The following is a 72,089-nucleotide window of genomic DNA, read 5'->3' as shown; positions in this document are numbered from 1 at the left end:
TTTCCACGACAAACGGCGGTCCAAATTGACCTCCAGATATGTCATGGTTTCAACTTGTTCCAAGTTGTCCCCGCTCAGCTGAACGTTACTGCGTATGAGGTTGTTCCTAGTTAAAACCATAAACTTGGTTTTACCCACATTTATCTGGAGGTCATTTATCGCAGAGAACTCCTCAAAATGGTTCAAGGCCCGCTGTAAGCCTGAGCGGGTCTTGGATAGGAGTAGGGTGTCGTCAGCGAAGATAAGCATGGGGAATTTGGTCCCTCCTAAAGTCGGGGCGTCAGTGTGGGTGGCCGAGAAGAATTTTACCACTTGGTCTATAAAAAGCAGGAAGAGAGTAGGTGCGAGAACGCACCCCTGTCGGACTCCTCGGGTTACGGGGAAGGAATCCGTATGTTGTCCCTGTCCTCCCCAACTTACCCTAGCATAATTCTCTTCGTGCAGTCTGATGATCAGCTCCAGTAGAGACCCAGGCATTCCCAGATCCCTCAATACCTGCCACAATTTGCCCCTGGGTACCAGATCGAAGGCTGACTTCAGATCTATAAATGCGGCAAAAATGGTACCACCGCCTAGCAAGACCACCTTCCAAAAGATCATACAGAAGCGGAGCACCTGATCAATGGTGCTCGTGCCAGCTCTGAAGCCAGCCTGCATGGGAGAGAGTATGTTTTCGGTGACCATCCACCCCTGCACTCTGGCCAAGATCATTCGGGCTATGATCTTTTGGAGGCAGTCGATTAAGCTAATTGGGCGGTAGTTGCCCGGATTAGATCTGTCTCCTTTTTTATATATAGGGAGAATCTCAGCCCCCTTCCATGTTTTGGGAATACGTGCGCCCTTTGCTATGGCGTTAGCAATATTTGTGATATATGGTACCCATAGAGCTGAGTTTGATTTAAACATGTCTGCTGGTATTTGGTCTAGACCAGGAGCTTTCCCCCGTTGGGTTAGACCAAGGGCTAGTTCTGTCTCGATGTTAGAGAAGATCAGAGCTGGTTCATTGAGGGGCAATACAAACGGGATGTTCGAAGTGAGGGGGAGGTCAATGCCTACAGAGCTAAATTGGGTTGAGTAGTGGGATATCCAGGCTTCTGGGGACACATGATTGGTTGGGGTGCGGGAATCACCATCCTTCCCCCATTTTACTATGTCCCAAAATTTGGTCTGGTTATTTGACTTGGTGGCATCTAAAAGATCTGCCCAGTAATCATCCTCCCACTCCCTCTTAGCTTCCCACTGTACTCTTTTGTACCGTTTCCTGGCCTCCTTAACATCAGGGATATTTCTAGATTTAACTTTTTCGACTAGGATGCGATGAGCCTCCCTACAGTCTTTGTTGTACCACTTGGCCCTGCTGGGGAGTAATTGCCTAGCACCCCTCTGACATGGTTTGGAAATAAGTAACTTGAGTTCAGAGAAACATTGGGCGTGTAAGTCCATAATTATGTTGGGTTCCAAGGTACCCCTCTCTATGTCCTTAGGCATCATTTTATCTGATGCAAGCATCACCACTTTTGCTATGTTGGTCTGTATGGTTTCGTCGGCCGATATGTTGGACCACTTCAGTCTCCTTCGATCATTTGATATGGTTACAACTCCAGACCCCTTGTTGTTTTGAGCTTCCAGTCTTACCACACCGTGCACCTTTAATTTTAGGGATAGAGGGTTATGGTCACTTTCTGGACGGGGGACAATTTCCATATCAACCAACAGGTACCAAAAGTCCATTTTAAGAAGAATATAGTCTATGCGGCTTTTCCTCATGCCATTGTCGAAGGTATATTTTGCACCAAGGTCAGATGGGGTACGACCATTTGCAGCCCTTAAGCCCCAGGTAAGACAAAAAGCAGTCCAAATCAGGGCAGCCTCCGTTGCTTTAACCGGTTTACTGATCTTTAGATCCGGAAAATTCCAAGTAGCATCCTCTTCCTGCCCCCAGCTATCCCCTGCTGAATAGAGCGGCTCAATTGTGCAATTTAAGTCGCCGGCTAGGAGGATCAATGAACCCTTGTTCCACCCTGCCAAAAGATTGTCCAGAACACCCACCAACGGAGGACAGCGGCCACCAGGGAGGCCGCAGGAGTAGATGTTGATGATGAGCATATCCAGGCCCCCTTCCTTGCTCAACTTGACTGCCAGGATATCGGGATGGTCCACGTGAAGGTCTGTGATTTTGAATCCCCAGTCCTGTTTAACCCATGTAATCAGACCCCCTGAGGCACGCCCTTTGTTACTCTTAACTGCAGGTTTGAAAAGGTTTATATAGCCAACTCTATGCGTGTGTGTGGTTGCCCAAGACTCTTGCAGTAATACAATGTCAAATTTATCAATAAACTCCAACCAATCCTCAGAGTCTATACGTGCCTTCACTCCAGCGACATTCCATGACATAATATTAGGTGTAGCTACGGTGGAATCAGCATGATTAATGCCTAAGTGGGCATGGGAGGGGAGGGGGGAACGGGTGTTGCTTTTTGGCGTATTTCTAACCCCTTTTTCCACGTTATCAATCTTTTCCACACTTCCCCCCACAGCCAAGACCCTCAATGTTACCTTTTTAGGTGGCATGGGCTGATTACCCGTGAGAAGTGACGCACAATTAAAGGGGGGTTGTAATTCATCCCTGGGGTCAGTGATATGATTAGTCAGTGGGGATGAGGATGGAGGACACAGTCAATCCACTAGCTCCAGATCAGACAGCGCTCCAAAGTGATTGAAAAGTGGAGGATACTGTTGTAGTTGCGGTGTTCTGGGCCCTCTAAACCTCCCCTCACTCACTCTCCAATGGTGTGGTCCTAGAGAATGGTTGGTAAATGAATGGGGATAAAAGTAAGCGAGGTCCAAAGTCTGGACGTCGCCCTGCCGGGCAAATCTTGCTTTTCGTCGAATTAGGTTAACCACCCAGGGGTCTTTAAAAGTTATCAAGATACAGTCCCCTTCCAGATCTGTAGTGCCTTTACCCACCCAGTCTACTCTCCTTACATATAAGATTTCTGTGGGGGAAGATGGGGGGAGGGGGCGATTCTTGTTTAGCCAATATATTACTTTGTTCCGCAGTTCCCCTTGGGTCTCCTTAATACCATCCCGTAGGGGAGCTACACCGGTTAAAACAATAGTATATTGGGATGATTCTGGGGGTAGATTGACTCGAGGAGTGGGGCGCAATTTTTGTTTGCTCACCGGAAGTGGCCTGGGGGATTGGGGTTTGATAGTACTACTGCTAGGTGGTTGAACAGGGGTGGTGTTAGGGTGTGTAGCCAAGCCTTTAGATGATGGTTTGGTCGCTTTAGCAGAGCAGGGTTTGATTGGGTTAGTCACCATAGGTGGATTATTTGGGAGACCTCTACTAGCGTTGGTTTTAGTGGCATTAGATTTTATCCTTGCACCTGCTCCAGGCAGTACGTGCTTGATTGCCTGAGTCGTAGAGGAGTGATTTGCTGGTTGTTTTTGAACCTGGTTCAAGTTACGAGCCTCCGCCCTGGGGCTAGATGATGATACAAGGTTTTTCAATAGGCCCAGATTAGCGTTAACTACTGTTTCTAGGGCGTCTATTTTAGCGGTCATCAACCTAGTTCGTTCCAGGACTGGGAGCAATATGGTCTTTAACAAAGCCTCGATTTTGACCAACAATGTGTCATCACTATTAAGGCATGTGGGACAGGGGTTAGAGGACCCCAGGGAAGCTAAGGATGGACAGTACACTATTGGGATACCTTGGGGAGGGGGGTTGGGGGGAATAACTCACATTGCTGTTGTCAATCAGTTTGGGCTGTTTAAGAGCTTTATCCCCCTGTGGACTAGAAAAGTGTTTTCGCTTCCGGGATATCGGTTCTAGGCTTGTTTTGGTCGGCTCAAACAATGTAGGTGGCATGGAATCAAGCGATTGAGGTGAGTGGACCAAGCTGTGTTCATCAGCCCCTATATCCAGGCTGACATCATTATTGTCCCCTGACTGGTTGACGGTGGGTGTCTGGACTTGGTGGTTTAGGGAGGGTTGGCGATTTACCCCATCTCCATCCATATGGACAATTGCCTCAGTCTCAATTGTGGAGATGCAATTAAAAGCTGCATGGGGAACAGGACTTTTTGCTGATGCACCCGGTGCAGCAGCCCTTTGTCTCGGAAGGCGGGTGGGCGGTGCCGGCAGGGAGAGCAGCCCAGCTGGTCCAGGGGCGCGCAGGGACTCCTGGTCCTTGGAGTCCCCGCAAATGCTCGCAGCCCTGCCGGTGAGTGTTGATTGGCCCCCTTGACGATTTGCCTAGCACATCTGCAAGCCGCGCTGCGGGACCCGCGGAGCGGGTCCGGCGAGGCGTCGCTCACAGCAGAGACAGGCTCCCTCGCAGGCAAAAACAGGCTCCCTTACCGGGATATGGCAGAGTCCTGAGCGTTTCAAAGAAGGAATCTTGAGAGTTTTTATTTGACGCTCACTCACATCATGATATTCTTGGGCAGCTAGCGAGCGCATGTGAGACTTCTTCTCCGCATGCACGGCTTCCGGCCGCTAATGTAGTGCCACTCGCAAGCGCACCACTCGAGTAGCTTTTGTGCTTGAGAAACAGCTAAATCTACAAAAAGATGTTTTCAAGTGGATTCCAACGGACCGTTCAAGTTGTTTTTTATGTGATAAGCCTTTCTTTTTAGAAACGTTTTTTTTCCAACTGGAAGGAAGTGCCACAGAGACTCCAACTTCCTGTTCCTGTCCACCAGGCTCCTCCCAGTGATTTGTCCATCTCCTGGTCATTTTTCATTTGGATATGGAGCTGGAAGGATCCCTCTCTTTGCATATGTAACATTGGATATAAAGACTTTGTATCTGAGATTTCACAAGTAAGTTAAAACAAGCATTTGCGATGCACTAGGTCTCGCATTAGGAAAGTTTGATGTTTTGGTATTGTAAATGATATTTCTTTTTATTTATTTTTTTAATAGTGAAAATATAGGAATTAATAGTTTTGTATTTTACAATGCCAATAGTTTTAATTTTTTAAATGTGACACCTTTTGCAATTGTAATACAATATGTGTTGTTTGTATGTGACATATGTATTGATATTACAAATAAAAATGTCTTCTAATGAAATGTATGAATTAATTTTTAAATACAAGTTATTGTAATGTATAATGGTAATTGGAAAAACCTTTGCAAATAACTTGGTGGACTTGTATTTGGAGGGTGGAGTTTGATTGTGGTCTTGTTTTTTGAGTCTGTTGTTTGATGGTGGATTTGTAGGGTGGAGGGTGTAGTTGGTGTTGGAGGGTAGATTTGGAGGGTGGATTTGTAGGGTGGAGTTGGAGGGTGGAGTGCTGAGTGTTGCTGTGGTGGTGCTGAGTAGTTTTGTGGTGGTTCTGAGTTGTGCTGTGGTGGTGCTGACTGATGCTGTGTGGTGCTTAGTGGTGCTGTAGTGGTGCTGAGTGATACTGTGGTGGTTCTGAGTGATAATGTGGTGGTGGTGAGTGGTGCTGTGGTGGTGCTGGGGGGTGTTGATTGAATTTGTGGTGGTTGTGCGTGGTGCTGTGGTGGTCCTGAGTGATGCTGTGGTGGTGGTGAGTGGTGCTGTGGTAGTTTTGAGTGAAGCTTTGTTGATTTTGAGTAGTGCTGTGGTGGTCCTGAGTGATGCTGTGGTGGTGCTGAGTGGTGCTGTGGTGGTTTAGAGTGACGCTGTGGTGGTTATGAGTGATGCAGAGGTGGTTTTGTGGTGGTTCTGGGTGGTGTTGAGTGGTGCTGGGCTTGTGCTGAGTGGTGCTGTGGTGTTGCAGAGTGATAATGTGGTGGTGCTTAGTGGCACTGTGGTGGTGATGAGAGATGCTGTGGTGGTGTGGAGTGGTGCTGCTGTGGTACAGAGTGGTGCTGTGGTGGTGCTGAGTGGTTCTGTGGTGGTGATGATTGATAATGTGGTGGTGCTGATTGATAATGTGGTGGTGCTGAGTGATGCTTGGGTAGCGCTGAGTGATGATGTGGTGATGCTGAGTGGTGCTGTGGTGGTGCTGAGTGGTGCTGTGGTGGTGCTGTGGTGGTGCTGAGTGATAATGTGGTGGTGCTGATTGATAATGTGGTGGTGCTGATTGATGCTCGGGTTGCGCTGAGTGATGCTGGGGTTGCGCTGAGTGATGCGGAAGTTGCGCTGAGTGATGCAGGGGCTGCGCTGAGTGATGCAGGGGTTGCGCTGAGTGATGCAGGGGTTGCGCTGAGTGATGCTGGGGTTGCGCTGAGTGATGCTGGGGTTGCGCTGAGTGATGCCGGGGTTGCGCTGAGTGAAGCTGGGGTTGCGCTGAGTGATGCAGGGGTTGCGCTGAGTGATGCAGGGGTTGCGCTGAGTGATGCAGGGGTTGCGTTGAGTGATGCTGGGGTTGAGCTGAGTGATGCTGGGGTTGTGCTGAGTGATGCTGGAGTTGCGCTGAGTGATGCTGGGGTTGCAAGGGGAAAAAAAACGAGCCTAACAGGGGCAGAAAGGCACAAAAAGCGAGTCTAACAGAGGGCAGAAGGGCAGAAAAAATGGGTCTAACAGGGGCAGAAGGGCACAAAAAACGAGTCTAATAGGGGCAGAAGGGCAGAAAAACAAGGGAAAAACGAGTCTAACAGGGGGCAGAAGGGCACAAAAAAGTGAGTCTAACAGAGGCAAGAAGGGCAGAAAAACGGGAAAAAACAAGTCTAATAGGGGCAGAAAGGCACAAAAAACTAGCCTAACAGGGGCAGAAGGGCACAAAAAAGCGAGTCTAACAGAGGGCAAAAGGGCAGAAAAACTGGAAAAAACAAGTCTAAAAGGGCAGAAAGGCATAAAAAACAAGCCTAACAGGGGCGGAAGGGCACAAAAAAACGGGTCTAACAGGGGCAGAAATGCACAAAAAAGCGAGTCTAACAGAGGGCAGAAAAACGGGAAAAAAACGAGTCTAATAGGGGCAGAAAGGCACAAATAATGAGTCTAACAGGGTCAGAAGGGCACAAAAAACGGGTCTAACAGAGGGCAGAAGTGCACACAAAACGAGTCTAATAGGGGCAGAAGGGCAGAAAAACAAGGAAAAAACCAGTCTAATAGGGGCAGAAAGGCACAAAAAAGCGAGTCTAACAGAGGGCAGAAGGGCAGAAAAACAGGAAAAAACAAGTCTAATAGGGGCAGAAAGGCACAAAAAACGAGCCTAACAGGGGCAGAAGGGCACAAAAAAGCGAGTCTAACAGAGGGCAAAAGGGCAGAAAAACTGGAAAAAACGAGTCTAATAGGGGCAGAAAGGCACAAAAAACGAGCCTATCAGGGGCAGAAGGGCACAAAAACCGGGTCTAACAGGGGCAGAAATGCACAAAAAAGCGAGTCTAACCGAGGGCAGAAGGGCAGAAAAACGGGAAAAAACAAGTCTAATAGGGGCAGAAAGGCACAAAAAACTAGCCTAACAGGGGCAGAAAAAACGCGGCCGGGAAATGAAAGTAAATAAACGGGGCCGCGAAATGAAAGCCTTTGAAGCAGCCTGGGGCGGACTGGATCCCTTTGAAGTGAAGCTACTGGCGGCACCACGCTGGGAAGCAACAGATGGCTGGCTTTGATGTGGTGATGCCAGGCAGGCAGATAGAAGTGCGTGCACGGGACACCTGCACTTCTGGAAATCCGCATTTTTGAGAGCTTAGTTTAGCTCTTAGTTTGGCCCCAGTAGTCTCGTCCTATTCATTCCTTGCGGAATGGAATAGGACGAGACCTAAAAAATTCTTGTATAAGGGGGCTGTTTGGTAGAGGGCATGCCCCAGTCTTTATTTGTACTTTTATTTGAATTTTCAAATGTATTGTGGTGGGAGGCCTGCATTTTCAGTAGGGGCCTAGTTATATTTTTGCATTTAATTTTTCTTCTTTTGTTAAGGAACAATTATTATTATTATTAAGGGGCATTTATAGAGCGCCTGGTTACGCAGAATGCGTGTCCCCGCGCTAACAATGTTACACAGTTCAGTAAAGGTTCTCCATGTTTGTTAAATTTGCAATATTTATTTATTTTACTCTGTGGCTTAGTCTGTCAAGAGGCCATCCAGTCAGTATACCCAGGCCAATACTAGTCATGGGTGCATCAAACAGCTGTTTCTGTGGTATATGTTATTTTTTTGTATTTCACTTTTGCTGTGTACAAAAAGAGTATATGTGAGGTTATTTTTGAAGCTTTGAGAGGATGCGTGTTATTGTAAATATTTTAGAACTCAATTCCTTCTTGTTTTGTTATTGCAGTATTAATGGTAGTGTTTTCTTTAGTGTCACCATGCCTCCTTATTCCAACCAGTGAGTGTGCTTGCCATAGGCCACCATTTGTCTTTCTTCTACATGCAATGTAGCCAGGGGCCATTTTGTTGAGTCTCTGTCCATAGGCCTGAATGTGTTCTCTTTGTTCCTCATCCCTCCTTGTTCGCTGTTGTTGTTTGGCCATGTGGCAGGCAGCCAATTTGTGCATCCAGCCAGTGTGTGTTTTGCCATAGGCTTGCATGTGTTTCTTGTTCCCCATGCTTCCTTGCTTGCTGTTATTGCTTGACTATGTGCCACTAGTTGGCAGCCATTTTTTGCATCCAGCCAATATGCCTTTGCCATAGGTTTGCATGCGTTCTTCATTCCCCATGCCTCCTTGCTTGCTGCTGTTGTTTGACCATATGGCTGGCAGCCATTTTGTGCGTCCAGCCAGTGTGCTTTTGCCATAGCCTTGCATGTGTGCTTCGTTTTCCATGCCTCCTTGCTTGCTGCTGTTGTTTGGCCATCTGACTGGCAGCCATTTTGTGCATCCAGCCAGTGTGTCTTTGCCATAGGCTTTCATGTGTTCTTTGTTCTCCATGCTTCCTTGCTTGCTGCAGTTCAATTCAATTTAATTCAATATTTATATTCAGTCTAATTAGAAGTAGACCAGAAAAGTACATAGAAATATTGCACATGACCATGATCTCACATAAACTTTAAAAATACTCTTGCGTTGAGTTAAGAACTGTTAAAAAAGATATATATATATATATATATATATATATATATATATATATATATATATATATATATATATATATATATATATATATATATATATATATATACACAAAGATAGCTTTGAAATGCCACAATACAGCATATAACCATGCTTAAAAAGAGCAAACAGTGCAAATCCTGATTAGATTTTAAAGCGCCATTACACTAATACAGAAATTGGCCAAGGTTTGAAAAAAGTGATGGAAATGGAGAAAGAACACAAACATCTGATCGGGTCTGCTATGCGCTCCTGCTATCCCCCAAAATTAAACTAAAACATCTCAGCCAAACGTCACATACTAACCCTCATTGCACATATGATTTAAACAATTAACCTATCATAGTTTTTCTGGCCCTAATGGCTGCTACTAGAAAAGCTCAGACACAGTAAGCAGTTTCAGTTGTAAGTGGAGGAGACCTGGTCTACAGTGTCAGAATGCTAGCCTCCGTACAAAGGTGTCAAAAAGTGCTTTTGTGGTGAGCTGTGCAATTTTCAGAAGAACATTAAGGGCAATAGTGATTGTGCAGAGCGATTGTCACAAGGCCAGGTGGATACTATGTTTCCCTCTGGGTCTAAATTAAAAAAAAAACAAGGACCAATGAATTGACCCTGCTCTGAAGCAAAAGAGAAGTGACCGCTCCCATCTTGACAAATCCAAAGATAAGTACATGGGAGGTTCGCCTGTGTTTAAAAGAGAATGCAATAATTCAAAACCTAGGATTTAGATAACTAATTTTTTTATCTTGTGTCTGCACAATGGTCCTTGAATAAAATGTTCACCACCGCCTTATCATTTTTGGGAATACAACTAGGTTCATTGAACCAGGAAGATAAACCGAGGGATCCTAAAGTGTCCCGTATATAGCTTAACTATGGTATAGAATAGACCTTGTCCAAAGTTAGGCAGTTGAATATAATGGCGCCAGCTTAACCTTATCCGCTATGAATCCCTGGTTTATCTCGAAGTGGGTAATAAGACTAAAGGTTGGTGGTAAGCTCAGCAGCCATCGCAAAAAGCGGGTTTCCTCAACCTGTAAGCAACAACATTTATTAAAACCCCAAACTCGGGGGAGGAGCCAAGATGGCGGACGGGACGGACGTGTGAGCGCCCGGCTCCGCAAGCCGTCTGCTTTTAAACTACTATCCTGATACTGTTCGCCCCTACACCGAGCAGGAGCGGAGACACTAACGTGCTGCTGCGGATGGCGTTCTTTCGAGATCTCCGCCGGCTGATTTGATGCTAGACCCGGGACGTATGCTGGCCGCCGATGCTGTCCCTGAAGCCCTCGCCGATCGCCGTCGCTAAGCATGGCTGGACGCTACTGGTGAGACGGGCTGGGAAGGCGTCGTAGTTGCGGATAGCACAATTGACCGCGGGGCTGATGTGGCTGACCCCCTCCTTCCCGCTGGTCCCCCGTTGGCTGAGGAGTTCCTTCCCTGTGTGGCCGGCACTTCGTGCGGCGCTTTCCTGAGATACACTGCTTCAGGATTGGAAGGACTCCATCTTGGGGCGCCTTCCTAGCTCCCGGGATGTGTGAGGTCTGATTTGCAACCGCACCTCTGTGATGCTCTGCCTATCCTTAAGCGAGGGACCACACTGAGGGTCTCGCTGTGTGCTGTGAGCCGTCTGAAAATGCAAGGGGACTGGACCTACGCGGATGTCCTGGCAGCCCTTTACGATCTGCGGGCAACATGGCGGAGAAATGTCCGTGAGCTGACTCGGAAGATCGAGATGGCTGTGCCTGCAGCAAGGCGACTGGGTCCTGCTGGCCCCCCAGGGCCTCTACCCACTTCAGTATGGGATACATTGTGTTCGAGTGAGACGGCGTGGGAGCTGTGTGTCCCTGGCAACAATGTTGTGCGTTCTTCTATCGAGGAGACTGTGGATACAATGTCTCCCTCCGCCCCAGCTGTTGTGACTCTCCCTGAGACCTCATCCCCAGGAACCACCTCCCCGGTCTCCCAGCTGCTGACCCCTTCGGACACTTCTGCCCCCAGTGCTCCCTTTCCAAGAGGAAGGAGCGCTTATTATCCTGCCATGGAGGGGAAGTTTGTCCCTGTTGACACTTTACAGATTGTGGACTTGAGACTCTTGTCCCTTCCTCCCCTGCTTCTTTGTTGTCGGAAGCGGCCATCTTGCTCCTTTGTCCTGCCTGAGGGAGGCTCGCAGTGGTGGATATGCTTGGGGTGCTTTCGGCGTTCGGGACAGGGATAAGGTGACCTCCTCGTTGGTTCTGATTGCTTGGCTGGCGGAGACCCGGATTGAACTTAATTCTTGATATGTTTATTGTTATACGGTATATCCTGTTTCTTATTATTCATACTGCAATTGTTTTGTCCTGTTGTCCATTCTTGCTGATGGGGGGGGGGGGTTAGGTGGGGGGGGTGGGGGTGAATCTATTCTGACCTGGGATTCTGAGAGTTTTCGATCCTGGCCCTCCGGACCCACTGTGTTCCTAATCTTAATGCATACGGTGTGGGAGCTACTTGCGGCTGGAGAGTCCGGGAGCTCTGGGGTTAGGTGGGCTCCTCCCCACCTTTTTACTTGGGAGCTGTAGATTAGTTTATTCTTTTCTCACTCCCTATATTACGAGTGTTATAGCTTTTTCTCTTTCCTATTTCTTTTTCTCCTCTTCTTCACTTGGACTATATTTCGGGTTCTTTAGTGGGCGACAGACACACTGCCGGGGGGGGGGGGGGGGGGGGTAGGCTGTAGCCTCCGCATTGGTGTAGGGTGGGGGGGGATTTCATTTTTATATTTCGTTTCTATGGGCCTTATTTTTGTATATTCTCTGCGCTTTCTTAAACTTGTTTCTGTTCTGGGTCCGCGACAAGGTTAGTAGGGAGTAGGTGGCGTTGTTAGCGATGCGCAAATGCTGACTGACACTCTTGTGGTTTACCTCGCACCGCTGGGCTATTTAGGATGTTTACCTACACTGATGGTTTCAGAGTATATTGCTGCCTGTTCATGTTGGGTCGTTATTGCACGGACGCAGTTCTCCTTAGTTCATATCATTCACTGATTGCTTTTGGGGGGGGTAAAATTTCAAAATTAACCTACATTGCTCCTTCCTCGGCGACACGATTTATTCAGTGTAACGTTACTGGATTGTTGTCATACTGCCTGCTGCCGCTGGGGAACTGTATTGCTTGCACTTGTGCCTTAAATGTGTCGTGGCCGGCCTGACGGTTGTAGGCCCGTATTTGTTCACCCTTTTATGCACAATAAAGGTTTATAAAAATTTAAAACAAAAACAAAAAAAAAACTCCTGCACCATAAATGGCTGCACTGATACACTGCGAATTATATACCATCAATGGTGGTTGGAATGCTCCCCGAATGTCTGGTCTAATAAGGTTACAGACTGTAATGGCAGTTTTGCTTAGTTTAAGGCTAGCCTAGCCTGAGCAAGATGGGGATTCCACTACCCTACTCGTCAATTCTTGCCAGTTGATGCTAATTTTGTTTAGCCTTTATTTACCGTGCCACAAGACATAATGTGTGACTTAGTATAGTTGTTGTTTAGTTTCAGGTTTTGCATGAATGAAGCAAAATAATCCACCTGATGTCTCAACACATTTGGAGTGAGGGCTAGCAACACCGCGTCGTCAGCATACAGTAGCATACAGTAGCACAGGAGTTGTCTGCGAATTTAGGTATGTCTGTATGGGAGGAACATAAATGGGCTGTTAAACCGTTAATTTATGAAATAAATAATAAGGTTGCCTCTATTCACCCATGCCTTACTTCACTCTTCAGTGGAAAATCAGCTTGCTGCTGTTGTACGACCATGGGGCTGGAAGCCATTTTGTGCATCCAGCTAGTGTGCCTTTTCCATAGGTTTGCATGTGTTCTTTATTCCCCATGCCTCCTTGCTTGTTGCTGGTATTTGACCATGTGGCACTAACTGGCAGCCATTTTCTGCACCCAGCCAGTGTGCCTTTGGCATAAGCTTGTATAGATGGATGTAATATCAGTTTAATAATATGCTTGAGGATCATAGTAGTATATGTATATTAAGAATATCATTTTAATGAACAGTGCTTATATATTACATGCATTTTTTCCATGTTTTCATTTTGCTTGCACCTCCTTGCCTCACAGTAGGCTTCTTCTCAACCTCCCATGCCAACATCGGCAATTATTGATCTTTTTAAATTTAATTTTTAATTTAAATGTATTGTAATTTAAAATGTTCAGTTTTTTAATTTAATTGTACACATTTTTTGTTGCATTTTGCCTCAGTTGGTCCATCCATCCATCCACCATAGGCGCACAGCTGCACAACAGCATTCTGTGTTTTTTGGGTATAATTCCATTTCTCCTGGACGCCCTGGCCACAGTGCACTGCAGACACATCATTCTTTTTTTAATGATTATTCCATATCCCCCTGGACCACATAACCTGGGATCAGTGCATACTAACCTTCATTTTTTTAAAGATTATTATTCCATTTACCCATGCCGTTCTCTGAGTGCAGCTGGTTTCTCCTTCAGAATATATGGACATAAAGCAAAGAGCTATTTCTGTATGTTGTGTTATCTTGATTTGAAATTAGATTTTATGCTATGGTTGTGTGGTTTTACTTTAAAGTGGCGGATTTATTATTACCTAAGTAACCAACCAAACTAATATTGCCTTTGTCTATAATAATTAGGTGCACAAGAGAAGAAGAAAAATCACCTGCAGTACTGCCAAACAGAAGGCCTATACAGTAACGCAATACTGAAATCTCTTCAACTTGTGCAGATTAGTGCCTCTGCCAACTGAGCGCTTTAAGATGGCCCCACAAAAAGTTGGCCCCAAGAAAGTGGTCAGTGAGAGGAAGCAGCTTTCCACCAGTGGCGTACTGACCATAACCTTTTTTTGGGAGACGTGTGCCTGCTGGACTGTCTTCCAGAGAGGCACTTGGGAGCAGCACTCCCGCAACTACAGCACCATCCAAATCTAAGCCCAAGACAATGTCTGTCAGTGAGGCAGCCACTGCAATCATGGTGACTCTGAATTGGATTTGTACCTTTTGCAAAGTAGTACCCAATTATTTCAGGAAACAGAGCAAAGTGGACAGCAGCCGAAGCAAGCAACAGTACATCTTCCTGATGTTGGAGCAGAAGAGGTGATCAAGCTTTCTGCTGAGCAAGAATCTCCTCTTTTATTATAATTAATTCCCAGATCTCCAGCTAAATAAAGGAAGGGTATTACTCCACAATCTTTTCTAAGCCCCACTTTTGATTATGATGAAAGGGACATGGAGTGGACCCTGGCAGAGCACAAGAGAAGGTAGGAAAGGCAAGGGAAAAAAAGCTCCTGAAAGCCTTAGAACTATGGAAGGGGATGATGAGAATGACGACGAGCTAGTAATAATGGAAGGTGGCACAGAGGAGTCTGACAATACTATTCAACCTGCTACGAGGGATCTGCACAGAAAGCACCACCAGCTCCCATATTTGTAAAGCCCGAGTTGAGACCTGCACCAACCCTACCTCAGTAGAAGTATGCACTGCAGAGAGGCAATCGACGATACACCAACTTACCTCCAGTTCTTCTTCAGGCATTGGCAGTGATGCAGTAAAAAAGTAATTCTCTCCTATTTGGAGCTTTTTTACGTTTAGCCCACAGGGGGCGCACATAATGGTATGCAACATTTGCCACAAAAATGTTCATTGAGGTAAGCCTGGTTCACATTGTGGTACTTGAGGCCAAACGAACCATATATAAAAATATTACGCAATCCAGAGGTGAAGGTGAGGAGAGCCAGGGAACATCTTCTAGAAGTCCAATCGCAGTGGGAAGTGATGATAAGGAAGAAGAGGGTGACATCCTAACACAAAGCGGCCCTGTCCCCCTTAGTCCATCAGCAGAATCATCCATCTCAGGGATTGCACAATGGCACAAGAAGATGCAGAGTAAGGTGGATACACCACGGTATACAGTGACAGTCCTACCGTGATGTACACTGACTCTACTACCACCTACTTCTCAAAAGTCACCTGTGTCAATGGCTCCAGAAAAGAAGAAAATACAGGCTACTTTTATGGGCATGTTTAGGCCGGAGGGTCCTTACGACTGCAGCCATCCAACGGCACGTTTGTACAAAGGGAAGCTGGCAAAAATGTTAGTGTTGGACCTCCTCCCTTTTTCCTTTGTGGATGGAGTGGGATTCTTAGAATTTGTGCCAGCCATCTGCTTGAAATGTAAGGTTCCAAGTCGGACCTTTGTTGCCAGAGTTGCTGTTCCAGCGCTGCATCAAAATGTTCTGCAGTTGGTTGGACAAGCTTTGCAGCAAAGTGTTGTACACACTATCCACCTGACAACAGACATGTGGACCAGTTGTCAGGCAGCTAATTACATGCTCATCACTGCACACTGGATCTCTTTTGTGGGGGTAAAGTAAAAGCCATCTACAGGTCTTGGCCCTGAAGAAAAATTTAAGAGCGTTTGGCGGCATGCAGCAGTAGCCATGTTCGTCATGGAGAATTCACATACAGCTGCAAACATCTTAGCCGAATTTAACAGCAAGATGTCTAAATGACTGTGACCCAGAGGTCTCAGAATTGGATTTGTTGCAGTGGACAATGGCAGTAACATAGTCAAGGCTTAGCAGGCAGTGGCTCTTTCAGGGTCCTGTGTCTGATGCAGTGCATGAACCTGGTGGTGCAAGACTTTCTCAAAAAAGGAAACATAGTCATCAACATACTGACCACCTACAAAAGAATCTGCACTCATTTCAGCCATTCTTTTAAAGCCCGGAAGCGGATTAGGAAACAGGAGTTGCCAAAACATTGCAACTCGACCTGTTACATGTTGCAACATCTGTTTGAGCAGCGCAACCAGATCAATGACTATGTTATTCAAAGAGAAGGGGATGTAATTGGGAAAGCTATAACCATAGATGTGGACATATGGGGCCTAGTAAAATGCCTGACACAGATGCTACTCCCTGAAAGGTTTTCACACAGTAAGCAACAATGGGCCAAGCTATCCTGTTGTTGCATCTGCTGTAAGACCAGCTAAAGAAGGGTTCTCACTCGCATGTGTGAACGAAAACACAGAAGCCGGTGCCTTGATTGAGAGCTTAATCCTGCGCTTGGCTTGTAATACAAGGCTGCAACATTATATCATCTCATCCAAAGAGCGCATCTGTGCCACACTACTTGATCAATAGTACAAAAAAATCTGCCCTCTTTCATTCCCGGATATTTCAAAATACAAGAGGTGGATTGTTGAGCAAACCCGAAACCTGGAAGAAGAATGGCTGGAACTTAGAGTCCCACTCCACAGGTTTGGGGTGCTGCCATCAATGTCCAGAGAGGGCAGTCTCATGTCACAGCAGACAACACCAGCAATCAGAACAACAGCAACAGAAATATCAGATCCAACCTCTGCATTTGAGTAAGTCCAGCACCAAAGACTATTCAGAGGATGTTCCAGGATTATGTGGATGATCCAAAAGAGGTCTATGTGGAACAAAGCCCATTGATGTATTGGTATGGGCAGATCCGTCAATGGCCAGAGCTCAGCAGGCTGGCAATAAAGTATCTGGCTTGTCCTGTAGCCAGTGTGCCTGCTGAGTGCATGTTCAGTGCAGCTGGTACAGTTGTTACACTAAGAAGGACCAGTTTTTCACCTCAAAACATGGAAAGATTTACCTTGATCAAACGGAACCAGCTTTTCATACCATACAATTACACCGTTCCTGAAACAGCACAGTAGGAGGCTTGGTTAGAATCAAGTGTGTTAGCTGACCAATTTTTGGGTGAACCACCTGAGTTTGAGGACAAACTCTATTTTCCAGACTGAGTATGCCAGTGCCACCGTAGAACTTTTTAATTATTTCTTGTTGAACTTCTTTCTATGCAAAAAAAGTAGCAGGCGGAACATTAAGTTTGTGTCAGATTTAAGCTGGCCCAGCATTTCTTAGTCACATATGTGGCCGGATTACAGTTGGAAACCAGTGTGCAGTGAAGAAGTACCCATAATTCCTTCATGACATTGGAGACAATGCCTGTCTCCCTCGTATGCTTATCCTTTCTTGCATCACTTAACAGGGCTGCCCCAGAAGATCATTGATTTACAAGAGTGCCAATACCAAATTCCATTGTATTGCCTGCATCAAAGATACAATTGTGTACCTACTACCTAATCTACCCTTGCTTGGATTGGAAGAGGTAAATACAACAATGAGTGAGTGATCACAAGTGATGATTGATGATTTATGTGATGGCAGATAGTGAGGGAGGATGTTCAATTAATAGTAAATTTGATTTTGACAAATTGCGATGTTTGGGGCCTGATGAGTGATCACATTTCCTGAAGGTGTTTGGTCTTTACGAACTTACTTAGAGACCACCCTTATCTTTCTTTTTTTCATCACCTAGAAGGGCTACCCCAGAATATCATTTGATTTACAAGACTGCCAAATTCCAATCTGTTGCTTGCTTGCATCAAAGATGCGATTGTGTACCTACTACCGGGTTTGGGTTGGAACAGTTAATAATTGCACCAAAGAGTGATATATTATTGAGTGGTTGTGAGCGATGATGATTCACGTGGTGGCAGACAGTGAAGGAGGGTGTTCAACTAATTTGTAAATTTGATTTCGATAATTTGCTACGTTTGGGGCCTGATGGGTGACCTTTATTCCTTTAGGTGATTGGCCCTTTCAAACAAAGCGAGATTCTTGCATGGTCCATTCCTTTTTTCTGGGTCTTCAGAGACCAGACTAATTCTGTTTGTCTACTTGTTCTTCAACAGCACTGCAGATGGAGATCACCTATGTAGGAGTGGGACCTCGCTGTGATGCCTTCTCTGTTATAGCACTCCCACTACCATAAAGAAGGCATCTTGGGGAACCCTACAATAAGGTGTTGGAAGATTGGTAGAGGGAGCAGCCACCAGCCATCACTTCATCTATTCACACAAGAGAACTACGAGGTGAAGTGAACTACTTTACTCAGTGCGTAACTAACTTCACTGCAGATGAGATAACTTAATTGTTTATCTATGTTTCTGTAGGCAATGTAGGAAATGGCAGCACACCCTCCTAACTGGCATACACTTTAAGAAATAGTAAAGATAGGCTGCGCGAAAAGGCATAGTGCAAAGTTGAGCTAAAGCACATAAAAAAAACTTCAGACATTAAGTGGATTAGAAAGATTTCCCCTTTACTGACATATATAGAATAAAAACCACAATCTCCACCACCACAACAGGCCCACCCCTCTCCCACATTCTTTCCCCATCCCCAACGAATAGCCAAAATAAATATGTCATGTCCAAATTGTCCAACAATACCCTTCCCAAATTCTCCACTTACAACTCCCTCCCACCAAAACAATTTTTTTTTTAAAAACAGGACTATTTTACCAACCTAACCTGTTCTCTAACTTCCTCTAAAGAGCTCTTTAAAATAGTGGATTTGCTGTGCTCTCTCCAGGTACCTGATCCTGTGGTTGCCTCACAGGAGCTATGCAACAATATATCAGATTTATTCTATAAAAAAATAGATGATATCTACATAGCTCTACAATCACAGAGGAACTCTTTGAGTTCTGAGGACACTTCTCGAATTAAACTGCTTGAATCCTGGAGCAGAGACACCCCCCTGGCCCTTGAACATTTCCCTGCCCTTTCTTTGGAGGGACTTAATAGCCTGTTGGACACATTGAAATCATCTTCCCCACTTGATCCAGTTCCTTTGAAACAACTAAAGAACTGTAGGGATATCATTCTTCCTCCGATGCTGGAAGTAATGAATGGAGCCTTGGAACAAGGCATTTTTCCTTCACTCTGGAAGAAAGCCATTGTAAAGCCGCTACTGAAAAAGACCACCTTAGACCCCGGAGTACTGAAAAACTTCAGACCCATCTCCCTTCTGCCGGCCCCTGCCAAGATGTTGGAGACCCATTTGAACCTTCATCTTTCTAACTTCCTTGATGCCTCAGGTTTCCTGGACGGGTCCCAACATGGCTTTAGAAAGCTACATAGCACGGAGTCTGCCTTGACTAAAGTCATGGATAACATCCGCAGAAAAGTGGATTTGGGTCAAACCACCGTGCTGGTACTGCTGGACCTCACAGCGGCATTCGACACCCTGTCTCCCCTCACTTTAACATCCAGGTTAAGGGAGGCAGGGGTTGAAGGACCGGCCCTCAGTCTCCTGAGCTCCTTTTTACACCAACGAGAGCAACGTGTCATGCTAGGTGAATACCTCTCCCCTGCCAAGTCTTTGCAATGTGGGGTGCCACAGGGGTCGGCATTGAGCCCGACCCTGTTCAACATCTACGTGGCGCCCCTTGCAAGACTAGTAAGATCTCAGGGGATGGAGGTAGTGTCGTATGCCGACGACACGCAGATTATGGTATCCCTGACCCACTCTGTGAATGAAGCTGCGTCAAACTTTAGGGCCTGCATGCAACTTGTTGCAGAGTGGATGGTCTCCAACTCCCTAAAGTTGAACGGGGACAAAACAGAGGTCCTGGTCTTTGGCAAAGATCAGGGCATGTGGTCAGATGAGTGGTGGCCTCCCTCTTTAGGCATCTGCCCCACACCTACACAATCTGCCAGGAACCTTGGTGTCATCTTTGACACCCAACTCTCGATGGAGCTTCAGGTCAACAGAACGGTGGCTACCTGTTGGGGCGTCATTAAGACCCTGAAAAGGATCATCCATTATCTTTCCCCACAGGCACGGAAACAGGTGGTGATCGCCCTTGTTGGTTCAAGACTCGATTATTGTAATCCACTTTACGCCGGGGCCAACAAGGGCCTTCTGCAGCGCCTGCAGGTTATACAAAATGCGGCAGCACGTTTTGCCCTTGCCCTGCCTTGGTTGTCATCTATGACCTCGGCAAGGAAGAATCTCCATTGGCTCCCTATCCCCTCAAGGATCACGTTCAAACTTCTCTGTCTAACATATAAGGCTTTAACTGCAGGTTCGGCTGATGCCCTTGGATCCCTACTGACCAGATATGTTCCGAACAGATGCCTATGCTCCAGTGAGCTCCACCAACTGGTAACCCCTCGAGCCAAGAAGGCTAGATGGGGGAGCAAAGCTTTTTCCATACTGGCACCCCAGATGTGGAATTCACTCCCCCTGGAGATTAAGTCACTGCCTTCTCTTGACCTTTTCAGGAAGTCACTGAAAACTTGGCTTTTTATCAAAGCATACCAGTAAGCTCTGTTTCTGACTCTGACAGTCTGATATTTGATTTAGGCGCCTTGACGCCCATTGGGCATAGCTGCGCAATACAAATGCCATTTCATTCATTCATTCATTCATTTAAAAGAGCTAGAAGAGGGAATTCTCTAAGAGGGTCTCCAGATGTTGGCTGCTGGCTTTGAGGCATGCCATTCTAAGGACCAAGTGTGCCAGCTTGGGCAGCGCGTGTTGATGGTGGAGCAGCCCAAAAGAGAGGTGGCGCTGGGATGGGCACCTTCAAGCAGCCGGCGATGATGGTGTGGCCTGGAAGCTGGAGGCGTAGGTGGTTGGATGGTGGAATTGGACCAAGTAGCAGGGGAATATGCCGGGCCCTCCTTGTCCATCAGCCACTGGTAGTGCTCCCTAGTGGCCTTCTATCTCTGCTGCCAGTGCCAGGCTGTGATCTTCTGCCGGGTCGGCTGTGGTGAGGGACCAGCAGGAGTTGCTATATCAAAAAAGAAACAAATAAAACTAATTATAAATAATGCTCTGTGCAAACAGTTGTTCTTTAGAATTATATAGTGGCACAGTATAAGTGTAGTTGCTGGGCTCCTAGGTCCATTGGTGATTAGGAAAGTCAGTCACAGGAACATAATTTTAACAACACATGCCTCACATAAGCACTGACTGGCTGAAAGAAGCCGGCATAAGTAAAAAAAAAATTGTGATTTTTTTCTTCTTGTTAAGGATTCCTAAAAAAACTGCGCCACACAGACACTTTGTCTGGATAAAAGAAAATAAATAACTCTGTTATATGAGTAAGCCAAAATCCACTATGGAGTATTTTTTTCTTGTTGTGCTAAATAACTGGAAGTGTGCTAGCTAGCACATTAAGTTAAAATTTGCTTCTCTGCAGTTTACAGCTGGGGCAGCTGCATTGGACAAAAATATGTGATTCCAATGGCCCTCTTCTTCTCCAAATTCCTTTCAATTCTACACTGACTCAAAAGAGGCGGCTGAATAATAATATGTCATACACGTCCTGTATAACATGGGGATAATAGATATCCTGTCTTTCTTAAGTAGAAGGTGGGAAAAACGATGCACAACAGTACAGGGACCTTCTTGTGTGCCTGCATCGGGTGTAGGACCTGGATCCCCCAGCATGTCCCCGCTCCCTCCTGATAACCTGATAACCCACATTGAAATCATCGACAGAGATTTGCGTGGGTGTAAAAACGGCCATGTTTAATATTTGAAATTTCATAAACATGACAAGGCATTTCAAATTCATTATTTACAGTTATCAACATAATTTTATTATTGACTTTCAATATCTTCTTCAACAAGATTCTAATCCTCCAGCACGAGGGGCCTTCCAGCTCACATCCTCCCTGCCGAGCATCCACGCAAGGTGCAACCCACCTGCGCCCATGAGGAGTGAGCCCCAAACCTCTGATCCTTGTCCGTCCTCCCCAGGGGCCCACCCTCAGAACACCAGGCTGCTCAGGGACCCAGGAGGCTCGTAACCTGTCGCCCTAGCCTCCCCAGCCGGGGCCATATTTTACAGCGGAGAGCTTACCGTGCCCCCCCTCAGTGCTGGCCTAGGGAGTACGCAAGGCAGACTGCCGTCCATTCCGTCGGTCAATTTTACTGTTCCAAGGTCTTTCTACCGCAACACACCCTTCCACCTACTGAGCTAAAGGGACGGGTGGGTGGGAGTTAAAACTAACAAAGGGAAGTGGGGAACGCTTCTGCGAGCCCGCAACCGGTCCGGTGCAGCAGAGGACAAAGAGACGGAGGTCCCTGCCCCAGGAACCTAAATAGGTCCCCAGTCTCCGCCCTCTGCCCCACCGGAAATGCGTCACCATGTGCTCCGGAAGGAATAACTAGACGAGGTAGGGGTGGGGGCCGGGGGGCCGGGTCCTAAGTGAGTGCTCCTTGATGCACGCCTTGTCATAGGACCCGGATCCCCCAGCATGCTCCCCGCTCCCTCCTGATAACCTGATAACCCACATTAAAATCATCGACAGAGATTTGTATGGGTGTAAAAACTGCCATGTTTAATATTTGACATTTCACAAACATGACAAGGCATTTCAAATTCATTATTTACAGTTATCAACATAATTTTATTATTGACTTTCAATATCTTCTTCAACAAGATTCTAATCCTCCAGCACGAGGGGCCTTCCAGCTCACATCCTCCCTGCCGAGCATCCATGCAAGGTGCAACCCACCTGCGCCCATGAGGAGTGAGCCCCAAACCTCTGATCCTTGTCCGTCCTCCCCAGGGGCCCACCCTCAGAACACCAGGCTGCTCAGGGACCCAGGAGGCTCGTAACCTGTCGCCCTAGCCTCCCCAGCCGGGGCCATATTTTACAGCGGAGAGCTTACCGTGCCCCCCCTCAGTGCTGGCCTAGGGAGTACGCAAGGCAGACTGCCGTCCATTCCGTCGGTCAATTTTACTGTTCCAAGGTCTTTCTACCGCAACACACCCTTCCACCTACTGAGCTAAAGGGACGGGTGGGTGGGAGTTAAAACTAACAAAGGGAAGTGGGGAACGCTTCTGCGAGCCCGCAACCGGTCCGGTGCAGCAGAGGACAAAGAGACGGAGGTCCCTGCCCCAGGAACCTAAATAGGTCCCCAGTCTCCGCCCTCTGCCCCACCGGAAATGCGTCACCATGTGCTCCGGAAGGAATAACTAGACGAGGTAGGGGTGGGGGCCGGGGGGCCGGGTCCTAAGTGAGTGCTCCTTGATGCACGCCTTGTCATAGGACCCGGATCCCCCAGCATGCTCCCCGCTCCCTCCTGATAACCTGATAACCCACATTAAAATCATCGACAGAGATTTGTATGGGTGTAAAAACTGACTGGGTGACATATTTTACAGCAGAGAGCTTACCGTCACCCCCCTCAGTGCTGGCCTAGGGAGTACGCAAGGCAGACTCCCGTCCATTCCGTCGGTCAATTTTACTGTTCCAAGGTCTTTCTACCGCCACAAAGGTGACCCAGGCCCACAGGTCCGTCACCTTCCCCCACTGCGCTCTGAATGAAAGACCCCAATACTCTGGTTCAAGTATTCGTACCAATGCTTGATAACTGGATTCCATCCCTGTAATACATCACCTCACCGGAAATCATTTGGTGTAGAATGTGACGCGAGCGGCCCTTCGCTGAGCACTCCCCGGCCCATTCTTTGCGATACCTCACCTCACCAGAAATCCTTCGGTACCGAATGTGACGCGAGCGGCACTTCGCTGAGCACAATCCGGCCCTAATTCCCACTTGAGCCGCCTCACAGAGGCATTCCAGGCTCATGGCCACGCTCAGGAGCCCTTCGCCCTGCGTTGTATCATGTCTGACCATGCGCTTTCTCAAGGGCAAGACCCTTCCCAGCCAGGCCACCTCCATTAGCGGCGCCTCTTCGACCGCCAGGGGAGAGTGCCCACCGTACCTCTACCCTCTTGGCAGGGCATCCTAATGCACAGGAGAGAAATGGAAAAGTCAGTCACAGTCATGACCAAATTGCAAATATCATTTAACAGCCACCCAGGCTTGATATGAAGGAGAAACCACGCAGTGACAAATGATGAGCCTGCCCCTGCTTCTAAGGCTGCCGCCCTAATTCTAAAAGAATTAACTGGGCCGTTTGTTCTTTATCGCAAAATATTTTTTGGCCCCAACCTATGGAGCACCTGCCGCAGTACCAGTAGGGCACTGAGGACCCTCCCATGGCAGGGACTGGCTTGCGTAGCGCAAGCATAAGACCTGCGCTGCTCTCATCGTAATGCTGGTTATCAAGTTAGATGTATATGTGAGCAGTATCATCCAGTAGTACCATCATAGCCTCCAATGGTTTCTAAGCCATAAATTGCTTAACACATATAAATTAAATACAATTGCCAAATTATGGTTAGAAAATGCTCAACCAGTGCTACTGTCATGAGCCTCCCCTGAAGTACCTAACCTAAGCACGGGACGAGGGAACGAGTAAGTGAGGAGTAGCTTAAGTTTAGTGATTCTCATCTAAGAGACTCACCAGGAATTCTCTACGGGTCTATTCAGCTCCCTCCCATGGGTTTTAGAATGAAGGAGGTCTCGTGTCTGTCTTGAGGGACTCGATTCCCATGATCCCTCTTATACTATGAGGGCCCTAATAAGATCATAGAAGGACTTCTTTCATAGGGAACTCCCTGTTTTCCCAGATGAATTAGCATGCAGGCAGGGGGAAGCCCCACGCTGCTGCAGGCAGTTTCCTCTAAGAAACAGTTGTTGCCTCTTGGAACTTCATAGAAGTAGCCCCGCCGTAATTTGGTCAGCTCATGCTCAGTCCCAGCCTCCGCCCCCCCAAACATGTCCCTCACCGGCAGGGCAGTGCCCACACGGTTGTAGCTGCGGGTGTGCTGCTCCCGTCCCGGCGCATCCTTCACATTGGACTGGCTCTACAAATATAATGTCAGGTGGCATTAATTTAATCATGTTGCCTCTGCCTAATCCCTATCTGTTAAACATGTATGTGTGTGTACGAATAAACGCAACCTCTCTCTAATCTCCACTGCGGTAGTAATGAGCCTGCAAGGACCACACCCTTTTTCAAGATTCAAATCTCCTCTGGCACCCGCCCGGGTCCCCTGCAGTTCTGTGCATGTACCGCACTGTTTATCAAACACTGTGTTACCTGTGGAATCCACCACCAATAGCACAATAGCCGGGTGAATCATGGGTGGTACTGGCACCCCCTCCTGCATTCCAATATACCCTCTCACTCTGCCACACCCTCAGTGGTGTCCCTTGCATTGGTTACCATAGTCTTTAAAGGTCCTCACACTTCGATGGGACTGAGCTGCGTCCTCTGAAACCCGCTTTGGCCACAAGGGAGAGCCATAATGCTATCAATTTGTCCCAGATGACTGGCTCCCATTTTCTGTTTTAACAAACTCCAGGCGCAGTTCAATTGTGGATATTGGTCATGAAAGTACTAATTAACTTGCATCACATCACCCCCTCCAACTTCCTATTCTGGACTTCTGGTTTAATGTACGCATGTCTATCCCAACAACTTTTTGAGAAGGCCAGTGGTGCCAAAAAAGTACAGATAGGGATTTACAGCTGACTGGACAGATAGTAACGTCCGATGAATGCTTCAGTCGACTATCCAGTTCAACTGCCAAATTAGCTAACCTTGCTCACGATTTTTTGGACCCCAATGATAGTAAAGTGTCAAATGTATTCAGTCTAAATGGGCTAACATTGGAATAGAAGCCTGCCGCGATCCAAAGCTGGATCTTTTTTCTTACCACGTACTCACTATAGAGGCCAAATGGCTATGCTAGTAAGTACAAAATATTCCGTCTAACTGGGCTGTTGCTGGGACCACTACCGTCCATCTTAAATCGCATCCAACAACCAAATCTTTATCACCTCCCCGCCTGGCCGCACATAATCAGGAAGTAAGACAAGCCGCAGTAACACTATAACCAATCACGGCCCACATCATCACACACATGAACGGGGCCAGGTATGAGCCGATTCACACGTACTCAACCCGGACTTGTGTAAACAAGCAGAAATGTTTTTAAATAACACAGAGGTGCAGCGTGTATTGGTATGCGGGTGTGATTTAACATTTAGCATATTAAGAAACGTATTGGAATAAGGGCATAAAGGAATGTTTTAATTTAATTTAATTGAGTTGTGTTTTTGATAAAGAGTGTAAAAAGACTGCCATGACACTAAAATGTGCAAGTCATGAACTTCTCTATGTCTATACATGGGGAGTAACCGTGTAACCTTAGCAACAGCTAGATGAAACCAGTTAGGTAATTGAACCCATGGAAACATGTATGTGTATAAATACCTAAGGAAAATGTAATGCAGATGTGAACAAGGCAGGAGCAAGCCGCCGAAACGCGTCTAAGCAGTAGCTGATCATTTAAATAAATTGTTTGGATTCAGATTCACGGAGTCAGCGCCGTCTTTTATTCGAAGTTTGGTGTGGTAAAGAATATATATATATATATATATATATATATATATATATATATATATATCTTGCGCTGCAGAGGCGCAAGGAAAGTCGCACACAAGATCTCAGTTTCACAGGAAAGTATTTATTGACTTGACGCGTTTTGACAGAACGGTCTTTGTCAAAAAGTCATACAAAGACCAAAAGTGAGGCCATGTCTTTTAAGGCATTCACATATAATAGACATAGAAAAAAGAAAAAACATTCATTTCCTGTTTGTATGTGTCATGTGGTCTGTAGGAAAAAAGATTCCTGCATACATTTTATCAATTTTTGTCTTGACAAAACTACAGAGTCAATAATTGAGCATATCATGGAAGAAATGTCATTTGATGGTTATATAAACACAAAACAAAAATCATCATGATTACTTTAAGAAACGTTGAAACCATATATGTTTACGAAAAGCGCCAGTTCAAAAATTATATGTTCACAAGTTTATAGCCTAGTGGCAGAAACCCTTGGTAGATTGTACCCAGGTATTTCAATTGGAGCAAAAGGGGCGTGGTGAAAGGGCAGCGCACAAAGGTAATAGTGCATGTATCCTATGTTAGTCACAGTGTGGTTGGCATGTGCCAGACGGGATGTGTCCCCCTACAGACAACAGGTTTTTTGAGGTTGCAAGACAATGGATAAGGTCCTCCTCTCGCTGACATGGGAACCCTGTCAATACCAAAATATGAGATTTTAGTACTCATGTCTTTTACATCCGCATGTACTAGGTCACAATGTTTTGCAATGGCGTAGGCCATATCACCATTTTTAATGGCGCGCAGGTGTTCCAGAATGCGCTTCTTAACTGGGAAGATTGTGCTCCCTACATAGCGAAGGCCTCAAATACAGGTTAAAACATAAACAACAAAATCAGTGTTGCAATTGATGAAATTCATAATCTTACCCTTCTTACCATTGGGAAGAGTAAATGTTTTAACATTTGAGCTGTTATTACAGGCTTTGCACCTTCCACATTTGTGAAAACCTGGGAGTTCCCTCAACCAGGTACCATGTGTTTTTGACTCAGTTGCAAGGTGGCTGTGAACCAGCATGTCCTGTAAAGACTGGCATTTCCTATATGTCATGTGTGGTGTAGGGCTAACAAGTTTACCAATAGTAATGTTCTTTCTGACAATGTGCCAATGCTTCCGTATTATCTGGTGAATTTCATGGGAAGCATGGTTGAAAGTGGTAATCAATCTAACTTCTTGTTTCCCACCAACTTTCTCTCTAGGTATCAGTAAGCTGTTCCTGTTCCTTTTTTCCACTTTATCTGATGCTATTTTGATAGTCTTGTTAGAGTAGCCCCTGCTTTTAAAACGGCCCCTCATGTTCTTGGCTTCCTTTTGGTTGGAGTCAGTGGTGCTGCAGTTCCGTTTGGCTCTGATTAGTTCACCGTACGAAATGCTGTTCTTAAGATTGGTTGGATGGTAGCTCTGCTGTTGCTAGAAGTTGGCTTTCTATATAGGCTAGTGTGTAGTGTACCCTGTTTCACCTCCACTTGGATGTCAAGGAACTCCATACTGGTCTTGTCTGTTTTACTGCTGAATTGTAAGTTTAATTCATTCACCGATAGTCCTTGGATGAAATAGTCCAGAGAGTCCTGTGGACCGTCCCATATCAGAAAAATATCGTCTATGTAACGAGTCCAAAGGATCACATTGTTCATGTGTTGTGAGTTGCCCTCATGCCAAGGTGCTCCGCTTCCCACCACCCCATAAACATGCATGTCATTTGAGATGTCATCAGTGATGTCATCAGTGATGTCACTGACCATGTCATGAATGATGTAATATGTGACATCATTAGCAGTGGATTGCGGGCGCGCGAGTTATAGTGAGTCCAACTAACTATAACGTGGGAATTTCAATGGGTTTGTATGACTAAAATGTTCAGCTAACTATAACTGGTGTGAAACCTATGGTTTTTTCAGTGAATTTCAAAGGGTTTTTAAATGCTGATTCCTAACTATAACAATTGTGAAACCTATGTTTTTTTTATTGAATTTCAAAGGTTTTTAAATGCTAATTCCTTTCTATATCAAGTTCGTAACCTACGATTTTTTTATTTTTTATTTGCTGTTTTGGGTAAGTATTAATTATTATTATTTTTTTTTATAATAATATTTTTCCAATGTTTTTTTTTCCTGGGGCGCTCAGGGTGCGCGCACCGGTAAGCTCTTCCGAGAGCGCACCGAGAGCGCTATTTCTGCGTTCGTTTAAAAAAAAATGTATGAAAAGAAAATAATACTGCAAGACATTTTGTTCCATACTTATAATTTACGAAATGAAAATAAATTTTCATTTCTGTAAAGCTATCAAAACGTCACTCTTGCACGCCGCGTAAGCGCCCCGGGAAGCGCTTACGTTCGCGCCGCGTAAGCGACCCCAGAAGCACCTACGTTCGCGCCGCGTAAGCGCCCCCGGAAGCGCTCCGGTGGGCGCAGCGTAAGCGCGTCAAGTCATGTGACCTTAAAATAACACTTTTCATTGGTTGCTAACAGTTTTTTTTACAAAGAATGAAATCCCCACCCATTTCCTTCTCTTCTTCTTTCACTTTTGTGACTGCAAGACCTGCCTTTTTGCTCTCGGTTCTTTGTTGGATATCTTGGATTATCATGGCTGCCAGACCATCCAGCAGTGAAGATGACCCCAATGAATTCCTTGATGAAGATCCTCCTCAGCCGAAGGTGAAAGAACATTTCATCTTCAAGTTTTTTTCAATTCCTGAGGACCAGAAGAAAGTAAATGCTCCAAAAGTGGAGTGCAGGATCTGCCACACAGTCCTGTCTCGGGGTGACCCTACTAAAAAATATTCTTTTGGGAACTCCACAATGATTCGTCATGTGGAGAGGAGGCACCCCCAGTAGCCCAGGAGGCATCACAGTCTCTGCATTTAAGGACGCCTTTGTAAAATGCAGGCTGAATGTTCGGAACCAGCTCTTGCGATTTCCCCCTCACCGATGTTGTTGGTCCTCCGGTGCATGTAGAGGCCCCATCACTGGGAACCTCTTATGCCAGAGCCCTGACACTTTCCCGGGCAAAATTCTGGGGGATCTCCCTTCCAATCCTTTAATTACCTTCAGGAAGGCGAGATCATTAAAAAACGATCTTGTACACAGTTACATGGCTGAAACCCCTAAATCTGTTTTTGGACCCCTGCTGGGATTCTTCCCATGTGGGAAACGTAAAGCTTGTAAAATCAGCAAGCGAGTCCTGACCTGTGAAATTCCCAATATAGGAATCCGGAGAAAGATCAGAAGGTTCCTTACATGCACCACCCCATACAGTGTTTACTGTTTAACTTGCCCGTGCAGGCTACGTTACGTGGGAAGTACGATCAATCCCATGAAGATGAGAAACTTAGAGCACATGCGGGCGATTGCTAAAGGAGATGAAGCATACCCTGTTGCACGTCATTTTGATAAAGTACATCAACTCAACAGGGATTTGCTCAGTTACTTTGGGCTTGATCATGTCCCTAGCAATCCTAGAGGGGGGGGATAGATTGCTCCGGCTCTGCAGATTGGAGTCAAGATATATCATTGACATGCATACGAAGCATCCTTTGGGTTTGAATAGTAGTGAAGAACTTGCAATACACCTGGGAGAATAACTGTACTAGATCCATTTCTTATGTTGATGCTATACATACATTCCTGGATGTGCTGAGTGAGGTGATCCATATGATCCAGGAATGTTAACCTACTGTATCTGCACTTTCGAGTCTTGCCTGATTTCTGAAATGTATATATGTATATATGTAAATGGTTTATCTCTATTTTCTCCACACTAATCTTCCTGGTTGCCCTCTTTCTTGAGTGGTTCTGACATTCTTTTCCTTCTTTCTTCTTGGCTGTATATAACTGTGTATATCATGTATTGTTGGTCTAGATTAGACACAGTCCTTGTGCTTTTATTGCATGCCCATACAGGGCAGGATTTGTTTGTTTTGTTTGCTTTGATTTATCATTGATTTATCATAGCTTAGATTGTATATACAATTGTTATGGAGCACCATGTATATAATGTATATATATCAGATTGAGCCCATCTATGGGCACTATCAACAGCACATCTTGCTGATGTATGAGACTCATTGATTTGAATGTTTAAGATGACGCTCCATTTGTAGTGACTCTTGATGGATTTCTGAGTCCTTCCTTTATTGCGATAACATGCACAGGAGGATAAACTGTGGCTAAGATGGTGCTTCGGTAAACATAGATGAAGGTTTTTTACCGAAACGTGTCTGTTGATGTAGTGTCTGTTTGCTGGTGAATAATAAATAACCCAAATGACCCCCCCGTGAGTGCTTTTTTACCGTAGGATGGAAGTCCAAAGTTACGGAATCTGGAGCGAGTATATATATATATATATATATATATATATATATATATATATATATATATATATATATATATATATATATATATATATATATATATATAACCTACTGGCGGTCGCCAGTAGGTAGTTGTAGTTAGGACCTACTTTCCATTTGGCGCCGGTGGACGAATCTTCGTGAATTTCTCAAAAAAAATGGCCTGCTTGGTTCCGCTCCTTCCCTGAAAGTTTGGGGGAGATTCATCAAGTGGGGGCTGAGAAAAAAGGGGGGTCCCAAAACGTGTTTTTCCCATGCAATTTTCCATAGGGACCTTTAGCCAGGGCTACAGCCCGAACGGCTGAACGGAATTACACGAAATTTGGCAAAGAGGTAGAGTTCTGTTCGCATATTGTGCTTTTTGTTAAATGGTTTAAATCCGTTCAGTAGTTTCTGAGAAAATTGCAAGTAAAATCATAGCGATATCTAGAGACGGAGTTCACCACGCGGACGGAGATCTGTTCAATTACGAGGGCGAGCTGCATGCTGATTGGCTGTGAACTGTCTGTCAACACTCGAAACCAGGAAGTGTTGGCGGCCATCTTGTGCCTCGCTAGAACCGAGTCACAAGAAAACAGTAAAGCGAAGTTGAGAAATAAGGGAAGGGGGTAGGCTAGAAACATTCTGACGCTCTAGGCTTGCTCAGGGGGTCGTACATGGATGTTTAGGCTCTATTTTTTATTTTTATTTTTTTAAAGGAAAATCGAGGCGTACGCGTTTGGAAAGACGTACAATTACGAGCAAGAGCTGCATGCTGATTGGTTGTCAATACTCCAAAGCAGGAAATGTTGGCCATCTTGTTTGTCGCGAGAGCCGAGTCACAAGAAAACAGTAAAACAAAGTTGAGATATAAGGAAAGGGGGCAGGGTAGAAACATTCTGACCCTATAGTCTTGGTCAGGGGGGTGGTACATGGATCTTGAGGCTCAATTTTTATTTAAAAAAAAATTAAAAAATGGCGAGGTACTCGTGCAATACTTGTACGCGGTGGAAAAGGTGAAAAAAACCTAGAATTCCGTTTTGTTTATTAAGTCCCGGGGGGGGCAAATTACGGGGGCAATTTTAAGAGCTATATTTCTTTGACAGTATGTAAAACTTTCAGTTTTTATTTTTGCAGCATCAGTTGTACTGTCTACGCATGCGCAGCCTTGTTTGCAAGTGCACTTTTTTTTCTTTTTCTTCAAGTTCGCCAAGCAAACCTCTCCTGATTTTAGGATTTAAATTTGCTGCTTTGTTTTCCCGGGTCATGTGTGTTATCCGGTGCTATACTTTTGTAATATATTAATAAACATATTGTATGTGTATTTATTTGAAATGTAGTGTCGAGGCGCCAAACGTTGATTACATACTCCGTCCAACCGCCATTTTAGTAGTTTTGCTCCATTATTTTTATTATACCTGTTACTTTCATTTTACCCTGCGCATATTTTCTCTGTGATCGATGAGATTTCGTGCCACAGATACCACAGTGTTTGTCCTTGGCCTCCGATCTTATCAGAGTTGGTCACACAAAATACCTAGAAACTAATTTGAAGGACGTAAGGCACAAGCATTACAACACATGTTGGTCAACAAATAAACATTATTAAGATTATGCATTTGCCATTTATCATGTGTGGTAAATGCATACTAGTTGTAAAAGCATGTGTGGAAAAGCGATATGCGTGCTAATGGTTTTGTGGTGACGATCACGCGTGCTTATGAACCGGGTCTGGGCGTGGAGGAGTCCAGGGTACCAGGCGGAGGGGCACGCAGCTGCACTCATACAATATAGAAGTAATATAGGATTTTTAAAACTTAAAAAAAATATTCCATAATTATCCTAGATTAAGTCTTCTGTTAGTATGTTCATTAAATACATGAATATAGGTTTTTAAACAATTAAAAACATTTGAGTCATTTTTGTACGGGCCGCCGTACATGACGTCACACGGAGGCTTTGATGCGACACGTTACCTCGAAGCGTATTCGTAGCGTATGTTGAGAATGATTAGCAGTATAAACTATGGTGCGATCACTCTCTCACTGTCAAATCAGAGCACAGGGCACGCTATGAGAATGGTTAGAAGTGGTCACTCATTGGAGATCCAATTCAGGTGTGTGGCTTATCCACAGTATAATAACGTTATTTTTTAACCTGGTTAAGTTTGAGGTTTGCATGAAATACTATGCTATAGGCAGATATGGATGTTTTGTCAGCGCTTATGTCCATGAATCTTGGTTATTACCATTTACATATAGGTGCCTGAGGGAGGGAAAATAAGTCTATGTGAATGGCGAGGATTGCACAATAGTACCAGATCACTCCTTAATTTGTAGACACATACAATTGCATGGCTCTTGTATACAAGATGCGCCTGATTTGGACTGAGTTTTGAAAGGTAGTCCGACACCTGCTATCATAAAAACGTTCAGTTTACTGGAAACAGGAGTTATTTACTTTGAAATAATGGAGATTGTTGTGCAATGTTAGCAGGCATCCCTTACATGATTACGGTAACTGAGCATGTGGTTTGATTAAAAAAAAGTTGTGTTAACTCCTCTGCATGGGAAGCTGGATGTTTCCATCTGGAGGTCGATTTCGACCTTGAAAGCAGAGTCAACCAAATGAGTCGTATAAGAGCGCTTTTGTCTCAAAAAGAGGTCGCTCTTATATCTGGTACTGAAACATTTGTCCTTTATGTAGCAAACACCCGCACAGAAGTGCATGATTTATTAAATACAGACGTGCTCTTGAATTTTGGGGAGTTAATTTAGAGTATCTTTAATGTGTCCTTGACTACAGGGTTACCTTACTTTTTTAAAGTTATAAGCAGTGGCCTTGTGACTTCTGTAGAAAGTATATTTGGTGTCTTTTTGGGATTTTTTCATTCGATTTTTTCCAGCATCTTTGGTGGATTGCACTTAATTCTCGCATTAGTTGCAGGTGTGATTTTATTAATTTGTTTACATAAATATGGATGCACATCCTGCAGCAGACGATAATATGTCCCGGCTGTTGCTGCTCTGCAACCGAATGCTTAGTTACTATGGAGCGCTGCCTCTTGCAACGTTGAGTGCAGCTTATGAATTATCATTTCGATTTTCCTTTTTCACATGCGTTCAACCTGTGTTCCATTGCCTGAGCTGCGATTTCGACTGGGCCCTGGATTTGTGTCTCTGCAGTACGGTGTCTCCCAACGCGGATTATGACCAGCTGATGAGCCCCTTAATGGTTCATGACTTGCTCTGTTCTGGCGGCGGGATTATGGCCTTAGCAGAGACAGATGGAATAATGGGACGTTGGAAAGTTTTTGCAGCAGCGCTTGAGTTATTGGCACGCAGTTACATTGAAGATGACCCAATTTTTCCTCCGATGGTGATAGAGGCTCCGGTTGTTGAGGAACACGTATGTTCATTCTCACTATTGAATCGGATGGCTGAAATGTTTTCAGATGAGAACAATGACTTTCTCTTGGAGGCTGTTGCTACATACTGTGCTTACACGCTGTTGGATTAAGACTCTTTGATTTTTCTACGTATTCTTTATTATTTAGTTACTGTTTTCTATCAAAGAGCGAATAACTTTTTTTTGGAAATGTGAACTTGACTCTGCTTGTTAGGCTTGGACTCTGCGTTCCTAATTCGCCCACGTTTATATCACGTGCTTCGATCAAGAAAGGGTGTCGTGGGGCTGAGCGTTGCACTCACAGCCTGTTAAGTTAGCATGGGTTTATTAGAAACGTACACGCTATTTTTGCTTTCCTTCTCTGCTTTGCACCCGACACGTACCTGTGATATTGTTCAGAGAAGGCTGAGTATTTTGCTTTATATGAAAATAATTTGGTATGCTAGATTTGTAAACTGCCTAGCTAGTTTTTTGTGTATAGTGAGAGCATGGAACATCAAGGTTATCTTGAATACTGTGTCTGTCATTCAGAATGATCCTCGCATGTTCGAGCCATGATACATATGGAGCTGTGGGCACCTCTGATACTTGCGCGTTTCATATTCCATTATGGAGACAAAGTTACACACAGTTGGAGAACATTCGTATCTTGACAGTTTGTGGAGCACTGAATGTGATCCACTACTGTTGAGTACCAGAGGTATGGGTGTGCCCAAGTAATCGTATGAGACTTTCTGTAGTTATAAACTAATCTGCTAGGTAGGGAGGGTGAAATGTAGGTATATTTTAAATTTGTTTACCTTTAGCGTTATAGGATGCTTTTTCCGTTTATATTTCATAGAATAGTAACAATGCTGACAACCTTGTTTCTGATAATATGTTTGGTTGTATTTTCTAAGGTACTGTGCATGAGATTGTGGCGTTAGAAATAAACATTTCAAAGTTGCACGTGTCTTTATTTACATCTTGTTTTTGACTGGTGTAAGAGTATATTGAAAGAGTGTTTTTGTTATCCACTTTACTTCATGTAATCTAAGTCGTACGTTCTGGGTTGACTAGTCATTGGTGTTTTTGCTCTAGGGTGAAGAACCAATGAGTCACGATTGCTAGTTTGGTAGGGGGTTTGTGTAGTAAGGTGGGTTTTGGTACACCGTAATTCACTGAGGTCCTAAGTCTTTATGCACAGTTTTGTGTATGAGCAGAATTCCTGGAATAGTAGTTACAACAAAAAGGCTCGATAAAGGGCTTGCACTTTGAATATGAATATAAAATAGAAGAATAGTTGATAATCACAGCTAAGGAATGCAGCAATTAGATGTTTGTATGTGTGGATGATGTGTAGATTGAGTAGAAGATGAAAAACGTGAAAAATAAGAAAGGTTGGAGAGACGCAAACTACCCACTACATTGTCAGTGAAGTGGATCTTTGGATTTCCAGGTCATTACGCAGATAGGGTGTTGGATTCCACAGTGGGAGCAAGAGAAACTAGTACAACAACTTAGGAAGAAAGCTAGTGCATAAAGTACACACAGTTGGGCAGATTTAAAAGGTCGTGAGAAAAATGATGCAAAAGTGGCGCAAGGGGCTTGTAAACCTGCCACAGTGTGTGGTAAAAAAGACACAAGAAAGGACAGAAGTGTGCAAATTACCCACTGCTATTCACGGGTAGTACTTACCAAGAAGGCTGAATAAAGGGCCTGCGCTTTGAATTTGAATTAAAGAAGAATAATTGATAAGCTTAGGCAAGAATGGTAGCAAGTAGGTGTGTGTATTTGTGGTTGTTGTGTTGATTGAGTGGAAGATGACTAAGGTGAAAAATTAGAGAGGTTGCAGGGATGCAAACTTTCCATTTCTTTGTAAAAGAAGTGGGTGTTTAGTTTTCCAGTGCATATATATATTCACTGAAAAAAACATAGGTTTCAGGCACGTTATAGTTAGGAATTAGCATTTAAAAAACCTTAGAAATTCACTGAAAACATAGGTTTCAGCCACGTTATAGTTAGGAATTAGCATTTAAAAAGCCTTCAAAATTCACTGACAAAACCACAGGGTTTCACCCATGTTATAGTTAGCTGGACATTTTCCTCATGCAAAACCATTGAAATTCCCCCGTTATAGTTAGTTCAGCTAACTATAACTCGCGCGCCCGCAATGCACTGCTGATGACGTCACATATTGCATCACTCATGACATGGTCAGTGACATCACTCATCACATCACTGATGACATCTCAAATGACATCACTGATGACCTCACTGATGGCATCATCCTTGTGAAAGAGTGGCAGACCTCCTCTCACCCTAATATAACCTTTTATACATACATTCAAAAATAGAAACTAAACTTTTCAAAAAAATGGAGATACCAATACCAGTTACAACAACCTATTAGGTAATTCCAACATCTACATACACATCCACTCATTCAGTAACAGTTCTATATAGTCACTCATACATGTACTCATCATCATATGTACTCATACACCTATACATCCTGTTACACACCGATACTCATCCTTAGAGTTACTCTCACACATACTCACACATGCAAATAAACATCCATTTACTATACAGCTATACACATGCCACTACACTTACTTCTACAGAAACGTACACATACTTACTCTCCTAAACAATCACTTATAGAAACACATACTTATTTATACAGGAACTCCTCCAATCTCTCACTCTCACATATACTCACTTATATACATCAATACTCCCATATACTAGTTTAAAACATATGTAGTTACTCATAAAGATACTACTGAGACAGTGATTCACTCACTAACATTCTCATACACACACTCATCCACCCATACAGTCCTGCACACATTCTGTCTTCAAAACACATACAAACAGTGAGTCAGTCATTCATGCATCTGTGCGCTAAGTAATACCCCCCACCAAACCATACAGACACTTATTCTGATACTCAAAAAAACAACTAATAACCCATATAGACACTCATGTAGGTACTCACCAACCCATGCAGCCACTTATATACAAAGTGAGACACTGATACAGATATTTACACATTTAAACATTACTTGCTAATACATGTATTCACTAAGGTATACTTAATAAGTCAGATATACAATCAATTTTACAAAAAAAACATCCATTTAGACACTTATTTACCCATTTATTCTTCCATCAACCTTTAGATATATATATATATATAAAACATATTTATTTTTCAGAAAGACACACATTCACTGGATGATGTCATCAGTGATGGCATTTGAGATGTCATCAGTGATGTGATGAGTGATGTCACTGACCATGTCATGAGTGATATAATATGTGACGTCATCAGCAGTGCATTGCGGGCGCGCGAGTTATAGTTAGCTGAACTAACTATAACGGGGGAATTTGAGTGGTTTTGTATGAGAGAAATGTCCAGCTAACTATAACATGGGTGAAACCTATGGTTTTTTCAATGAATTTCTATATATATATAACCTAGTGGCGGTCACCAGTAGGTAGTTATAGTTAGGACCAAGTTTCCATAGGAAGAGCATTTTTTGTTTTGCTTATAACTTTTGCGTCGTTTGATGAATCTTCATGAAATTTTCAAAACTGATTTTTTGTTCGTATCAGCTCCTATGTTGAAAGTTTGGAGGTGATTTATCAAGGGGGGCAAAACTTGTTTTCTCTATGCAATTTCCATAGGAAACTTTAGCCAAGGCTACAGGTCGAACGGGTGAATGGAATTACCCCAAATTTGGCAGGGAGAAGGGTCTTGGTCTAGAAAGCACGCTTTTGTTTATTTGGTGTAAATCCATTCAGTAGTTTTGGAGAAATATCAAAATTTACAGATATCGATATTTGGGAATTCTGCCATCTGATTGGCTGAGGTGTTACGAGCACAAGCTTGCTGCTTATTGACTGCGAGCTGTTGCAACTAGGATGTGTTGGCAGCCATTTTGTGATTCTGTTGAAACGAGTAAGGGGAAAAAAGGTCAAAAAGAGTAGCAAACAGGAGGATAGGAGCACTGTGACCTCTGTGGGGGAGTGCGAAGCGAAGTAGTCACTCCTACCGGTCTGAAAGTGCGGTGTTGCTCAGAGTGACATGGTACTGAGATGAGATGCTGCTACACTCAGGTATGACACTGAGAGCCTAAACTGTGAGCTCATTGCTGTAAAATGATGTGCTCTGGTCTTTGTATCATACGTGTGCAAGTAGTGTTAGTAGACGTTTATACCGTACAGGGAGTGGGATACGAACTACTGACCCCTACCGTGCGTTAATACTATACCGGAATTGGGAAGCAAAGTACTCAGGAATCAAACTGAGCTGATTGCTGTAAAGTGATGGGCTCTGGGTGATGTAGTATAACTGTGTAAGTAGTGTTAGTATGCATTTATACAGGGAGTGGGAAGAAAACTACTCACCCCTACTGGTCTGAAGACTCAGTGATTAAACCATGAGCCTAAACTGTAAGCTCATTGCTGTAAAGTGATGTGCTCTGGGCGCTGTAGCATACCTGTGGAAGTAGTGTTATTTTGCATTTATACAATACAGGGAGTGGGAAGCGAACTACTCACCCCTACCGTTCTCAAGACTCATGGATGAAACCATGAGGTCTTTGCTGGAAAGTCATGTGCTCTGTGTAGTATTCTAAAGTAAGTCATAGTAGAATGTTAGTATGTAATTGTACTAGAATGTAAGTATGCAATGTTAGAATGTAGGGCTGTCATGAGGGGAATCTTGGGGAGTTTGTATATGGTGCTGGAGAAGATGGTTGCCTTGCTGTCTGGTCCTGTTGGTGGCTGTTTAAGCTGTCTTGTTTTCCTGCATTAAATCTACTTATCGGATCCACTGCTATCTGCCTCTTCATACATAAATTTGGGGACGAGCGGGAGAAGGTAAATGGAAAGGGGCGACCACTCGGTCCCCCCGAACGTATGGCGGAGTGCCTCGATCCCCCCGGGAAGCCATTTTTGGGCGGGAGGCGTGTCTCGGCTGGTATGCCCGAAGCGGCGTAGCCGGGGCGCGCCTTTTCCCGCCCTAGAGTGGGCTGGCCTAGACACCGACGTAGCCAGCCCCGCCCTAGGGGCAGGCAGGGGCGGGTTCTCGCCCGCCCTGAAGACGGATAAAAAGAGACGCAAGACCAGAAGACGTCCTCTTGTTCTTGTGCTCCGAAGCTGCACCTCCTCGCTACCCGTGAGCTCGGGACAGAACGAAGAGCCAATTTTGAGCGTTTTGATCTTTTTCTTTGTCTTCTAGATACTTCGTCGGAGAAATGCCAAAGAAAGTCGCAAAGAGAATGACGACCGACCAGATGGTGCGGGCCCTTTGCAAAGAGATGTCCGACATAAAGAAACGGTTGGCGAAACGGGACGGGGAGGAGGGTTCGGGCCCTGCGCCGGCTGGAGGGAGACCTAAGAGGCCGAGAAGGGTTCCAGCCGGTGGAGACGTCCCGGTCCCCTCTGTACCGCTCGAGGCGCCGACCCCAGTACCAATGGAGGGAAATCCAATCCCCGTTGTCGTCACCCCGACATCCAAAGAAGACATGCCCCCCGAGCTGGCAGCACAGCTAGCAGCTTGGTTGGGGGAGAGTAGTGATGGCGCCACGGCTGCCGAGGCACAGGCGCTGATAAAAGGGCTTCGTGAGAAGAGAGATGCAGCTAAAGTGACTGCGCCGTTGGCGGGAATAGACAAGCCGCAAGCGGCCGAAGCTGCGTCCGGTGCAGGTAAGCGGCCATTGCCGATTGCAAGGGACGAGTCAGCACCCTCTCGTAGAGAGAGATTGGGACAACATGTGCCTTTAGCTATAAAAGAAAAGATCTGGGCTGGGGAGTACGTGAATATTTTCTCCTTGCTTGTTGATCATTATGAGGTGGAGCATGTTAAAAGTCAGAAGGACCTAATGCATCCGAGTGTTTGGCGCGCAAAAATGGCCGCCTTTAAGGTAAATGAGAATATTGGCAACTGGGGCAATGCGTGGGGTATTTTTACATCGATTTTGGGGGAACGTAGGCCCGAGTTGCTTTCTGAATTTCCCATTTATCAATCACGAATTATGGGTTACTCGACAGCGTATCAAGGTAACCATTGGTTTTGTTATGACAATCTGTTCAGGAAAGAAAAGGAACATAACAAGGGTTTGACTTGGGATTGTTACGATTCTGTAACATGGGATAAAATGAAAGAATCAGGAATGTTAAAGATGCCATTGGTTGGGAGCAATGTTGTAGATTACTCCCGCCAAAATGTGGGGACGCCCTTTCGACCAAGTACGAGCACCGACGATCAGTCGAGGCCCGCAGGCAATACAGGGAGGAAGGGTTTCTGCTTTAATTTCAACAAAGGGAAATGTACCAGACCTCCGGGATCGTGTAAATTCAAACATGAGTGTAGTACGTGTGGGTCGTCCCATCCTGAGTCATCGTGCAGAGCCAGAACGGGTGAGAATGGGGTTAAGGGAGGCGCCAAACAGGTCTAATCTAGTCCGAGGGGCGCCTTTACCAACCCCGATTGATACCTTGGCAATGATTCCCTGGCTCAGTGAATACCCGGATCGTACTTCTGCTGGGGTGCTGCGGAACGGTTTTTCACATGGTTTCCGCATCCCGGTGGGGGACTTTCAGGGTGTAGGGATTTGCAAAAATCAACTTTCTGTTTTACAACATACATCTGTGGTGCAAGAAAAAATTCAGAAAGAGGTTAGCCGGGGACGGGTTGCTGGCCCGTTTAGTGTACTCCCGGTACCGGATTTTGTTTGTTCTCCGTTAGGGGTGGTCCCCAAGAAGGACCCAGGTGAGTTTCGTTTGATCCATAATTTGTCTGCTCCACACGGCCTTTCGGTGAACGACGCAATTGATCCAGAAGTTTGTTCGGTGCGATACGCATCGTTTGATGAGGCAGTAGCCATCTTGAATCGCCTGGGGCCCGGGACGTTGATGGCGAAATCAGATATCGAGTCAGCGTTCCGGTTGCTCCCGGTACACCCAGACGATCAGCGTCTTTTGGGATTCGGGTTCCAGGGGTCATTTTACATGGATAGGTGTATGCCAATGGGATGCTCTATATCATGTGCTTATTTTGAGCAATTCAGTACTTTCCTGCAATGGGTGTTCACTAAGAAAACGGGTTTCCGAAATGTAATGCACTACCTTGACGACTTTTTGTTCCTTGGTCCCGCCGGAAATCCCGAATGTGCTCAGGCCTTAGCTGAATTCTGTGTGTTGATGGGTCATTTTGGCGTGCCATTGGCACCGGGTAAAACTATGGGTCCCACGACTTGCCTCGAGTTTTTGGGGATCGAGTTGGACTCAAGGGAGGGGTGTTTCCGTTTACCAGCTAGCAAAGTGTTAAAATTCAGGGCAGCCCTCCAAGTATGTTTGAATGCATCTAAGGTTACACTGCATCAGTTGCAACAATTAGTGGGAAAGTTGAACTTTGCCTTGAGGGTGATCCCAATGGCTCGCCCTTTTTCCCGCTCAATTGCCCAAGCGATGGTTGGCCTAAAGGAGGGTCATCATCGCACGAGGTTATCGGCTGAGGTCCGCCAGGACATGCGGATTTGGTTAGCATTTTTGGCGGACTTCAATGGCCGAGTCGTCTGGAACAAGCCAGCCGTGTCCTCAGAAGAGCTTGGGCTATGGACAGATTCAGCAGGAAGCATAGGCTTTGGCGCCATCTTCGGCACAAAGTGGTCTGCTCAAAGGTGGCCCCTATGGTGGCACGAGAAGGGGTTAACGAGTAATATTGCTTTCCTTGAACTATTTCCCATTCTGGTGGCCCTGAGAACCTGGCCAGAAGGGTTCAGAGATCATTCTGTCGTGTTCTGGTCCGACAATATGACCGTGGTAGAATGCATCAATAGTCAGGCAGCCCATTGTAAATTGATTTTGAGGCTGCTCAAAGAAATTGTCCTACTGTGTATGCAACTGAACGTGGTATTCAGAGCAAAACATGTCCCAGGGGTGATGAATCAGGCTGCTGATGCACTGTCTCGTTTTCACATGCAGGCTTTCTCGGGTTTCCTTCCTTCAGCGGACCCGGAGCCGGCACCCTTCCCCGAAGCTCTCTGGTCTCTCGGTGCCCCGAACTTCGTCACCTCGTGGGAGAGAGTCTAGCACCCAGGACAAGGAAGGCATATGAAGGGGCGTTCCAGGCCTATTTAGCCTTTTTGGGGGCAGAGAGAGGGGGACTTTGGGGTCAGGAAGAGTGGGTAGTACTTTTTCTGATGTCCTTACGTAGAGCTGGGAAATCGGTGGCTACGGCCCAAAGGCATCGTGCCGCCATTTCTTTTGTTGCCAGGGCCCATGGCATCCTGGACCCAACAGCGTCTTTTACAGTACAGAAAGCGCTGCGTGGGTGGCAACGCCTAGAGGGTCGCAGAGTAGACGTAAGACGACCGATAGGTTTAGACAGGTTGTCCCAGTTACTGGCCACACTCCCTAACACATGCTCGTCCCCCTTCGAGACCTGTTTGTTCCGGACTGCATTTACGCTGGCATTTCACGGGGCTATGAGAGTTAGTGAGCTAGTTGCAAGGAACAAACAGGATGTGACGGGGGGCTTGTGCAGGGAACATGTTCAGATCAGGGGTGATGCGATGATTGTCTCCTTTCTCAGGTCCAAGACTGACCAAGATGGGAGAGGGGACTGCACGATCATTCGCAGGAACCCCGAGTCATCCATGTGTCCGGTACAGTGCTTAGAAGATTACCTAGCACGAAGGGTGGCATCATGGGGGGGGACATTGTTGAGGCATGCAGACGCCACCCCGCTGACGAGGTTTCAGTTTCAGCGGGTGCTTGCAATTGCCATTGCCGCAGCGGGCTTGGACCCGGGCGAATTTGGGACCCATTCCTTTCGAATAGGGGCTGCCACTGAAGCTACAGCCAGGGGTCTTAATGTAGAACAAGTGAAACGTGTGGGGCGCTGGTCCTCCAATTGTTATAAGAGGTACGTGCGATTGCACATGTTGTGAAGCTGTAATCATGTACTCACGCCTCTTGTCTTTTGTTTGTTTTCAGTTGCGCAAGCCTACGCGGCAGGGCGGACTGTGCAGTCGACCCAACACCAGGCCAGCGGTCGCACGTCACCGGCTGTGAGGAAGGAGGTGTGGGTCGTGGGCCACTCATACGTGAGACGGGCCGCAGACGTATTCAAAGCAGGTGACATGATTCACGTACCTGGGGAATACGGGTACAGAGTGTCCTTCTACGGATGGGGCGGTCTCTGTATTGACCAGTTTCAGGAATTTTTTGAGGGTTTGTTAGAGCGGATGAGGTCACCGCCGTCCATAGTCATAGTGCATTTGGGGGGCAATGATTTGGTCACCACCGGTAGACGACTTCTCCTGGAGGCTATGCTTTCCACGGTAAGTTGGTTAGCGAGGAGAGTTCCGGGGTGCATAATTGCGTGGTCTCATATGATCCCACGAAAAGTGTGGCGGGGGGCTATCTCGATCCCTGCTTTGAATCATTCTGTTAGAAAATTGAATAACAAAGTGAGTAGGTTGTTCCGTTCCAAGACATTGCATTCGATCTCGCATAGTTGTATTAATGATGACAGTATGTATCTGGGGGATGGTGTGCATTTGTCGAGGGTGGGGAATGAGTTACTCATAGGTGACTTCTTAGCTTGGTTAAAATCGTTAAAACATGACCTTTAGGTAGGAGTTTTGTGGGGGGTCCGGATAGCCGGTCAACTATCCGGACCTGTGGCGGTAAGGTCATGATCGGTGAGCACTAATTGGTAGATCCCTATGAGTGGGCGTCACCCAACACGGATGGGAGCGCTCGGGAGAGGTGGCCATTGGCCCCTCAATGGGGAGGCGGTCCCGTCTAAGGGCGGGTCGCCGGAAGTAAAGGAAAGGCGGTCAAGGCCCCTTCCTTTGTAGGAGGGGTTACAGCCCCCTCCTGGGGGAATTTCCCGGGGCCAGTGTCATCTGCGACGGCAGATGCGGTAAGTTGTGTGGGGTGGGGGGAGGTCCACGATACCTTCTAGATACCACACACAAGTCTTCGAACGACCTTTAAATGGCGTCGAGTCTTAAGTGCCCCCGTCAAGTCAAGGGAAATTGTTAGTAGTTGCACTTGAGGTAAGCCTCTGTGCTGTCGCCCCTCCCAAGTGGGAGGGGTAAGTCTGGTTAGGGATCTTGACACCGGTTATGACCTTGCCGTTGGCCCTTAAACGTTAGGATGTACAATTTCAGTGTTTCTAGAGAATGTTTTTGTAGGATGCTAGTTCGGCTAGGAGAACCTCTGTATTAGAGAATATGTTAAGGTTAGCCAAACATCGCAATGTGATAATGAAATTGTACATAACATGAAACGTTTAATGTTTTAATTTTTTGTTTTAATAAATACGGCCGGGAGGGTCACTCCCTCCCACATCCAAAAACTTTAAGAACTGTTTCCGGTTTCCCTCCTTTTGGGGATTGTGTTGAGAGGGGGTGGCGGGTATCTCAGCCATATGGAAAGGGGCGACCACTCGGTCCCCCCGAACGTATGGCGGAGTGCCTCGATCCCCCCGGGAAGCCATTTTTGGGCGGGAGGCGTGTCTCGGCTGGTATGCCCGAAGCGGCGTAGCCGGGGCGCGCCTTTTCCCGCCCTAGAGTGGGCTGGCCTAGACACCGACGTAGCCAGCCCCGCCCTAGGGGCAGGCAGGGGCGGGTTCTCGCCCGCCCTGAAGACGGATAAAAAGAGACGCAAGACCAGAAGACGTCCTCTTGTTCTTGTGCTCCGAAGCTGCACCTCCTCGCTACCCGTGAGCTCGGGACAGAACGAAGAGCTATTTTGACCCACCCACCAGCCCCTGAGGACAGCAAGTCGTTGTGCAATAAAGTGAATTTTTATAAGTATGTTTTACGTTTCGTTTACAGGCTGTGAAAGTATCAGTTTGTTGTTGATCATAATAAAGTATGGTGAATATCGTGTAAGTTGTTACGATTAAAATGATTTGATGTAGTGTTGCATTTTAAGCATGTTCTTTCGGTCGTAGCGGCCAATGTTTTCTTAGGTTTGAGTAAGAATTGTCGTATTTATTTTTGGTAGGCGGTAAGGTCATGATCGGTGAGCACTAATTGGTAGATCCCTATGAGTGGGCGTCACCCAACACGGATGGGAGCGCTCGGGAGAGGTGGCCATTGGCCCCTCAATGGGGAGGCGGTCCCGTCTAAGGGCGGGTCGCCGGAAGTAAAGGAAAGGCGGTCAAGGCCCCTTCCTTTGTAGGAGGGGTTACAGCCCCCTCCTGGGGGAATTTCCCGGGGCCAGTGTCATCTGCGACGGCAGATGCGGTAAGTTGTGTGGGGTGGGGGGAGGTCCACGATACCTTCTAGATACCACACACAAGTCTTCGAACGACCTTTAAATGGCGTCGAGTCTTAAGTGCCCCCGTCAAGTCAAGGGAAATTGTTAGTAGTTGCACTTGAGGTAAGCCTCTGTGCTGTCGCCCCTCCCAAGTGGGAGGGGTAAGTCTGGTTAGGGATCTTGACACCGGTTATGACCTTGCCGTTGGCCCTTAAACGTTAGGATGTACAATTTCAGTGTTTCTAGAGAATGTTTTTGTAGGATGCTAGTTCGGCTAGGAGAACCTCTGTATTAGAGAATATGTTAAGGTTAGCCAAACATCGCAATGTGATAATGAAATTGTACATAACATGAAACGTTTAATGTTTTAATTTTTTGTTTTAATAAATACGGCCGGGAGGGTCACTCCCTCCCACATCCAAAAACTTTAAGAACTGTTTCCGGTTTCCCTCCTTTTGGGGATTGTGTTGAGAGGGGGTGGCGGGTATCTCAGCCATAAAGGCAGCACTCACCAATATTTCGAGCTTCCTTGCGTTCTGCTGAAGACCAGTTTTCTTAGTGAAGCTGTTTCTAATCATCCCAGGGTCGTCGGCTCATCGAACTATGTCATCCGACCTCTGGTAGGATTTATATTTTTTGATTTTGGCCTTCCTCTGCCTCTTCACTACACTCTGGTCGCTGTACTACAAGTGTGCAAGTAGTGTTAGTATGCGTTTATACTAATTCTGTAGTTATGCAGTAACCAATGCATTATTGCCCTATGGAGCGCCACCTCCCAGGAGCACCTCATACAGTGCCCCGGGGTGTGCATCCATGGGACATTTATGTTTGCTATTGCAGGGCGGAGCATGGCTTCCACCCTGTGATAGCAAATCCTTGTTTACCTTGTTGAAGCGAGAGGAGGAAAACCTCGTATCGCTTCAATAAAGGGGATCCGGATGGTAAAAATGGAGAAAAAAAATGAAGCGGGGTCTCACCTGTTCATTTAAATGAGCCCCCTGGTGGTTAATGTTCCAGGGCAAATCCTAATATTATATTTTAGGGTCTCTGTAGCAGTGGGGACCTTAATCTCACATGCAAATTAGGCGGGGGAGGGCACAGAGATGTTTTGCAGCATAAGGGATCACCACGTCCCTGGGTATTTTTTACTAATTGTTCGGGGGCTTCGAGACCAACTCAAATCCGGGGATCGCCACCCTCCAGGGCTTTACTTAAATATGCAGGGTGGGCCTCGCCAGTCCCTGAAGCCTCGGTGGCCCTAGGCAGTGCCTTATTGGTTCTGCAATCACACGGGCAGTACTCATGGTGTTATAATGTAATAATACACATAGAACCCTTGCAGTTGTAGAATTACCCAGGCTTCCTTTATGTAATAGTCTGTTGGTTTATATTTGGAAGGTGCACTGCAAAATTACAAATGTTTTCCCTCATAACCTCCTATCAACCGCCGATTTTCACAATAAACTACAGACAAGTGTTGTCAGAAAAAGAAGACCCATACACTCACTTATTTATTGGTAAAAAAAATAACCTTTATTAAAACAACACAAATAAATGGAAATACAACTTTATTCGAACAAACAACAGTATAAATTGAAATAAGTGGGTGGGACTCCTCTGGAAGCAGCGTACAAAACCTGCAAGACAAAAAAGAAATATAAGTATGTGTGCCATGTCCAAGAGAAAAAGAAAGATAGTCAGAATGAAAGGAAGAAAGTGAGAATGGGACAGAGAGTGAGTGTGTGGAATGTAGAAGGGGGAGGGAGAGTCAAAAGAACAGAGGGAGGAGGAGACAGAGCGTTGGCCTACTGAACTCAGCCCTCACTGTTCACCTCCCGTCACCCGTGTGTCTGGGACGCTGGGACCCGCGAGAAAGAGTGCGGTCCAGCAAGTCCTTAAAATGAAACAGAGATATGAATGAGGCCAGAGATTACAATATTATCTACGGCAACATCGCTTGCCTGCACCTGTGCACCCAGGCTGCTGCACACCAGCCCCTTCCCCCCACTGTTCTCAATTGCAGCTCCTGCTCACTGAGGCTCCACTGCTCACCTGCCACCACCGGTGTGTCCAACGATGTGCCGGTGCGAGCTCCGACTTCGGGGTGCCTCTCTCAGGGTGGCACAGCAGGTCTCCGGTTGGGGACGGTGTCTTGATACCACGATTGAAGGCATCAGATTGCCCAGGGCATGATCACAGGCTGAGCACCCGTTCCGCCGATTTTGGTGCAACCAACTCAGTGTCTTAAAAGGGAGAAATAATATAATGCTGGAAACGTCTTGACGTTATGGCTGAGATACCCGCCACCCCCTCTCAACACAATCCCCAAGGATGGGAAACCGGAAACAGTTCTGAAGTTTTTGGAAGACGGGAGGGAGTGACCCTCCCGGCCGTATTTATTAAAATATGAAACAAAATTAAAACATTAAATAAACAGTTTCATATTATGTACAATTTCATTACCACATTGCGATGTTTGGCTAACCTTAACATATTCTCTAATACAAAGGTTCTCCTAGCCGAACTAACATCCTACAAAACATTTACTTGAAATTTTGAAATTGTACATCCTAACGTTTAAGGGCCAACGGCAAGGTCGTAACCGGTGTCAAGATCCCTAACCCAAAATATCCCCCTCACTTGTGAGGGGCGACCGCACAGAGGCGTACCTCACGTGCAACTTACCAATTTCCCTTGACTTGACGGGGGCCCCAATGAAACTCGACGCCACTTAAAGGTCGTACGAGGACTCGTGTGAGGTATCTAGAAGGTAGCGTAGACCCCCCCCCCCAAACCCCCACACAACTTACCACATCTGCCGTCGCAGACGTCCTGGCCCCGGGAAATTCCCCAGGAGGGGGCTGTAACCCCTCCTACCCAGGAAGGGGCCTTGACCGCCTTTCCTTTCTTTTCGGCGACCCATCCTTAGAAGGGACCGCCTCCCCGTTGAGGGGCCAATGGCCACCTCCCCCGAGCGCTCCCATCCGTAATGGGTGACGCCCACTCATAGGGATCTTACAATTAGTGCTCACCGATCATGACCTTACCGCCCAACCAAAATAAATACGACAATGCTAACTAAATTACTAAATGACTAAACTATGAAAAGACAGTAGCAGCAACCACTTTATTAAAAGCATGCTTACTGATAAACACTAAAGCAGAAATACTTTATTTGCAAAACATAACACAAATTGACCATACTTTATTGCATACTCAAAGTCATCACGATAATCACCATAACCTGTAAACGAAAATCAGAGTTATCCATCAAACTTTTATTCAAACATTATTCAAAACCACTTGCTGTCTTCAGGGGCTGGTGGGTGGGTCAAAATTGGCTCTTCGTTCCGTCTCGGCTCACGTACAGCGAAGAGGTGCAGCTTCAGAGCACAGGAACAAGAGGATGCTCTCTTGGCTTATTGCTCCTTTTATCCGTCTTCAGGGCGGGCGTAAACCCGCCCCTGCCTGCCCCAAGGGCGTGGCCGGCCGCGTCAGTGTCTAGGCTAACCCACTCTAGGGCGGGAAAAGGCGCGCCCCGGCTACGCTGCTTCGGGCATACCAGCCGAGACGCGCCTCCCGCCCAAGATGGCTTCCCGGGGGGATCGTGGTACTCCGCCATACGTTCGGGGGGACCGAATGGTCGCCCCTTTCCATATGGCTGAGATACCCGCCACCCCCTCTCAACACAATCCCCAAGGATGGGAAACCGGAAACAGTTCTGAAGTTTTTGGAAGACGGGAGGGAGTGACCCTCCCGGCCGTATTTATTAAAATATGAAACAAAATTAAAACATTAAATAAACAGTTTCATATTATGTACAATTTCATTACCACATTGCGATGTTTGGCTAACCTTAACATATTCTCTAATACAAAGGTTCTCCTAGCCGAACTAACATCCTACAAAACATTTACTTGAAATTTTGAAATTGTACATCCTAACGTTTAAGGGCCAACGGCAAGGTCGTAACCGGTGTCAAGATCCCTAACCCAAAATATCCCCCTCACTTGTGAGGGGCGACCGCACAGAGGCGTACCTCACGTGCAACTTACCAATTTCCCTTGACTTGACGGGGGCCCCAATGAAACTCGACGCCACTTAAAGGTCGTACGAGGACTCGTGTGAGGTATCTAGAAGGTAGCGTAGACCCCCCCCAAACCCCCACACAACTTACCACATCTGCCGTCGCAGACGTCCTGGCCCCGGGAAATTCCCCAGGAGGGGGCTGTAACCCCTCCTACCCAGGAAGGGGCCTTGACCGCCTTTCCTTTCTTTTCGGCGACCCATCCTTAGAAGGGACCGCCTCCCCGTTGAGGGGCCAATGGCCACCTCCCTCGAGCGCTCCCATCCGTAATGGGTGACGCCCACTCATAGGGATCTTACAATTAGTGCTCACCGATCATGACCTTACCGCCACAGGCCCGGATAGTTGACCGGCTATCCGGACCCCCCACAACACTCCTACCTAAAGGTCATGTTTTAACGTCTTTAGCCAAGCTATGAAGTCCCCTATGAGTAACTCATTCCCCACCTGAGACAAATGAACACCATCCCCCAAATACATACTGTCATCTTTAATACAACCATGCGAAATAGAATGCAGTGTATTGGAACGGAACAACCTACTCACTTTGTTATTAATTTTTCTCACAGAATGATTCACAGCAGAAACAGAAAGGGCCCCCCGCCACACTTTTCGTGGGATCATATGGGACCACGCAATTGTGCACCCTGGAACTCTCCTCGCTAACCAACTTACAGTGGAAAGCATCGCCTCAAGAAGAAGTCGTCTACCAGTGGTGACCAAATCATTGCCCCCAAGATGTACTATGACTACAGACGGCGGTGACCTCGTCCGCCCTAACAAACCCTCGAAAAATGATTGAAACTGGTCAATACAGAGACCGCCTCTTCCGTGGAAGGACACCCTGTACCCGTATTCCCCAGCTACGTGAATCATGTCACCTGCCTTGAATACGTCCGCGGCACGCCTCACGTATGAGTGGCCCACGACCCACACCTCCTTTTTCACAGCCGGTGATGTCTGACCGCTGGCCCGGTGTTGGGTCGACTGCATAGTCCGCCCCGCCTCGTAGGCTTGCGCAACTGAAAACCAAACAAAAACAAGAAGCGTGAGTACATCGTTACAGCTTCACAACATGTGCAACCGCACATACCTTTTATAACAATTGGAGGACCAACGCCCCACCCGTTTAATTTGTTCCACATTCAGACCCCTGGCTGTAGCTTCTGTAGCAGCCCCTATCCGAAAGGAATGGGTCCCAAACTCGCCCGGGTTCAAGCCCGCAGCGGCAATCGACATCGCAAGCACCCGCTGAAACTGAAATTTTGTCAGTGGGGTGGCGTCAGCGTGTCTCAACAAGGTCCCCCCCCATGATGCCACCCTTCGTGCTAGGTAATCTTCTAAACACTTTACCGGACACATGGAGGACCCGGGAATCCTGCGTATAACTATGCAGTCACCCATCCCACTCTGATCGGTCTTGGACCTGACAAATGAGACAGTCATTGTCTCCCCTCTGATCTGAACGTGCTCCTGGCACAAACCTCCTGTCACATCCTGCTTGTTCCTCGCCACTAGTTCGCTTACCCGCATTGCCCCATGAAATGCCAGCGTAAAAGCGGCTCGGAATAACACTGTCTCATACTGAGATGAACATGTAGCAGGGAGTGTGGATAACAACAGGGCCAACCTATCCAAACCTATCGGGCGGCTCTCATCTACTCTGCGACCCTCAAGGCGTTGCCACCCCCGTAGCGCTTTTTGCACAACGAAAGACGCTGTCGGGTCCTGGATCCCATGAGCCCTAGCAACAAAGGAAATGGCAGCCCGATGCCTCTGAGCCGTGGCCACCGATTTCCCTGCCAGATGTAAGGACATCAGAAAATTCACCACCCATTCCTCGTGGCCCCAAAGCCCCTCTCTATCAGTCCCCAAAAAGGCTAAATAGGACCGGAACGCCCCTTCATATGCCTTCCTCGTCCTGGGTGCTAAACTCTCTCCCACGAGGTTACGAAGTTCGGGGCACCGAGAGACCAGAGAGCTTCGGGAAAGGGTGCCGGTTCCGGGTCCGCTGTGGGAAGAAAAACCCAGAAAGCCTGCATACGAAAACGAGACAGTGCATCAGCCGCCTGGTTCATTACCCCCGGGACATGTCTTGCTCTGAATAGCACATTCAATTGCATACACAGTAGAACAATTTCCTTGAGCAGTCTCAAAATCAATTTGCATCGTGCTGCCTGGCTATTGATACACTCGACCACGGTCATATTGTCAGACCAAAATACCACAGAGTGATCTCTGAACCCTTCGGGCCAGGTTCTCAGGGCCACCAAAATGGGGAAAAGTTCCAGGAAAGCGATGTTACTCGTCAGTCCGTTGTCATGCCACCATGCCGGCCACTTTTGTGCAGACCATCTTGTGCCGAAAATGGCACCAAAACCTATGCTCCCTGCCGAATCTGTCCACAGCCCCAGCTCCTCAGAGGACACGGCCGGTTTGTTCCAGACGACTCGACCATTGAAATCCGCCAGAAATGCCAACCAAATGCGCATGTCCTGGCGTACCTCAGCCGAGAGCCTTGTGCGATGATGGCCCTCCTTCAGGCCGACCATGGCTTGAGCAATCGAACGGGAAAAGGGGCGGGCCATTGGTATAACCCTCAGGGCAAAATTCAGCTGACCCACTAGCTGCTGCAATTGATGCAGCTTAACCTTAGATCCACATATACACATTTGTAGAGATGCCCTGAACTTTGACACTTTGTCAGCTGGTAAACGAAAACAACCTTCTCCGGAGTCTAACTGGATCCCCAGAAACTCGAGGCAAGTAGAAGGACCCACAGTCTTACCTGGTGCCAATGGCACGCCAAACTGATTCATCAAGACACAAAAATCGGCCAAGGCCTGACCACATTCCGGATCCCCGGCTGCCCCCAGGAACAAAAAATCATCGAGGTAATGCATGACATGTTGGAAACCCGTCTTCTTCGTGAAGACCCATTGTAGAAAACTACTGAATTTTTCAAAATAAGCACAAGATATAGAGCACCCCATCGGCATACACCTATCCATGTAATAATGACCCTGAAACATGAAACCCAGGAGACGCTGATCGTCTAGATGTACCGGGAGCAACCGGAACGCTGACTCGATATCAGATTTCGCCATCAGCGCCCCAGGCCCCAGGCGATTCAAAATGGCTACGGCCTCATCGAAGGATGCATACCGCACCGAACATACTTCCGGGTCTATCGCTTCGTTTACGGAAAGACCACGTGGAGCTGATAAATTATGTATCAGCCGGAACTCACCCGGGTCCTTCTTGGGGACCACTCCTAAAGGAGAACAAACAAAGTTATGCACCGGGGGTACACTAAACGGGCCGGCGACTCGTCCTCGAGTAACCTCCTTCCGGATCTTATCCTGTACCACGGTCGTATGCTGCAGGACCGAAAGCTGATTTTTACATCTCTCCACACCCTGAAAGTCCCCCACTGGGATGCGGAAACCATACGTAAACCCGTTCCGCAACACCCCAGCAGAAGTACGATCCGGGTATTCACTGAGCCAGGGAATCATTGCCAAGGTATCAATCGGGGTAGGTAAAGGCGCCCCTCGGACTATGTTAGACCTGTTTGGCGCCTCCTATCCCCCCGTTATCACCCGTTTTGGCTCTGCACGTGGACTCAGGATGGGATGATTGCCCACACCCACTACATTCGTGTCTAAATTTGCACGATCCCTGGGGCCTAGTACATTTACCCCTGTTGAAATTCCAACAAACCCCCCTTTTTCCTGTATTGCCGGCAGGCCTCGAGTAATTGTCGGTGCCTGCACCTGATCGAAAGGGCGTCCCCGCATATTGGCGGGAGGATTCGCCAACGCTACTCCCTACTAATGGCAATTTCAACATACCAGTATCCTTCATTTTAGACCATGACACAGAATCATAACAATCCCAAGTTAAGTTTTTATTGTGTTCTTTGGCCTTTCTGAAAAGATTATCATAGCAAAACCAATGATTACCCTCGTGTGATGTCGAGTACCCCATGATTCGTGACTGGTAAGTCGGCAATTCGGATAGCAAATCGGGCCTCCGTTCCCCCAAAATTGACGTAAAAATCCCCCACGCTTTGCCCCAATTGCCAATGTTTTCATTTACCTTAAAGGCGGCCATTTTTGCGCGCCAAACACTCGGATGCATGAGGTCCTTCTGGCCTTTAACATGCTCCACCTCATAATTGTCAGTAAGCAACGAGAAGATGTTTACATATTCCCCTGCCCAAATCTTCTCTTTAATAGCCAAAGGAACATGTTGACCCAACTTTTCCCTACGAGAGGGTGCTGACTCGTCCCTTGCAATCGGCAATGGCCGCTTACCTGAACCGGACGCTGCCTCTGCGGTCGAACCCGTCCCCTGTGGCTTCTCTACTGCTGCAGCCGGCGTGGACACCTTCGCTGCTTCCCGTTTCTCGCGCAGTTGCTTCATCAGCACCTGCGCTTCGACAGCCGTGGCGCCCTCGCTACCTTCACCCAACCACGCTGCTAATTGTGCTGCCAGCTCGGGCGGCATATCTTCCCTGGACACGGGGGTGACCACAACGGGAATCGGATTCCCTTCCTCCGGCACGGGAGTGGGTGTCTCGAGCGGGGTACTGGGACCCGGGATGTCTTCCCCAGCTGCTCCCCTCCTGGGCCTCTTGTTTTTCCCTCCCGGGGCTGTTCCCGCCAAAGGACGTTTCGGTCCCCCTTCCTCGTTTTTATCCATTCGCCTCTTTAGTTCGGTCATCTCTTTCATGAGAACGCGCAGCATCTGGTCGGTAGTCATGCGCTTTCCTGCCTTCTTCGGCATTCTCCAACAGAGTATCTGAAAAACAAACAAGAACGATTACAACGCTCAAAATTGGCTCTTCGTTCCGTCTCGAGCTCACGTACAGCGAAGAGGTGCAGCTTCAGAGCACAGGAACAAGAGGATGCTCTCTTGGCTTATTGCTCCTTTTATCCGTCTTCAGGGCGGGCGTAAACCCGCCCCTGCCTGCCCCAAGGGCGTGGCCGGCCGCGTCAGTGTCTAGGCCAACCCACTCTAGGGCGGGAAAAGGCGCGCCCCGGCTACGCCGCTTCGGGCATACCAGCCGAGACGCGCCTCCCGCCCAAGATGGCTTCCCGGGGGGATCGTGGTACTCCGCCATACGTTCGGGGGGACCGAATGGTCGCCCCTTTCCAAAATGAAGGTTTATTTTAAGCTTAATAGACAACACCAGTTGAGTGCATCCTTCCTTCTTGAAGTACGATCTACCAACTGTTAGTGGTAATCGTGGTTCAAAGAGGAGTTGGAGTGCACGAGAATACAGAAGCTTAAGTAATAATATGTTATGCCACAGTTCACATACAAAGGAACAGAGCGCATGCTAGAAGCATTATGTGCGCGTGTAATGCAGTGGGGGAAGCCTGTGTGCATGTATACTTAGTAATCAGCTCACTACAGTGCCCCAAAAGCCAACGCCACCTGTCTGTATGAGGAGAGAATAGGACTCTCTTCTAATTCCTCGAAAGAGTCGTTTAAGGTCATCAGAGAACTTTTGCAAACCCCCGAAACTCCGGTCACTCACGACAACCCGCGTGAAAAATGCTCAGAACTAGCCACGTTCTTTAAAGCCAAGATAGAAAACATCTTGGCGTCTCTCCCTCGGTTAGCGCAGGAGCAATCCTCCGAATGCAACCCTGGGTTTCAGCCTGGGGTGAGGACAGCAGAGCTGGACTCCTTTGGTCCAGTCACTGTGGACGAGGCTCTTGGGGTCTTGGTGACCCTGAAGAGTGGGTCTCCGAGAGATCCGGTACCGATGAAATACCTGAAGCAGGTAGCTTCTACCATCGGCGGCCCAATGACGGACCTTTTAAACCTATCCTTCACCCAAGGAGTAGTGGCCTAGCTGTCTGGGAGCGCCACCTACCCCAAAACAGGAGATTAAGAGCTTGGGGGTGTGGCTGGAGCAGGACCTATCCTTCAAGACACACGCAAAAAAGACCGCAGGCGTGTGTTTCGGCCTGCTCCGGTCAGCCCGGAAGATCCTACCCCTCCTCCCGATGGCCACTAGGAGGTTACTAATCCAGGGTCTCATCATTTCACGGCTGGATTACAGCAATGCGCTGTTTCTCGGGGCTCCAGAATCAACTCTAAATAAATTGCAACAAGTGCAAAATGCTGCCGCTAGGCTTTTGACGGACCTTCCCAGGCGGCAGTCAGCCCGACCTGCGCTGAAGGCGCTCCACTGGCTCCCTGTGAGAGAGAGGGTGAAGTTTAAAGCACTCTGCATGGCTCACAAAATCTTGCAGGGAAAAGGGCCCCCTATCCTGCGGAGTATGGTCCAACCTTATAAGGCCCCTCGCGCCCTCCGCTCAGACCACCAATATCTCTTGCAAGTCGCGAAAGTAAAAAAAGCCAGGACTGGCGGTAGAAGATTTTCCGTCAACGTGGCAGCATTATGGAATTCCCTTCCGCATGCCCTTCGCTCCGAAACTGGCACCTTGCGATTTCGCAAACTTTTAAAGACTCATCTGTTCCCTGCTTAGTGCTCTGCTGTTTTGGTGTGTACTCTGGACGAGCGCTGGGATGCCCAAGGGTAACCACGCGCTATACAAGACTCAATAATAATAATAATAATAATAATAATAATAATCTGTAGGGCAGCGCTGCCCACTGGCTCAGGCCTACAGTACGGTCCAGCAGGTCCTTAAAATAAGACAGAGATGTGACTGAATGAGGTCAGAGATCACATCATTACGCACAGCAACATCGCTTGTTCACACCTGCGCACCAAGGCTGAGGCACCCCACCCCACCCCTCCTGCCGCACCGCGCTCAATTGCAGCCCCTGTGCACCCAGGCCGCACTGCTCACCTGCTGTCATTGCTGTGTGTCAAAACACTATAGCCAGCAGGGTTCACAATTCAGATAGAGCTTTGATTTCCAGGATGGTGCACACCTCATGGATTCCTTTTTTTAATTGTGCATTGTAATAGGCGAGGTGGATACGGCCATATCACCTGAGGCAGTGTGGAAGAACTGGGACATGTGGCGCTTCATTTTCCTATTTATATGTAAGCAAAGTGGGCTGGGCTTGTGTACGCTAGGCCAGCGTGGGGTTGTGAATAATTATTCCGGGGACCTAGGCGTTGTTCAGTTCCTGCCTGGCCAGGAAGTGTGCTTATGTGTGTGTCCCTGTTGCAGTTTTGACGTCGCACAATCCGCAATTTACATTAATATAGCATGTACCGGGAGGGCGGCAACTATCGCTAATGAGATGCTGTTCGAAAACATTGAATGGCCAACATCACATGTCGTTGTCAAGCTTCTGGATATGCGGAGACACACATGTCAATGGTGTGTGGTATTATTGAAAGTGTTGCTATAGCGAAGCGCACAGATGTGAATGTGCTCGATGGAGGGAGGATCAGCAGCGAGGCTACGTCATATACAGTGATAACGCTCATTACAGTCAAGCAATGCATGTCAAACATGAATCTGAAAGTCTCACATATGACATACTACTATACTGGTAAAGCATGACAACAGAGCATACTGCAACACAAATCTACACATTACTCTTTACTGTTTGTCACATGTGATCTAGTATGTGCACTCTGCCCGTGGCTGATGATACCCCTTCGAGCCACCAATACCCAGGCCTAAAGGCAGCACAATAATGCACATACACACACACACCAGGGGCATCGTGTAACACACATTTGTTTTTTGATGTAACGTTTCAGATGCATGGTCATCACACGTGGAAGGCTACTGTACAGACCATGAATATTGATCAAGATGATCGTTGCATGTTGTGTGTAGTATAAGATATGTGTACACAGCAAAAAACTTTTCAAAAATGCGCTCTAAGCAGAAGAGGCATCTCTTATCAAACGCTGTAGAGAGAATGACTAAAATGGGTGGGGTCCTCCAACTGTTACAATGGGAAATGTTATGAACCAATCAAATGCTTTTTTTAAGGTCACATGGCAATCGCGCACCGAGCGCGCAAGCAGGCCGCACCCGATGCGATTTTGAGAAAATATATTTACCATAATATAAGTTTACTACAGTTAGAAATATATAAATGTTTAAAATATTTTAGATTATTGCTTGTTCTCATATACACTTATTTTTATATAGTTTTGAGACATAAAAAAAATTAGGGAATGGCGTACCCGGCGCGACACCATATGTCTATGACATAACACAGGGCCTGGCAGCGTACTCATCGCATACCAAAGTAGCAGCTGGCGCAACCTTATACGTATATGATGTTACGCGGGACACGGTGCCACGAACCAGTCGGATACGAAATGCGCATCATTTACGAGTTTAGTAATATGATGGATAGGATTTGCGTGCTGATGGAGCTTGGTACACTACCGGTATGGGACTCCAGTTGTCTCAAAAAACACAAAAAAAAGATATACATATTTGTTTTGAAGATATAAAACATTACAAAAATGTTAAAGTAAAAAAAAGGATAATAGAGTTCCAAAATATTGCAAAAAAAATAGAAACAATATAGGTTTTATAAATATTAAAACATGAAATTAACATTTAAAAAAAAAAAGAAATTCACTTAAAAAAACCATAGGTTTTACGGACGTTATAGTTAGGAATTAGCGTTTAAAAAACCTTTGAAATTCACAAAAAAACCATAGGTTTCAGGGACGTTATAGTTAGTTGGACATTTGACTCATATAAAACCAGAGAAATTTGCCCGTAATAGTTGGTTGAGCTAACTATAACTCGCGCGCCCACGATGCACTGCTGATGACGTCACATATTACATCACTCATGACATGGTCAGTGTCATCACTGATGACATCACTGCTGACATCTCAAATGACATCACTGATGTCCTCACCTCCTGGCTCCGGTGATAGACCCTGAGGGGAACCCCTTGGTCATTAAATAATTTAAAAGCAAAAATCGATTTTGCCACAGGGTCTTGAACCTCAAGGCTGGGTTTGTTCCCTCCAGTGCGGTCCTTATGTCCTTGAACCCCCAAACCCCAATTGACGGCCCACAAACTAATGGCAAGGGGTTTTCAATACTTCCTCGACCTCTGGCAGGCTTTGCACTCTCACATGAAATCCAACATGGACGATGAATGTGCAAGTGTTTGTGAACACAAAAGCAGGGTCAGCGAACACATAAAAAACGTTAATAAACCATGGCTTTGCCACATACTAGGTTGTGTTGCTAACCTTCACAGTGCAAACCCAATGGCTGTGCACACTGAGGCTAGCTCACCAGCAGCAGGTTGGGCACAAGGCCAAGCCCTGTTACTAACCCACAAGGCATATGCAATGATGAAGCGGGTCAAACATAAAACCCTTTCCTTATGTCACTAATCCAGGAAAACTAATATCAATTACTCATCGATGGGGCCAATAACACCGAAAACACACATTCCCACAGTTTTCTGGATCAGTGATAAGTAGACGAGCTGCAAGACATGCGGGGTACCTTATTAACCTATACGATAACTACATACATTATATACATTTAAACTTAATAGCTGTCAGTTCTGAAAACATCAAGGTACTCCGCTATTTGGTCAATGGACCAACTAGTAGGAATCAGTTGATGGCGATTAAGTCCACCTCAATCACAATTTAAAACCTTCAACATTTATTTGTCATGACTTTTATTCTAATAACCACAGACTCGAGTATATATTTTCACAAGATTTTATCTAAATTCATTTTTAACGAGAAATCGAAATTAAGTAGATTTTATTAGGCAAATACATTTAGCATTAATTCAAATCATTTAGGCAAAGAAAAATAGAGAATGGAAAATACTCATTACCCCTTGGCCATAGGGCGATGATGAAAATGCTTCACCAGTAAATGAACCGTATATCACAGGATAGGCTCCCAAGCTGACTGTCTGTCCCTCTAACCGCCTCGGACGTATCCCTCCCGAGATAGAATTCCCGCAACGGTCTCATTCCTTTTCCCCATCAAAGTGTAAAGTCCAAAATTTTCAGTCTCTTGCACTGTAAAAGAAGAAAAATCGTCCCAACTGACAGCATGTCATGCTGAGCAAATGTGCGAAAAGTAAGCGAGAGAGCGACCCTAGATCATAAGCACATGCTCTTTTATACCCTTTCACTAACTTTCTATACCCAAAATTGAAACTTTTAGGGGCTACATTCACTTCTGATTGGTCTATTGGAGGGGTGGTGATGGTCACCTCATTGTCCTCCTAGCTCAAACTGGTTCGCAAAGTCCTGATTCATTCTAGAATTTCACATGACTTCATAAATTTTCTCATTCGCTTTTTGTTAATTTGTTTGTTACATTCTTCCACAGTCATAAATTTGTTCATCCTCTGCAGCTCAGTTCGGCCATCCATTCCCAGACTTTTAGAATACTCTCTTTGGCACAATTCCTGTTGCAGGCCAGGCTGGCCTTGACATCTCTCACTCCAGGCATAGCCATACGCTTGTGACTGAAACTTCCATTCTGCACATGCGTGGGGGCCATCTTTAATTTTCTGTGCCCCACCCCATTTATCAGCAGCTATTTTCAGACAAGGCCTAGCAGGCCCGAATCGGAACTAATACGAAAGCAAACATAACAGAAATGAGATATAAAAAAATAAGCCCTTCTGTTTATCGCCCACCATTCAAATTTCCTGTGTTAGGTATTACCTAGCAAAAGCGACATTCAAAGCCATTTTACTTACCATCTGCATTCTTTGCCACAATATAACTCTACTACAGACAAAAATACATGCAATTTACTTCTTCTTTTCTAGGCAATCACAATCCTATGTTAATTTAATTTACGTTTTATTAATGAATTAGATTTTTGCAAATAGCAGTTAGTTTCCCACGTGTATGTTTAAAATAAAAGGTGCATTTGTTGATTAGTTCACGTGCTTCACACAGTGAATATTATTAAAGTTAAGAGGTCATTAACTTCGAAGGGGGTACACAAATGTTTGTATTTCCCCTGCTCCATCAGCAGTGGTGGATAACTGCCAGTGGGGTGTTGGGAGTAGGTCCTGTCCTCAGACCAGACCCTGAGATGTATCTCCTCTGACCACACCAAAAGACAGTTCTGTGTGTGAGGGTGGCTGCCAATGGCAAGTTGAGAATTAAGCCTGGTTCTGTGACCAACCTGCACTCTACTTAGCCAAACTCCATACGAGTTAGAGTATATTGTCATAGAAATTGAATTCAGTATATGATGAAAAAACCCTCAAAACCACTAATAAAAACAAGGCTACAGTGAAGTTACAGTTAGGACTGCTTAAAATACCTTAATTTAGGTTTAAAAAAGAAACTTTGGAAATTGTCTTCAAAAACATAGGTAAGGTGAAGTTATATTTGCAAATTAAAATCACAAACCAGTGAAATTCACAAGTTATGGTTAGCTGCACAATCCTTAACTCACACAAGATTCAGGCAAACCATAGTTCCCACAAAAAATACAATGCTAATCCTCACAATATTAATATCAAAAAGTAAGACAACCTAAAACTACAATTTAATTACCTGCATTTAAAGTTGTCTCTTCATAGTGTTGATGTTACGATAAGATGTATGGCTTTTGTATTTCCACTTCTCACATCATGAGTGAGGTCATGAGCACTGATTTTAGAATTAGAATGTTTAGGTTTTGTTTACATTTCATGATTAAATTGCTGATAAATAATGGTCAGGACTGTTGGATTTGTGTAATTCTGTGGTTGCATCGTTTACTACACAAATATGGATTTACCACATTTTAAATATACTTTCCTTCAAAATATGCATATATTACAGATTTCACAGAAACGCTGTTTCTATCTGAAATAGATGAAAATAAAACTGCCCGAAAACGTGCTGCACAGTTTGCATTCTTTGACACATAGGTGACTGTGCTAATCCTAGCAGTCTCAACATCAGTAAAGCTCTGATAAGTGGATTGAATGCTGGTATTTTGAAAAACTATAACTATATCCATGTTTCACAGGGAACCATGAAATATTTTCCATATTTCACTGTTCCCTTCGAATTATGAGTTTATGTGCTACTGTATTTTGTGCAGTAAAAGCACTCAAACATGCAATAATAATTACATGGATCCAAAGGTATCGACCACCTAAAGGTAAAACCCTACTGCGCTCTCACCTCTCTGAATATTTGAACATTAACAAGTTTTCAGTTTCTTCTAATAGAACTGTTTGGGAAGCTGCTCAAGAAACCATTTGTGGTCAATTAATGAGAGATGCAGCAGAAGCTAATAAGTCTGCGTCACTTCGGCGTATTGAGTTGGAGACTCAAATTATTTCCCTAACGCAACAATATTCATCCCACCCTACAATACCCAACCATCGTAAATTAGAACTTGCTAAAATGGAACTTAATAACTTATATACTTCCAAAGCGGAATATGCCCTACAACGCCTTAAGGGCAGACACTATGAACAAGGGGTGAAAGCAGGTCGATTGCTTGCAGCTCAACTGACGTGAAGCAGCTATGGCCAATCCTGCAATACGTAGTGAAACGGGTAAGACCCTTACAAAACCGCAAGAAATTGTTGACACCTTTGCATCTTTTTATAAATATCTTTATGCTCCCGATACGTCAAAAACCGAAGATCAATTAGCCGCCTATCTTGCTGACATTAACCTTCCTTCCCTTACAGGTGAAGGTAGAGCCCTCCTTGACGGAAACATTACCAAAGAAGAAATAGCTGCAGCCATTACCAAATTACCTTACCACAAATCTCCTGGGGAAGACAGTTTTCCTGCAGAATTTTATAAATGGACTGGATCAGAAACAGTTGACACCTTGTTTTCTGCTTTTCAGGAAGCTGTCCAAGTAAATTCACTTGGTCCTATTTCTAATAAAGCATTAATTACAGTTATTCCAAAATCTGGTAAAGATCCATTACTCTGTGGTAGTTATCAACCTATATCATTAAAAATTCCATAGCAATTCAGCAGATAAAGTTCTACTTATAAATATACTTATCTGAAGAAACTATAACTCATACCATTAAGTACCTTTGGGTAACGAGTTTTAGTTTCTTAACAAATGTTGAATTTCTATGGTTTTGTGTGGGTAAAATGTGAATCTAGCTATAACCTCCATGTAACCTTTGAGCATTTTTTCCAGTGATTTTATATTTATATATATATATATAGATAAGTTTTCACTGAAATAAACAAATATTTAATTGATGTTATAGTGTTATAATTAGGTAAAATGTTTAGTAACAATGTAAGGTTTTAAACTCTACAAACCACAGAAATCCACCAGTTATAGATAACTATACCTCGTGCCCTAAGGTAATTATAATCCCCGCTCCACCATGCACAGTTTTCTTATCAATAATTTCATTGAAAATCTTGCAGTGATATTATTAATGATGTCATAGAAGATGTCATGAGTTATGTAATACGTTTGGTAATTAGAATTGCATGGAAAGGGTATTGTTTTCCATTCAGAAGAGTTCAGTACGTTTACTTGTACCACCTAATAATAAGATAATTGCTTTCCGCCACAGCTTAAAAGTTTTCACACTGTCCACTAGCTTAAGAAGCTTAAACTTGTCCTATTTTTAGTATTAAGGGCCACATGTATGTTTTGTGGAATTTGCAATTACCAAATTGCAATTATTAGTGAATCGCCAATAGGTTATCAGAAATTGGCATGTACATAGTGAGCACTGGTTTGTTCTGTGACTCCCAAATCATTTGAGTCACAGTTTTAGGAATCACATTTTGTGATTTCCTAAATTGTGAATCGTTCGCAAATTGCAAATGCAATACCAAATGAAGAGAAACACTTCCTAGTCTATGTGCCTCACCCTGAGGCTCAAACACCTAACCCAGGAAGTGCTTCTCACTGCCTGCCAGTGAAACAGAGAGAGAGGAGGTGCTGCAAGCTGCTTGTGAATACAGTTAACTCGATTTCCTTGGACAACCCCTCCCCCCCAAAAAAAACAACATGGTAAGTCAAGAAGGAAATAAGGAGGCAGGGGGCAAGAGAATAAAATCAACATTTTCTGAAAAGGAGTTTGAGATCCTAACTGAGGAATGCTGCTTTTACCATGACATACTATTTGGGAAGGCTCCACCATGAACGTCATTGCCCCCGCCGAGGCAAGGAGTCGCAAAGGAGGTGCCAGGAGTAGCAGGGAGCAAGAAACAGGTCAAAGTTACAACCACTGACTACTCCCAAATGACATCTAAGGCATCCACGATTGTCCCTGAGGCACAAAAACAATTATCTGGATTGACATTCAGCCCAAAATAATTGTTGTTGGAGTCACACAGGTCTCTGTTAAGCAAATTCGGAAAAGAGAGTACAACCTCAGGTCGAGGACCTAAGAAAAGGTGGCCACAGACCTGGTGGAGAGCTGTGCTCCAGAATGTGAACCTTCCACAATACCCCGACCCACAGTCATTGAAACACTGGTGGGAGGCACCTTTGAGGCGGAGGCAGTTGCCGGATTTGGCCAAAAAAACACCTTGACTTCAGGACCCTATCCAAGTAAGTGCAGCATGTACATTGTGCTGTTAAATTGATTGTAAATCTACAGATCCATGTTAAGATAGTTCTGACTGCAGCCATACCAGTGCATTATGGGACATGTAGGATATGGAACATAGTGATTTTTTTCAAGTTTTTTGTGACTAAACAACAAAGGTATGTTATGTGGCTCACAATCATACTCAAAAGAAGTAATTTCCATTTTCATCTGAACCACAGATGAATCTGCACAACACACAGAAGGGGCAGAGTCAGAGGGGGGAGAGACAACTCAATGGATGAGGAGGAAGACTCAATTCACACCTACAGGGGAGCATCCACATCACACAGCCACACCATAAGGGCTGTTTTTTCACCCAAGCCTGCATCACAAGAGGAGAATGAGGGCCAACCACAACTGATTCCTGCAATAACTCCTGTAGTGAGACGACACCAGCTGCATCTGCTGGGATATGGTCGACAGAGATGTAGGGCAAGTTGTGTGCTGCAAACTATACCATCAATCCTACAATCAGCAGAGGACACACAGGTGAACGGATGGTTGGGAAAGTCCATGTTATACATTTAAAACCTGCAATACAAAAAAATGAAAATTATGAATCGGATGTTGCAGAGCACGCAAAACAATATATCTTTGTGATTTAAAAAAACTGAAAGACAGATTGTGGACAACCAAACACAAATGGACCACAGCATGACAGCAGCTCTTGAGAAGTTGTGTCTCCAACCTGCACACACTACCTCCAGTCCTAAACAGAAAGACACAGTGCAGCAAGTATGGACACCATAAGCTGGTATATCGGGCGACTACGACATGCAGCAGCAACCCTGCGTTAAAGAACTGTTAATCTACAGATTGAAATGGGCAACAAAGTGGCCATGCATCAAGAGGGTTGCAACAAATCACATCTGCGATTGAGGCTATGTAGACTGACTGCATTGCAGGTATTACAGGCAGAGAAGGTCAGGATAGTGAGGACTGATCAAGCATTAGCAGTGTGTCCACTGCAGATGCCAGGCCAATGAGACGCAGCAGCAGCAGCCTGGCACATGCTGCAACACAACAAGAAAGTAGACAGTCAGCCCAATAAGTATTGAGTTTATTTTGATAATTTGTTTTTGATCATTCAGTTCACTCATATCTGTTGACATAACCAGCAGAGCAGTATTTGTTTTATAACTGTTTGTTTTGTTTCTCCCTAAAATACATAACTGACATTAAAGGATATTTTGGTTACATGCATCAACATAGTTTTGTTTTTCTTGAACATACACAATACATTTTTATAGTTGACTTACCTCCCAAAGTAATCTGTGGCAGTATGGTACCTACGCCTTCTCCCTTCACTGCTCTGCTCTCATGTGTAGGCTGCTGAATTGGTGGCACAGGCTCTTCTAGGGCTCTACTGGTTGCAATATTGTGTAGGATGGAACACATTGCTACTATATCACAAGCAATTTCTGGTGCATATTGTTTTGCAATCCCGCTATGATGCAGGCACAGAAAACAAGCTTTCAGTAGGCCAAATGTCCATTCAATCACACTCCTGGTGCAATAATCTGCAATGTTATATTGGTGTTCATTTTGGGAGGTGCGTGAAATAATTCATGTATATAGAGCACACACACTAACACCTGCAAAACAGGCAGAGACATGAGATTACATCATATTTTGACTAGGAAACAACAAACACATATCTGTTTATAAACTTCTTTTCTGTACCTAATAGATATCTACCATCAAATGTTCCCTATTTCCAGATGTCTGTATATTCCGCTGTGTGTAACACAAAGGAGTGTGGGTGCTTCCTGGATATTGCGACACAATCTCAGTTACGATATTGTGGGCATGATATACCACTTGAATGTTGAGGGAATGTGTATTTTTCCTGTACCTGAATATATATTCCAGATGGGATGGGGGACATATGGGACCTATGATTTGGGGAAAATTGGCAATCCATTAAAATTGTAATTTTGTACTATGCATTTCCAGGGCATTCCTGTGTAGGTATATCTTGCAGTGAATGTAGAGCAGCATTGCATCTAGGAACCCACAGAAAAAATGTGAAAGTGCACTTTGAGACACACCTCCTGCTACAGCAATCACACCCTGGTAACTGCCAGAGGCAAATAAGTGTAACAAGCACAACACCTGACATAAGAGGGGATAACATTGCTGGGCAGAGTCCTGCTTTCAAGATGTGGCTGTTAAAGGGCAATTATCTCCAAAATGGCATTTCTACTAAGCCTGTATTTGTCATATATTTTGTCCTCTGTTTGTTGAAAAATGGTCAGCTGGACTCTGAATATCCTCTCTTGTATCCGTCTCTTTCTCTGCTGAGCAGCCAGTATTCGCATCCTCCTTGCAATCAGGTACAGAGCAGCCAATGGTGAAACCCCTGATGCATTCTGGGCCAGCTTGTATACTTTACACCAAGTAACGACCTGTTCTGAGTTTGTTGTTAAATAGCATGTGCAAACGGCCCATTTTGCGAATATTCGCTGTTTGCGACTGTCTATAACAAACAATACTAATGTACTAAAGTGTGTTTTACACTATTTGCGATTGCTAGTGGGTTTCAAATAGACCTACCTTATGAATGTTAATTAATGAGGTAGTTTGTGACATCGTAAAAATCACAGTGATGGTGGCCTTCTGTGGTTAGCAGACCACCATGCCTGTGACTGCTCTTCAAGAGAGCAATCTTTTTTTAAATTTAAATACAGCCTGTTTTCCTTTAAGGAAAAAGGGTTGCATTTCAAACAAAATTTTGTAATTTTTTTTTCATTTTTCAAGGGTAGGCATTCCATGGGATCACTACCTGGTCTTAAAAATATTTCGCAACCATTCTCAAAGGGAAATGGTGCGCTGGGAGACCCCTTTCAATTTGCAAATGGGTTACAGCCAACTTCAAGTTGGTGGTAAAGTGCAAGTGTTTTGTGACTGCATTTCAGTCACAAAACATTCACACATACCAGTGCAAATCGGTACTTGGAATGGAAACCCTAAACACACTCTTTACAAATACTGAATCACAAATTGCAATTCGGTAACATGGTCCCGAATCTCAAATTGTGTTTTGCAAATTTGTAAAAGCAGTTTTTGCGGTTGAAAACGGCCTGATCATCCGTTTCTGACTCAAAAATACTTCGTATATGTGGCCCTAAATCTTTTATTATGTTTTGTGCTTCCTGAATGACCCTATGCTGCATCTGAAACACACCAGTTTCGCTTACTTTTAATAATATTCTTCAGACTTCTGTCCTCTCAAAGCACTATAAGCAAGAGGCATTACTCACAACCAATGTAATGGTAATAAATGTAATGACCTCAGAAGAATGGCAGCTTAGTGGGCTTGACCAATACTGAAACTTATAACCTGCAGATCGTGCCTTTTTTCAGCAGCGACTAATAATCCAATGAGACAGCTTGCTAGTTTTTATTACATCTCTATTGGTACGACTTATTCACAGTTGCCAAGTGGTCCAATATCACATGCAGCATGTTCAGGCATTCCTGGCATTTTAGGCAACAGCCTTGTACAAGCTAGGATAAGTAACCTTTGTGAACTACATGGCCCAGCATGCACCGTGCTGTCTCATGAAAAGCCAGGTATGCCTCAAAGGCTCACACAAACCACAGGTCCACTAGAAAGCTATATAAAAAAGAAACAGCACTGAGATAGTACAAGTTGCAGTACCGATGTTAGCAGCACTCTCAACTAACCCTGGGCGTAGCGGGCGTTGTGCCTCCACACGTATTTCGACTGAGTTTAAAAAAAACTCTGAGGAAATACGCTACTCTCCCTCCCAAAGTCTGAAAAAATGTAAAAGAAGCCACTTACGTGTTGTCTGCTGCCTCCCCTTCTTGGCCGCCCTTCCTCCTGCTCCTCGGTCCTCGCGTCCCCTTCTGTAATTAAAAAAAACGCAACGTTGTACGTCTGACGAGCGTGCGCATGCGCATCAGATGTACAACGTAGTGTTTTTTAAATTACAGAAGGACACAAGGAGAAGGACGGAGAGCGACCAGGCAGGGGCTGCGGCAGACAACAGGTAAGTGACTTCTTTTACATTTTTAATGACTTTGTGAGGGAGTGGCTGACTCAGTAGGCAAATCTCTGCAAACTCCACTGGCAGAGCGGAGTTACCTGCCCAGGGTTACTCTCATGCTGCCAGTTTCATCTGCCACTAGAAGCTTAGGGGCAAATTGTTACACAGTATAGTAGTCCATTAATCGTGAACAATTTTGAAAAATTGTACTGGTCCAATATTTATAAAAATTTATAATTCTCACTGAATTTTCTTGAGGGAGAACCCCAAATGCCTGCTTACGTTGTTCTTCAAATTCGAATGAGGTTTGACCAATGCAATTGCGTTCATTTGCTTTAAATATACCATTTGCCAATATTTTTGTCACAAATGCATTGAGTGAGAGGAGAGACCCTAAAACCATCTTTTTGCTATATGGCCTTAAGTCTAATCATTACCTATTCTTTGTTCTTAACCTAATATGTGGGTTCTTTTATTCCTTATCCTATAAATACCTAGGTCAAGGTTTTTTGTTGGGTGTACACTTCCATTTTGCACTGGTGCTCATTCCCGGGGGGGTGGGGTGCCCAAAGCAAAAAGGGAACATGTTCCCAAAAATTCTAAACCTGCACAAAGCAGTAAAATACAGAGTGGCAATTCAAACCGCTGCTCCTTCTATCATTGCAGGCATTTCTGCCATTACTGGGGGAGCAAGGACCCCTTCATAGTCTACGACTGCCCCACCAGTGCAGGAGAGGCCCCCTCGAGACTCCATTGTCTCCCAATGGTAGCTCTCTTTGGACTTATTGTGTATCACTTCCTAGATTTGCTTCTTATAAGGTTATGCTATCATGCAAATGAGGAAACACCCCTTTGACAATGAACATGTGTGAACTGTACTTTCCTACAACGGGTATTACAGTATAGACTCCACTCCTGGGGCACCCCTGCCCTACTGGGGCTGCTGTACAGACCTGTCCCGATGTTAAAATTGATGCTACTGAACGTAATGACCTTGAACGTTGAAAGGATGAGTTGGTCCAGTCATGATTCAAACTCATGAGGTCTAAGTCACCCATAGATAGCAACATTACGGATTTAACCCTCTCAGGCACTGTCTTTTGAAAACTATATTCATGCATGCATTCATTCAACCAACCCCTACAATGGGCCCTCTTTATTAAGTATGGGCAAAATTTGCGAATTCGAAGATTTTGCGGACCGCTAATTCGCTTTCGCATGAATTTGCGGTCCGCAAAATCCACGAATTTGTGCGAACTTGCGGATTTTTTAATTTTGCAAGTTTGCGGGGTTTTTTTCAGCGCGGCTACCGCAAACATTTTTGGGCTCGGTCATCTTGTTTGCGGGAGAAAAACAACTTGGCAAACTCAAAATCAAGGTAAGCCAACGCAGCGCGCGCAAGATTGTATTTTTGAAGCGCGAACAAGCAAAAAAAATTAGCGAACTTGCGAATTGTGGATTGTTTGGCAATTCCGAGCAATTCGCGGACCGCGAAATTGCCAAAAGTCCGCAAATTCCGCGAGCGGAACGAACTTTAAGCCCATGCTTACTCTTTATGAAGAATGCAATGAAAAAAGAGAGCGGAGCGACCCATCATTTGCACGTGTACAGATGTAGAGGCAAAAAAGTAGACCCCGCACCAAAATATACTTGTGCAGTCCCGAAAATAATCTCTGTTTAGGTAGGGTTTTAATTGCTCATTTGTTCCATCTAGTTTGGTCGCTCATGTCATATCAGCCACTTCAGCAGCCCAGTAACTGCGAGTTAAGTCCCTTTAAAACATTTGTTCGTGATGTACCTTCAGAGACGTTTTAAGGCATGGGCAAAGTGGGCTCTGGCCCCAGGCCCCAGTGTTTCACGGCAGAGAATTTTGCCCTGAAGCCCTTGAATAATTATCAAAAAGACTGTTTTGAATACTGTTTTCCTTTCATTTATTTTTGAAGTGGGTGACGTGTGAGAGTCTAGTACAGGCATTTTGCAGAGAAATGTGTTTATTTTTCATGCAACAGCCATAAAATGGTTTCTTTTAGGCTGCAATAGGACCAAACATACGAGAAACGGGAGGGTGTCATAGATATTATTTCTAATAATATTAGTGAACTGCTGATGTGTTACACTATTGAAAACATACATCACTATCCCTGAATATTTTTTTTTTTTAATTTATTTTTTCCTTTTTTTAAAAAAAATTTTCTTTATCCTCATTTGTGTGCATAGCTCCAATCTATCAAAACCGAGAAAAATGAGACCACCACAAAGCAAAAAGCCAACTGGTCATGTACTATGCCAACTCAGCTTATAGCTGGTAAGGGAATGTGTCTAACGAGAGTTCAGGCCGGTTCCCTTTAGCACCAAATACTGTGACCAAGCTTGAGCTCACATAAGATGGTACCTCAGTTGATAGTGCCCGAATCATCGAGACCCCGTTGAAATCTAGACTATTAGTCTTGATATGCGGGATAGGCAATGCTCACATTAATCATAGGACCTGGGGAAAAAAAAAAAAAAAAAAAAAAACCCCATGTGCGAACACAACTAACCAAGCATTGCCCAAAATGCTCTGGTATTCGGATTTCCTACCCTGGCAAGATCAAGTTTGGAAATTTGGAGGAGTGATGTTCGCCATTCATGTACCGTAGGTGGTAGAGCATCCTTCCAGTGTCTACATATCTCCCTGCGTGCCGCAAGGATGGAATAGAATATCAGTCTTGTTGCTGCATTAAGACTATTATTTCTCAGCCCAAAGATCACGAGAGCAAGGTCTATAGTAATGTGTTCACCCACAGATTGCGACAACCTATTTTTAATTTCTTCCCAATATTCTGATAGATTCGGACACTCTAAAAACATGTGTTTATCCGTGGCTGCGATTAACCCGCATCTAGGGCATGAGACTGGACCTGTTAATGAGAATTTTGTTAGCCTGTGAGGAGAATAATATGCCCTATGCAAGGTAAAGAGGTGGTTCCGACGGAGCCACGATGGTTTGACTAAATCCCAAAGCAATGAACAGGAAGTAGTCCAGAGCTTTTCCACATCAAGACCTGGCATTAATTCTGCCCACAAATTGGTTGGTAATTGAAAGCTGACATCTATTTCGTCTAGTATTTTGTTATACCATCGCGAGATTTCTTTTTTTGCCACTGGGCTGTCTAATAAAGAGGTTACCAAGTCACTAAGTCCTCCTATAGGTTGTTTGTTACGACGCATTGGTTGACTATTATATGCCTGAGCCCAACTAGAAATCTGAATATATTTAAATCTTGACAGCTCAGGGCCTACTTTATTAACAAGATATTCCCATGGAAGTAAAGCCCCATCCATGAACAAATCGTCCCAACATTGGATGCCTGCTTCTATTAAAGGGTCATTAAGGGCATCCATTGTCCATAATGGAGGGGCAGGTAGGTTCCATATCGGTGCATTAGCTGGATAGTAACCAATCTTGACAGCTTGTCTAATTTTATACCAAGTAAATACACAACTTTTTAGTACTTTCAATTTGATCTTTTTAAAGAATTTTGGGTCACTGAATTTAAACAAAAAACCGGCATGATTAACTCCTTCACATTCCAATAGAGTTGAAAAAAGAGGTCCCATCCCAATAGATAACGGAGTTTTAAGTAACATGCGCATGTGTGATAACTGGAACGCCCATGCGTATATTTGAAGATCTGGTCCAGCCAGCCCTCCTTTCTCCCTCCGCCGTCTAATTTTTTTCCACGAGATTCTGACACTTTTATTATTCCAAATAAAGCTAGTAATGGCACTCTGTAGTTTAAAGATTAGTTTTGGGTCAAAATAAAGTGGAATTGAGTTAAATAAGAAAGAAACTTTTGGTAAAATGCTCATCTTCACCAAATTAAGCTTGCCCAGAACAGAAAGCGGGAGATGAGACCAATCTCTCATGAGTTTCCTACACTCTGTAGCTACTTTATTAAAGTTAAGCGAAGCAATTGCATTGATATCTTCAACTATATTCACACCTAAATAACGAATTTGGCTTTTTAATGTCCCATTATTGTTAACACTGTTACAGTTCCAAAACATTGCCTCTGTTTTGAGAGCATTGATCTCATACCCAGAAACCTTCCCAAATATATGTGCCTGTTCAACTATTTCTGGATATGCCTCTTCATAATCTGTGGAAAAAATCATAATATCGTCTGCATACAATGCCACCTTTTTGTCCCAGCCACCATAAATAAAAGAGTTAATACGTGTGTTGTCCCTCAGAGTCTGAGCAAATGGCTCTATGTATATGTCAAAAAGAAGGGGGGACAGGGGGCA

This window comes from Lissotriton vulgaris, chromosome 4_1, assembly GCF_964263255.1.
Source record: "Lissotriton vulgaris chromosome 4_1, aLisVul1.2, whole genome shotgun sequence".
NCBI classification, from domain to species: Eukaryota; Metazoa; Chordata; class Amphibia; order Caudata; family Salamandridae; genus Lissotriton; species Lissotriton vulgaris.
The sequence above is the reverse complement of the archived record's forward strand: the minus strand, read 5'-3'. Positions refer to the sequence as shown.